Raw genomic sequence first — 70,976 nt, 5'->3', positions numbered from 1 at the left:
ATCCTAACAACTTTTTTTATTCTACTTAATATTTCTTTAAAATTGATCTCATTCTTCCCCCTCACATCTCTTGCAAAATTCACCCCCAAAATTTTAACTGCATCAACATATTTTCCAGATACAGCTAATACAGGTTTCTCTGTATCCTTACCCATCCACAAAAAAAAAAATAAAATTTTCTTTATTTACAATTAAACCGCTTATTTTCCCGAATTCATCAAAAATATACTGTAACCTATTTAAAGATTTTATGTCCTTTATAAACAACGAAATATCATCCGCATATAAAATTTACTTTATTTCATTTCCCCCAAAACATATTCCTTTTACAGTGTTATCTTTCCCTACTACTTGTGCCAATGTTTCAATTACTAATAAAAAACAAATACGGAGACAGGGGATCACCTTGCCTAACCCCTCTCTTGATTTTGAAATAACCAGTAGAGTGCCCTCCATTCATAACACAACTGCTAATATCCTTATAAAGCACCTTAACCCAGGAACAAAACGATTCACCGAAACCAAACCTATGTAAGACCCGAAATAAAAATTCATGTGCAACTGAATCAAACGCTTTTTCGAAATCCACTGTGACCAAAAACCCACTTGTGTAGTGCAAAGAATGAAATAACATATCATCTACTAGTCTTACCGCTTCTCCTATAATCCTATTCTTTATGTACCCAACTTGATCAAAATGAATAATCTCTCCCAAAACTTCTTTAATTCTATTTGATAACACCTTAGATAATATCTTATAATCTACATTCAAAAGTGTAATTGGTCTATAACTTTTGATGTATAGTACATCCCTATTTTCTTTTTCTAATAAAGTAATAACACCTTGCTTTTCTGATATTGATAAAGCCCCTTCATCATATGCCTCATTCAGAGCATCTACAACCATTTGCCCCAGAACCGACCAGAAAGTGAGATAAAACTCCACTGTGAAACCATCGTTTCCAGAAGCTTTATTACCTTTCATTTCTTTTAAAACCATAAAACATTCATTTATATTAACTTTCCCTTCACAACTTACTCTACTCTCTTCACTTAATTTCGGAATATCATCAAAAAATACACAATTTCTATCATAAATATTTTCATCATTATTAGAAAACAACTTTTCGTAAAATAACCTAATTACTTTCATTATTCCATTTACATCCTTTATCAACTGTTCTTTATTAACACTTTTCTTTTTATTAGATTTTAACAATTGTTCAAAATATTGTGTTTTTGTTTCTCCTTCTTCAAAACATTCAGCCCTAGACCGAACTCTCAGACCTTGTCGAGAATACTCATATATTTTTCGCGACTCCGATTTCTTCTCCTCTGTATCATCTACCACCGCATTGCTGGATGAAACTAATATCTGGTTCTCTAATTCCTCAATATCTCTTTCTAACTCCTTTATTCTACTTCTTCTCAATTTTGCTTTATCTTTAGAATAACTTATAATATATCCCCTCATTTTCATTTTCATAAAATCCCATAACAATCGTTTACCCTGAATACTCAAACTCAATTCTTCCCTAATCTAATTATTTCATTACTAAATTTTTCAACAAATTCTCTATCCATACATAAACTGTTATTAAATTTCCAATATGACTTACCATAACAAAATATATCTACCAACTGTTCAACCTGTAACAAAACACCAGAGTGATCAGGCGTTATTGACGTTATTATTTCACACTTTTTCACAGAGTGTTGTAAACTAGAGGAACAAAACCAGTAATCTAAACGGCTTTGAATAACAGGCCATTTTTGTCTGAACGTAAATTGTTGTTTATTCAGATTTCTCTTTCTCCATATATCTATCAAATTATATTTATTCAAAAAATCTTCAAATTTTTCATCAAAAACAGTTTTCAACACCTTCCTTGGTCCCATATAATCTAAACTTCCATTCATTATCAAATTAAAATCCCCTCCTATAAAAAACGATTAGGATTATACAACCTAGATACACTAATATCTAATTTCTGCAAAAACTCCACTTGCATTCTCTCTTTATCTCTTGTAGGGAAATAACAATTTCCCATTACCAAAGTAACCCCTTGCATATCACCTTTGAAAATAACATATCTTCCATCATCATCTATTACCACTTTTTCAATCTCTAATTTTAAATGTGAAGATATCAATGTTAATACACCCTTACTATGATTTGATCCATGACTGAAAAACATAGGTCCATCCCAATCTAACTTCCACCTCCCGTGTACTATATGTTTCTTGTAATAAAATTATATCACTCCCTTTACTTTTACACCATTCAAAAATATTCTTCCTTTTCAACTTATCTCTTATTCCTCTTACATTTAAAGACATAAATGTACAAGAAGACAGACTATTCATATACTACATCACATATCCCAAAAATTCTAACAACCTTATTCCCAACAGATTGTTCAATCACACCCCAAACATACCCACAAAGAACTTTCTTTCCCAGGACATTTCTTCCCAACTGATTACACAGACAGGAAATCGCAAAGTGCGAACTTGCGCTGACTGAAAATAACTCCTCAAAATGGAAACAGGCAACCCTACTACGACTTGACATCCCATAACATTCACGCTCACAACACCTCAAGCACACAACACTCCCCTCACACCCTTCACTCCTAGAATTAATCCCCTCTCCCTCCCTCCTATTACAGCCTAACTTATCCCAATATCTAATTCGGTGACAAAAACCTGATACCCGTGTGCTACATATACCTACCCTGTACATAACTTCAAACACTACAAAAATAAACCTCCATAAAACCAAAACAACTAACCCACTTTATATAACATAAGGAGATGATTGAAAGCGGCCCTCCACCAAAGCCATACAAAAAAAAAGAGTTTCTGCAAAGTCTGCGTACTTTACACACATAACTTAACAGTAATTTCTTCCCCGACATACATGAACTGATTTGAACCGGGTAGATAATAATAACTTCTTTTATATTAGATACAAAAAAAAAAAAATTCAAATTATGCATAAAGAATGTGAAGCATACCGAACCAAGAATTCGTACATTCTGGGTGTGGTGCGCACGCACCAAAACCCATATCGATGGGCAAAAAAAAAAAAAAAAAAAAAAAAACATTGTATAAATATAGTGCACAAATCACCCCAGAGCCTGACAGTTAACATATATGGCAGGCATCCCAGCGGAAAAAAAAAATGGTTCTGCCCATGCCAAACCAAGAATTCGTACATTCTTGGTGTGGTTTAATACACACCGAAAATTATATCAATAGGCGTCCTCACACCAGCCCGACGCCCCGAAACAGCGCGCCACCTCCCGACTCGGGAGATTAACCCGATCTCGAAACAGATCGCCATTTAATGATATACCTACCAATCAGCGCGCTAATTGATCGAGAAATCCTCCCGAGTCCATAACTCTGGAAACCTCCGAAACAGCAGTATAAATCAATGCGAACCATCGCGCCACTTGAGAACGCTCGGGCCGATGCGAATGATAAATGAAATAGCGCGCCAATTTGCGATCGCGAAAAGAAGAAAAAATATATATATATCCCGGGCCCAGATCCCCACCGGGCCGATGTGAAAACGCCCAATGAGCACACACACACTAAAAAAAAAACAAACAAACACACAAACAAAAAACAACAACAACAACAACCAACAAACAAACAAGACATTAGGCGTCTCCACACCTGCCCGACAAGAATCCAAGCCCGAGACACTTTCCAATCTCCCAAGTCAGAAAACAGCGCTCCACCCCGAAACATCGGGCCGATGCGAAAAACGCCCATTGTGTATTAATGTAACAATAACAGCATCACCCCCGAGCCTGACAGTTTGCCTACATGGCAGGAATACCAGCAAGAAATTGGTTCTGTCCAGTTTGGAATTACAAAACTGTCTGTTTTGACTTTCGAAACATGTCATACGCAACCGCCCTAAAACTACATATATTTCCTCCCTTTTATTGAGTGTAAATACCAGTATGCAAATTAAATTCCATAACTTAAAGACAAAACTTTCTATCAGCAATGGTATGCGTGGACTGGGAATCCATTAACCATACCTACAAAGTAAGTGTTTAAACATCTTTCACCACACCCCTAACTATAATTTATCTACAAAGCATAACCATGCCCTTTTCAACTTCAAAAGGCATTAGAATTTCACCAAGTGAGGCGGAACTCTCATCAATTGAGTGAACTTATAAAGACCCACTTGAATTTAACAACCAGATTTAACTTACATGCATAGCAAACCATGAACACATCTGAGCCTACTGCAATAATGGTATTAAATGCACGACTGACTGCCCACGTTTTTGGCGCCAAACCTGGCTTATTCATATAAACATAACATGTGAGAAGCTACTTCACACCTGCTGTTATATGTTCTGGGTATGATTCAGCCCACTCAGGCCATAGACCCCTTTAACAATAAGCATCAATGACCTTACAATCTCACAACTTCAACAGGCCACATTCACAAGGCTCAGTAATTGCATGACATTTGCATCAAAGGGCATCAAAAGAAATTTTCATCAGAGGAATTTGACAAACAGATTTAACTTATGATATGCATAGCAAACCATGAACACCTCTGAGCCGACTGCAATTATGGTAATGTATGAATGACTGCCCACGTTTTTGGCGCCAAAACCTGGCTTATTCATATAAACATAACATGTGAGAAGCTACTTCACACTCGCTGTATGTTCTGGGTAGGGCCTATAATTCAGCCCACTCAGGCCATAGACCCCTTTAAGCATCAATGAGCATACAGTCTCATAACTTCAACAGGCCACATTACCTAAAATTTACATCAAAAGGCATTAGAATTCAACAAAGATTGAATTCAATAAAGAGAGACGGAACTCTCACCCCCAATTGGGTAGCCATATCAAATTCCCTGGAATGTTACCAACGAAAGACGAAACTTGACTATGCATACAGGATACGTTTCTAAACAACTTCCACCTACACACTTAATTATAATTTGCATACATTGCCAACCATGGACAAATTTAAGCGCACTGCAATATAATGCATAAATGACTGCCCACCCTTTAAAGGGATAGTACAGTATTGGTGAAGACGAGAATCTGGCTTCTAACTCTTTGCGAGACACCAAGAAAACACCTATGATACAATACAGAGCATACCATTCTAAGAGGAACTCAAAGCCCATGCCTCGACGAAAATCAGGCCTGGAACGACTGAAACATCCAAAAACAAAGTAAAACAAAGCGATCGTAACAAAGTGTGGGTCCCACACTTTACCAGAATCGCTCTTCCTTGGATATCCCAGCCACTCCAAAACCGATTCCCACCAAACAAACGTCGAACCCCTCACAGAACTACATGCTCCTTCATGTTTCATAAGAGGTTTCTCATTATCTCACCCAAAAATGTTAGAAACCTGAAATTAGGTCTCAACCAAAACTACACGATCCCTCTAACACCAAAATCTGGTTTATTCTCTCAACGATAAACTTTATTTCCCCCACTATATAAAATATCTTCAAATAATTTGTGCACCATTAAAAAAAAATAAAAAAAAATAAAGTAATTCTTTAAAGTCTTCCCAAACACATACCCAAAATGTGGCAGTGAAACCTTACCGATACACCCCTATACACAGATACATTTAACCCATTTCCTGATTATATACTATAGATCCTAATTTAATTTTCACGTCAGAGGTGAAGAACAAAATGAACTACTAATAAACTGCAAAATTGTAATATTCCTAAGAACCTTAGAATAATCATTATTTTTTTTCCTTTTTCTCTTCTTCATTTCTACCTATCAAAATACCGATTGAGGCAGAAAATAAAACTTACCTCCCCCTTTCTTTATAGATTATATCTGCTCCAAACAAATTTCATTCTCTGGGTAAGTTACTAAGCCCAGGATTAAAAAAACAGTAACAAATAACCCTGAATGAAGTGCTCATGGTGTAAATAAGAAATAGTCAGATTTTGACCGTTTGCTGAAGTGCTCATGATGTAAATAAGGAATAGTCAAATTTTGAAGTCAGCTTTTACCTCTGCCGAAAAAAAAGGAACAGGGACAACAGACCATTCTATATAGATATTACTCTCATCTTCAGTAGTGTCTTGTTGTCTTTTAAACCTCTGCAACTCTTTTTCATCAAATAATGTAATATTACCACCACAAAAAAGAAAAAAAAGAGAGAAAAGAAAAAGAAAAACCAAGAACCTTGCCATGGCCATGTGACATTCCGTACAGTATCTCATACTTATAACAAAGAACGAGTCTATAGCCTTCTATAATTATAAAAAAAAGAGAGGAAAATACACCACGATATCGACGACCGTGCACCCAAAAAGGGGCAGGGCCTATAACCTTGTCTCTTGAAAGTTCTAACCATGAAATGAAAAAAGGAAACATCGTGCATATCATTCTGGCGATAGTGTTTACAGAATATTATACAAAAACCTTTTTCTTTTCTTTAGGTGCTGAGGTCTCTCTTACGGACACAGATTCCAGACTTCTCCTTGAATGAAACTTAGCTATTTCCTTCACCTGGAAGAATATTTCTTTTCAATGTCAAAACACCATTCCAAAACTTAACACCATAAATCCCTACAAAGAAAACACACACACACACACACACACACAAACACACACACACACCAACCATGACTGTAATGGTTAACACAAAGTGACCTGATGAAGGATTGATAGGAAATCAGAAGAAATGTGATATTTCACTTTCGATGATAAATATTCAAACATAAACACAGTAAATGTTGGCAACTTAGTGAAGATAGCAATTCCCTTACAATCACATAAAAGAGTCTGCCAGTTTCTTTTCTTCTTTTAGTCACTTTGCTTGTTGATGCCGATCATAAAACTGTCTCGGTGTAGCTATTAAAGCAAGAGGCATAGGTTGTACCATTTTGCTTCTTGTAGGTTGCGTCTCCGCGTAATCTGAAGCTACTTTTCAGCACGACGCAGGGAGAGAGGAGAACGTCCAACGCAATCATCGTCTCAGTCGTCCGGGCCGAAAATCTAAAGCTCCTTATTGTCTCGCCCGATAACGTTAGTATTAAAGGACAAGTTCACCTTCATAGACATGTGGGTTGAGTGAATGCAGCAATATTAGTAGAGCACATCATTGAGAGTTTGAGGAAAATCAGACAACCCGTTCAAAAGTTATGAATTTTTGAAGTTTCTGCTCACTCAAGGCTGGATGAGAAGACTACTATGGCTTGTGATTACACATGAGTACAACGATATAAAGAAAGAATAAAGAAAATTCAACATATTCTCACTTTTCTCGCATAACAAAAGAACACTTGACTTCTCTCTTTCAGAAGGCAGGGGGAATAATATTACCCTTAACATATGTCAGTAACAAGTCGAAGAAATGTGCACTTAATTCAAAAAGTAAAGTTTTGTGAAATTCTCTTTTTATTTTCTTTATATGGTTGTACGCAAATGACATCATACACTGTAGTAGTCTTCTCATCCAGCACTGACTACGCAGATACTTTAAAAATTCATAATTTTTGAACGGATTGTCCGATTTTCCCCAAACTTTCACTGATGTGTTCTACTAATAATGCTGCATTCACTCAATCCACATGTATATGAAGGTAGATTTGTCCTTTAAATGGTGGCGTGACACTGTCCTGATGTTGACACAAGGTGGCAGTGCGAATTTGAAATTTTCAGTGTAGTGCGAAGTTGACCCCGAACATGGTCAAAAGTCAATCAACATCCGAAATAATTACAGAACCTTACATACATGCACCCGAACCACACAAGAAGGGTACCGTGAAGATGTGAATTTTTATTAAGAAGCTTGCATGAAGGACAAACGAAGGAAACACAATGGTTTTTGCCGCCGCTCACTCAGCTGCACCCCCCCCCCCCCCCAGCCTATAGAAACTCCACAGGTGTAGCAGTGTAATGCGCCCCAGAGCTTTGAGCCCGCCCCCGGTTGGCATTCCTGAAATGGCAAGAATAAGCCCCAGTCATATGTGACCCTGCGCCACAAAACCAAAAAAAAAAAAAGTCGCCAGACGTGGATAATTAGTTAATAGTCCATGGGCCAAGACCCGAAAAATGGGTTGTTGGTACCATCTGAGGTGGCACAACCTTTTTGGTGTCAGTTTGTTTGTCGGGCATAGATATGCTTATAAAGCTATGATAGCATTTCCAAATGAGTAGCTTAGTCATAATAAATGAATTTTTAACCAATTTGGTCTCGTTTTTATATCCCTACACTTCTGAATCGAAACTAAACCGCTATACAAAGAAGAGCACTGCCTTCTGTATGTCCACAGGTGTTCTGTTGTAAATGCGGTGCGCTTAGTCTTTATTCAAGGCAGCGAAGGGAATATCCAAAGGGTTATGATGTCCACAGCTGTCACGCGGTGCGCTTAGTCTTTATCTAGACCAATGTACCGTTATCATGTCTGAAGTTCCTCATAAAAGGGATTATCTATACTGTTTTTATACTACCCTATCAACAAATACATCAGTTTTAAACAAAAATCACTCTGTCTATTTACAATAGGCCTATTATTCATTATAATGTATCGTAGTGTTCCGGTACATTGTTTTTGCATTATCTTATATGGTTGGAAGGAAATAAAGCGACATTGGCGTGGTATCAGCGTTTTCACCGTAGCGTTTTCGCCGGAAAATGATAAATGATTGAAAGATACGGTAAAATTCACGAGGAATTGCTTTTGTTGTTGTTGTTGTTTTTAGATAAAAGGATATACACTGTATCATACGCTTTGAATATTCCCTTTGCCGTCTAGAATAAAGACTAAGCGCTGTGGACATCATAACCTTTGGATATTCCCTTCGCTGCCTTGAATAAAGACTAAGCGCTGTGGACATCATAACCTTTGGATATTCGCTGCCTTGAATAAAGACTAAGCGCTCCGCGTTTACAACAGAACACCTGTGAACATACCATAGAGCTGCATTTTACAGCTCTATGGAACATACAGAAGACAGTGCTCTTCTTTGTATAGCGGTTAGTTTCGATTCAGAAGTATAGGGATATAACAACGAGACCAAATTGGTCAAAAATTCATTTATTATGACTAAGCTACTCATTTGGAAATGCTATCATAGCTTGATAAGCATCTCCATGCCCGACAAACAAAATGACACCAAAAAGGTTTTGCCACCTCAGATGGTACCAATATCTGGCCTGGCCCATGGACTATAAGGACAGATTCTGAAAGAGCAGACTTTAAACTTAAGTATGCTGTATAACTCAATTCAAATGAACCCTCCTAACCTATCTAAATATTGAAAAGAAAACACATACACTGGAAAAGTGTTTACTGAGAAAAGAGGCTCTAAGATATCGGATCTATTCAAGCGCTTAATCTTACCAAGCCGCGCCAGCAGTGCAATGAATGGGACGACAAACAGGATGTGAAACTCTGCAGCATAAACAAGGAATCGAATATCAGAATGAGCTGAAACTGATCATGCTCCACTAACACATTCTATCCGGGACGATTAATAACTTTCAACGCAGCAGCATCGTCTTTTCAAAATTTATAAGAGTTGAAAGTGAAGAGTTTGTAAAGGGTTTTTAAGAAATGAAAAGGGGACTCTAAGACACACCTAATCACACTACACTACAAAAAAGTGTTCTAGAAAAACTGCTAAAAACACAATTTCCATTCGTTTTATAAATCCAAATTTTACCATGATGAACATGAAGCCTTGCTCTTTTAGAAAATATGAAAAACTCAAGATTGACGAGGTTGACCCATCTCACCCAATTTGAGTCCTGACAAAAAATCAGGGTGTGCGACTTTTCGTTGGTTTTGTGATGCACGGTCACATATAAGCACGGATGCTCAAGGATCTACACGGCAATCCCCGGATCATGCGTGCGATGATCCGGGGAGATCCGGGATAGATTTGCCCCGAATGGAGCGTCGACCAGCATCTATGACCGTACACACGACATCAACACGGCCGCTACACGGATGAGGCCGGACTAACACGACATCTACACGGCATCTACTCGGCGCTAACACGGACCATGCCGGACAAAACCGGCAGAGCACGACGTCTACACGGACCAACACGGCAGCAACACGGACCAACACGGCAGCAACACGGACTAACATGGCACCAACACGGCAGCTACACACGTGTCACACCTGCAGACGAAAAAGCGAGCAAATTTTGAATTTTCATCAGTCTTCTTCTCGTTCTCGTCACATCAACATCGCTATTGCTTCTTGAGTAAATCATCGAAACATTCACACATTAAACCGATATATATGTTGCAAAGGTATGGGCCATTCTCCGAAAGAGTGTAGACTTACAGTTGTACATGTGACAAAAATTCAACATCACAGATTTCATTCATTTTTTACCAATTCAGAAAATTTAATCCCATAGGAATACATAACAATAAATGGGTGATTTTTTAAAGCTCCTTTTTTTTCTAGAAACATTTCCAAACGCAGAGTCCTTTTTTTACTAAGTCATGTTAAAACCACATGTCAGATACGTGATCAGAGGTAGCATCCTAGAAAATTGTTGATTGTCTGCTTATTTCTTGATTTAAAATGGCAATGCTTATGTGAAACTACAAGCTTAAACATAAACAAACATTATGGAAACATTTTTGAGTCACCCTTGATCTAATCTGTAATAAAAGAATATCGTGATTTATAAAGTAAAGGCTAAATAAAAATCGAGAACATAGTATAATCTATATCGGCTTAAGATATGTTACCCTAACTTAACTTTTACCTACATTTGAATTATATCAATAATCTCATTGTTTATGTATAAAACATTATGAATAAGTATTACACTTCATATAAGTAGAAAATGCCAGGTAACATCTCTGCCAGATTAAATACACATTGGATCAGAAGAAGACCAGTGTGTTAACGGATCTGACGCATTCTGGTTCCGTTAGCGTGTATACGTTTCAGACCCAACGCCAATCATGCCAATAAATTCATTTTAAGTTGTAAGAACATCAAAATGTGACTATTTTAGTTAAAACACCGCACTTCTAATCGTAAAGAATGATCTCGTCATAGACAGAAGATTAGATAACTCTTCAATCATGTCAATAAAACTTTGAGATATACATGAAATACGAGAACCAAACAAACAAAAATCCACAATATCTTTTTTATAGTTCAAAAATTTGTAATTACACGGAAGACCGTAAAAATGAAATTGGAAAAGATTTCTATGCAAATAATACACATGAATTCAATTTTCCTTTGTACCTGTCTGTAATGAATTAGGCCTCACGAATCGATAAATGATGGTAACGCATCTGAAAAGCATTTATGTTCACTGACACATTTAAATACTGATTTACATGAAACCCCGATCACTGAAATATGCGATTCGAAAACCTGATCTTTTTTTAACCTTTATGGAGATAAGATGCAAAATTACAATAAATAGAGGTAGACCGTTCACGTAGTCTCGTTTGCTGGGAAGTTGACAACATAAGGCGAGTAACAGACTTAGTTAGCCCTCAAAAATCCCGGTAAGTTGATTTTTACAGACAAAAAGTTATTGTAATTATAAAACACACAAACACACACACACAAGCACACAACAAAGTAGAAAAATAATGGATTTGGAACGTATATCTGACCGCCCTTTTGGTAAATGCCATAATTCTAAGCGATAGTACAGTTCTGGCTTAGATGAGGATTCAGGTTTTAACTTTTTGCAAGATAATCGAAATCCACTTATACGACCTACTTCCAAGAGCATACAATTCTAAGAGGAATTAAAAGTTTGTTTCATGAAATTCGGTTTAGAAAATGGCTGAGATGTCTCAGATAAATTAAAAGAAAGATGTCCAAATAAAAGTAGATGGGACATCATATTTTGTTAGGACCTCTTTCTTTTACTGCATTGTGGATATCTCGACCATTTCAAAACCGATTTTCATAAAACTTTTAATCCCTCTTAGAACTGCATGTTCTCTTGGCAAGTCTCAATTTGATTCTTTTGCAGTTCAAGTTGGCAGCTTAGCAGCTTCAATCTCATCTCGTCATCCATGGTGATGCAGCGCCTGTGGCAGCAGAGAGAAGTGAGATGATGTTGAAATCTCCCCCAATTTATAGGGAAGTCGATTGGGTCCGTGTGATCTTGATGTGATAAAAAAAAAGTGATGGACTGCCAAGCACACTCCCGGCACATACACGGTCGTTCCAGGCATCAACACGGACCTTCCCGGCATCTACACGGCAGCAGCACGGACCACCCCGGATTGCTCTGCCAACACGGCAACCCCCAGATGACGCCGGATGCTTTTGACATCCAAAGGTTGCCGTGTTGGCCTCCCGGATGTCCCCAGACATAGACGGATGTCCAAGGCGTCAACACGAATATCCAACGCGTCAACACGGATCTCTCCCCAGATCACCCCGGATCTGAGATACGGGGTGATCCGGGATGTATATGTGACGGGGGCTATACGCGCCTCCCCGGGCCCTAACCACTATCTATGTGTTTAGGGCAAGTTGCCTCCCCTCAGACTGGATCAGCAAGGAATGAGTGCTCCTTCCGTACCTACCCTTAAAATGTGAAGCACAATCTATATCTAATGTGAGATCAGACGTCGCCCTTCCGAAATTCTCCACCTAATCTAATCTGGGCCCCGTTTCAAAATTTACCATTGCAAAGCTACAACCTTACAATTTAGGCATCAATTTCACGATTGCTAAGCAACAACTTTACCATTTAGGCATCAACTTCACAATTGCAAAGCAACAATTTTACCATCCAGGTGACAGTTTTACAATTGCAAGGCAACAACTTTACCATTTAGACACTAACTTAGAATTGCAAAGCAAGAACTTCACAATTGCAAGGCAGCAAGTTTCCCATTTAGGCAACAAGTTTGTAATTACAAACCAACAAGTTTACCATTTAGGTAACAATTTATAATCGTATCGACAGCTTTACCATTAAGACAACAACTTTACAATTCAGGCATTAATTTCACGATTGCAAAGCAACAGCTTTACAATTGTAGAGCAACGACTTTACCATTAAGGAAACAACTTTACGATTTAGGTGACAGCTTCATAATTGCAAAGCAACAACTTTACAATTTCGGCATTAAAAATGCGATTGCAAAGCAGGAGCTTTACAATTGCAGAGCAACGACTTTACTGTTTAGACACAAACTTTGAAATCGCAAGGCAACAACTTTTTAATTGTTTGATTTGATTTGATTTGATTTATTTCTGCTTAATTCCGTTACATCAGATAGGATCATGTACATGTCATTTATGACAAACAGTATATCAACACATAGTTTTTAGTACAATTATACAAGACAAATACAAGTATACTAGCTTATGGAACTTGAACAGAAGGGTCTCCAAAATAAGCCGAGGCTTGACGGTATGGAGACTATATGCTTACCTACTCTGAATAGAATAGGGAATAGAGAAAGAGAGAAATAGGGAAGGGTATAGGGGAAAAAGGGAAAGTTACAGAGTGTATGGGTACCACTCCAACTACTTTACAATGATAGTAATGATGATAAATACAGTATGATAATGATATTAAAGTTAACACGTTCAGTTGCCTTTGCCGGAGTAATGACCAAATACGCATTATGAAAATAATAATGTATGAATACAAAATATCTTATACATATTGTTATCTGACATTGAACAAAATATATCGTGTTTGTTCTATGTACGCAGTAATGGTAAGGCACATCGTACACATACATGCTCATATAATATACATGATGTACCTATCCTATACATACATATACATACTCATATTCATGATATAGATAGATAAATAAATCGATATGTGTATGCACACATCCATGCATTATGTATCACGTACATATTCATATACATTTGATTATAATACAATAAAGGAATCAGAATGTTATCCTGGGGAATACTGCTTAAGGAGGTGAAGTTTTACAGCCTTCTTAAATGAATACATAGTGGTCATGTTTTTAATTTCGATGGGAATGGAATTCCAAGTGTCAGGGCCGGAGTGTCTGATAGAATGATGCGCAAGTGCGGTTTTGGGGTTAAATAAATGTAAATTTGTGGATTGTCTGGTTGGATAAGAGTGAATCTCTGAATTTGACCGAAATATTATGTTAAATATTGGAGGCAAGAGGTTTGACTTGAGACAAAACATAAATACAGCTTTTTGGAGAAAATTTATATCATTTATCTTAAGGGATTTAAGCTGGAAAAACAATGGGTCGGTGTGATCTCGAGAGCGTGCTCGACTGCACACTCGTATTGCTTTTTTCTGTAGGAGAAGTATACGGTCTGTGTTACATTTGTGGGTTGCCCAGATAATGTTGCAATACGATATATATGGTAAGATTAAGGCATTATACAGGGTAAACAATACACGAGTTGGTAAAAAATACTGAAGCTTAGTTAACAGGCCAACGTTTCGGGATATAGGCAAAATGATGTGTTTTACATAATCATCCCATTTTAGGTTTTCATTTATATACACACCAAGAAATTTATTAAATATTTTCCTTTCAAGAGATATACCATCAATATAAAATTCACATTCTGGTAAATCAGCTTTTTTACATTTAAAATGAATGAAATTAGTTTTGCTTAAATTAAGTGCCAGTATATTACTTTTAAACCATGTAGATAATTTCGGTAATTCATTGTTCAAAATAGCAACTAGGTGGTTTAGGTCAGCATGTGAGTAAAACACATTTGTATCATCGGCAAATGATATATACTGTAACATAGATGATGCGTTTGAAATATCGTTAATGTAAATTAAAAACAATAACGGCCCTAAGATCGAACCCTGGGGAACTCCACATGTTACAGGTAGTGTATTGGAGGATACTGAATCAAAGGAAACAAATTGTTTTCTACATAACAAATAGTTTTCAAACCATGTAAGTGCAGTACCCCGAACCCCGTAATGTCGTAGCTTATATAATAATATTTTGTGGTCAAGAGTATCGAATGCCTTGCTCAGATCCATAAATATACCAATTACATGTTTGCGATCTGCCAAGGCACTCGATACTCTATCAAATAACTGCATTAGCGCGTGATCAGTAGAATGATTGGTTCGGAAACCGAATTGATCAGGATTGAAGAAATCATTCTGACACAAAAATCCATACAACCTATTATACACAATTCTCTCGAGTATTTTGGAGAAACTAGAGAGAATAGAAATGGGACGGTAATTAGTTACACACGTGGGATCATCTTTTTTATAAATCGGTATTACTTTAGCTATTTTGAAGGAACTTGGAAAAATACCAGAAGAAAGAGATAGATTAAAGATATGGACTAAGGGAGACAAAATACTACCTATAATCTGCTAAATTTAGACACTAACTTTACAAATGCAAAGCAGCAAGTTTACCATTTAGGCAACAAAATTGCGATTTCAAAGCCACTAGTTTACCATTTGCACACCAACTGTCAAATCGCAAAGCAACAACTTTTTAATTGCAGGACAACAACTTTGCAATTTCAAGGCAACAAATATGCGATTTCAAAGCCACAAGTTGACCATTTAAAATCGCAGAACAACAGCCTTACCATTCAGGCAACAACTTTATAATTGCATAGCATTTTTTTTTTGGCAATATTGATTGCAAAGCAATAATTTTACCATTTATGAAACAACTTTATAATTGCATAGCGACATCTTTACAATTGCAAGGCAGCACCATTTTTGCAATTGCAAAGCAAAAACCTTACCATTTGGGCAACAACTTTACAATTGCAAAACAACAACTTTACTTGACTATCTTGGCAACAACTTAACGATTGCAAAGCAAAAACTTTACCATTCCGACTTCAATTTTGAAATTGCAAAGCGACAACTTTACTTTTGAGGTAAGTTACCATTTAGGGAACAAGTTTTTACAATTGCAAAGAGACAACTTTTCCATTTAGGCAACAACTTTATAATTGCAAAGTTGCAACTTTACTATTATGAATCTGATATAAACTCGATTTGCTGTGGTGTTCCCTAGGCTCCCTCTTAGGTCCTCTTTTATTCATTTTATACATCAATGACTTCCGGAACTCATCCTCTCTGCTGTCTTTTCTTGTGTTCGCAGATGATACTAGTCTCTTTTATTCTCACTCAGATTCTTATGTTTTGCTCGATTCTTTGAATAATGAACTTAAAATGTTGGTGTTTGAGTGGATTCAGGCAAATAAATTGTCGCTTAACATAAATAAGACCAATTATATGGTTTTCAGTAGCACAATAAAATCTCTTCAAGGTTTAGTTTTAATGAACTGTTTACAGTTTAATCAAATAGATTCAACAAAAGTTTTAGGTATTTATATTGACAGTAACCTTTCATGGAAGGTACATGTTGATTATTTATTTATATTGTTGTGCAAGAATGTTGGAATTGTTCACAAACTGAAATATCTCTTCCCAAAGCCAATATTGCATTCTCTTTATACAACTGTATTATTACCTTACTTGAACTACGGGATATTAGCCTTGGGGAATTGCTCAAAGACTAAAATTGATTCGTTATTTTTGGTTCAGAAAAAGGCCTTGCGGATTATAAATCGAGCACAATTTTTTGATCACACTGATGAATTGTTTGTTTCAAGTATATTGTTAAAAAATTTCTGTGTTGGAATTGTAAAGTATAAGTTGAATACTGGTGACCTTCTTGGTATATTTTCCTCAATGTTTGTGAAAAACAGTGATATTCATACTTACCCTACAAGACACCGTGAATCCTATTATTTTTCCCCTGTTCGTACAGCTTTAGCCCGTTAGACAATTACATCGACCGGCCTTTCTTTCTGGAATGAATTAGATTCGGTTCGGTTGCACTCAAGTTCTTTAAGCTCCTTTAAGAAAAAATGTCGAAGCCAATTTTCTAAAATCCTATGTTTAATTATTTTGCCGTAATCACTTGAAAAAATTTTACATACTCAAATGATGCCTCGCTCGGATGACTTCATTAGTTTGATCAACTTGCTACTTTTCTTAGCATTTATACCATAAGTTAATCATAAACATTACTTTGTACATCCCGTAAACTTTGTAGTATTCTCGATATCTTGTATTTTGCATGTTACGTCACTTCTGACATTGATATACTGTACTAAAACCCTATGTTACATTTTTGGAGCCCACATCCTACAATCTTTGCTTTTTAGTGGGTTCCTCATATTACACGTCAATTATAAATGTCCGTATACATTTGTGCATTATTGGTTCAAAGTGATCATTGTGTGAAAAACATTTCTGCTTCAAATCAAATGGAATATAAAACTTGTATGAAATGTGGAATATGGAACATGAATAAATAAAAGGCAGCATCTTTTTAATCATTGCATTGCAAAGTAACAACTTAGCAATTATAAAGCAACAGCTTCATCATTTAGCCAGCTACTTCACAATCGCAATACAACAACTTTACCATTTAGGCAACAACTTTATGTTGCAAAGCAAAAATCTGTTTTTGGCACATGCATGTTCGGTGGTATGTGCAAAAAGTATAGGGCCTGCGTGTCCTTAACCTTTTGAGTGACTTGCGAATGGGGACACAATGATATATGCTAAGAGTTATGCCAAGAAACGTTATGTACTGAGCAAAACGAGGTGTGCAAAATTTGGCCCGCACCGGAAGTACCCGAGTCCCGGAAGTGCACTAAATCTTGACGAAAAAGCCACATTCGGGTACTTTTTACGTCATTGGCGATAGCGAGAATTGAAGAAAAAAAAAATCTCGTGATAAGTGGACAATATCTATTAAAAGACGGACATAATAAATGGGCAGTACTTACGTCGGATACATCACATTGCATCCAAGTGTGCTACTCGATGGTACTCGAGTCAGATTTTGAAGAGTCCTCAGGACTGATGTTTCCTTCCTAAAACATCTCATTAATTTTACAGCAGATGATTTAAATAGACACATCGACATCGTCACTCTTGTGGCCCAGTCCAATGGCGGATCCAGAGGGCGTGCGCCCCATCTTTATTTCTTGTTAGATAAAGAAATAAAAAAGAAAAATGGGGGTGCGTTCGCCCTCTTTAATTTTGCAAAGGCGCCTCCCCTTACGGAATTCCTGGATCCGCCCCTGTAGCCTGTGGTCAAGCAGTGATTTGGAGCAACCCTCCAGGCAAAGATTAGTGGAGTACACATTTCAGAGTCCTTCTTTATCATTATTATCATTATCATCAATATTGTTATCATTGTTATTATTATGATTCATGTTTTATTACTTGCAGCAATGAAATTGCCGAATAATTATTATTCATAACAGACAAGCATACATATACAAACAGCTGACAAATATAACAAAACGGTATATTACCGCATGTACTATACAGATACAACCACAAAATCACATTTCATTGTAGATATAGGGTAAGATTGCTAAAAAGACATAAAATTGTTGATCAACCAATATTATCCTTCTACCGGGTACCCATTTATTCTCCTCGGTAGAGAGCAGCAATGTGAACAAAGTGCTTGGCTGAAGGGTAAACTTTATGTCGACCTTCGCTGGGCTCGAACACGCGAACCAAAATCACGCCGATTTGGTTCAGAGACGTGTTCTCTGACCCATTACACTCGGCCACGACACCCCCATAACATTAAGTGTTTTGTGTGTGTCCGTCCGTCCGTGCGTGCGTGTGTATCTGTCTGCCTGTGTGTGTTTTCGGGCGTTCGTGAGTCGATTGCTTTTTCATTATGCAATAGAAAAAAAAAACAAGAATATTTTGAATTTAGTTTATACTTTTTTTAACTGTCCATGCATGACGTCACAAAATGTTGCAGTCTTCTCGTCCTTGCGACAGCGGTACTATAGAATTCATTAACTTTTTTGAACGGATTGAAAAAATTTTCTTAACCATCACCGATGTATTCCCCTGACGTTGCTGCATTCACTCAATCCACTTTAATTTTTAATTTGAGTTTCACACGCAGCGGCATGTGGAGACCAAAACCTGAGACAAATCTATGCCATTGCATTGACAAGATAAAGTTTGAAAAACCCCATGAATCACAGCTATTTCATTCTATCTGGTCTTAGTGACAGTTCATTTCATGACTACAGGTCACATGAACAACGAAGCAGCAGAAAATAAATCTGAATCCATGCTAATTACATTTGTTTTTCTCTACAGAGGTACTTTATTCATTCATTTCCAAAACTATACATCGAGCGATTCCTTGTTTAAAACAAATATTGATTATTGTTGAATTAGAATATGATATTAAGCTACTTCAGTTTTTGTCAAAACTTGGTAAGTTGAATAGTCACATCTATTTTTCTCAAAACTTAGTAAGTTGAATAGCCATTTCAAGCGAAGTATAAGTGGAATATTTGCTGCTGCAATGTGGCTTTGGCAATTCATCATCTTAATTGGACTACTGGCGTCGTTGAATATTAGCAATTGTCGTGACGGAGAAAAAACTAATACTCCTTTGATATGGTATAGCAGACTTCATGCTAATGTGAACTGACGCAAATCATCCTGGACGTCCTCAACAAGTTTCAGTGGGTAATTACAGTTAATGCGTGTCAGTTATGGCTGTCTACGTGATATCACTTGACTATTGAATGTTCACCACACTCGTGTATCATAACCGTCTTCTGTAACTTTTGTTTTGGTATAATTACGTACATCGTTTATGTCCAGGGGTCAAGTTCCTTTGAAATACTTTAAAGAACATCCTTCCTATTGGTTATATCGTAGGATTACTATCAAGACTTGGCCATTAGACACTTCTTGCGAAATGGAACTCAGAGACTGAAAATTATTTTGCAGTATCTAATTATCTAAAACACCAATAAAAAAAAAAAAACAACACGTCTGCGTTTGAGGGCGCCCTTGATGTCGAGCTAGAGAGGACGCAAAATTTGGAGCTGCGCTTCAACCATTATTTTTGACGGCCTAATTTCATTTGGACCAAGCTTTAACAGTTTTTTCTTTCCTGAAAGTAAAGAGCCATGCTTAGTTTCAAACGTCTCCGTGTGTCGAGTTCTGAGGATAAATCAGGAGAAGCGGACCAAGAGAAAACAGTAAGTGAAAGTGCCACTCCCATATCACCTTCCATTGCTGAGGTACGTACGGAAAATACCGAGTCTCTACTACGTAACATTCTAGAAAAGGTGTCGATGCTCGATGGTATGAGCAAAAAAATTGATGTTATCTCCGAAAAAGTCACGAAGATAGAGGGAAACATTGAAAGCCTAGACACTAGAATATCTGACCTTGAACATGGAGTGTCATATATGGAGACAGAAATGGGAGAAATCAAGCAAGATCTTGGGGAAATTCGCGAAGTAAAGGCCGACCTTGAGTATGTAAATGAGCTACGCAGGAATGTTGTTGACCTTGTCAACCGCAGCAAGCAGAACAACGTCATACTACACGGGATTCCAGAAGGGGAAGAATTGTCGAATGGATCACAGGATTGCGTAACCTATGCCCGCGACTTCTTGGCGACTCATCTGAATATGCGTGAGGTGGAGATTGAGCGTGCCCATCGCACACAACGTTTACACCGCCCTACTGGGAACGAAGGTAGCCGCTCGAGACCACGCCCCATCCATATCAAGCTGCTGCGTTTCACCGATCGCGAAGCGATTCTGAAGCGTAGTTCCGTTCTGAAAGGTGTCACCATTCGCGGATCCAAAGTGGGCGTGAGCGACGATGTACACAAAGACACGCGGATGGAACACAAGCAGCTCATGGTCAAAGTGAAAAAGCTCAGGGAGGAAAACAAGTTCGCTTTCATCCCGAACTCGGTACCAAGACTTATCAAGTACAAAGATGGCCCTAAAGATTCCCCCGGTTCTCTGAAAACACTGAGGTTGTCAGATTTGCATAAAGTGTAGGTCGTATAGTCTTTAGTGCATAGAATGATGTTCTATGGAGGTAGCTATTCTGTCCATTACGTCTATTGTAAAATGTATGTTTAGAATAAAAGACAAAATTGCTATCACAGAGACGTAACTATTATAAACGACACACTATATAGATCCTTTGCTCGAGATAACAAAGTCAAATAATGTGAGTTATTTTATTTCATGCTGTTTTAGAAGGCCAAAAATACTCAAATGACGAGCTCCTTTTCGCACGCCACGGAAATGTGTGCTGGCGGAAAAACGAAAATCGCAAATCAGCAATTTTCGTGTTTTACGGTTTCTTTTGGGTGGTGGTGCTTTTTGCTTTGTTTCATTTCAAATCTGCCTACAAATCTAGGCCAAAAACTCAATTCACATCACTTGTTCATACTGTGCCTTTTGAGTTTCGGAATGAAAATACATGCCAATTTCCTTCTCATATATTGTCTGTACAATCCGTATAATACTGTGAGAATGTTTTACATACGTCATGAGTGAGCCAATTGATATCAAACTCTGTTCTTTGAATGTGAGGGGACTTGGAAACCCCTTTAAAAGACGATGCGTTTTTAATTGGATAAGAAATTCAGATTATCATGTGATTTTCTTACAAGAAACGCATTCTTCACCAGATTCAGAAAAAAAGATGGTGTCAAGAATGGGGATATAAAATCATATTCAACCATGGTCGATCTGACAGTGCAGGAGTATGTATGCTTCTGAAACCTTCTGCAACTTTTGAAATAGTAAACACTGTTAGAGATGACAATGGTAGAATATTGTTGGTCGTCCTGAAATTAAATAAAATTCGTTAACACTCGGTAATATTTACGGCCCCAATAATGACAACGATAGTTTTTTTGCTGATCTGCATAAGCTACTTGCAATGCACGGGGAAGAACCATATGTAATCGGTGGTGATTTTGATACAATTTTAGATGCTAAGTTAGATAAATTTCCGAATTTGATCCAAAATCATCCACGATGCTTCAAGGCCATAACTGATATAATGTTAGATTTTGATTTGATTGATATATGGAGATCCTTTAATTTATCAAAATTGAAATACACTTGGATGTCTCATGACAGTAAGATAGGAAGTCGTATTGATTATTTTTTGATATCCCAAAGCTTAACCACTTCAGTTGAAAAATGTGATATCCGCTTTGGATATAAAACGGACCATTCTTTGATTTCTTTGATGTTAATGAAGTCCGTTGCAAAGCAGGGGCCGGGATTTTGGAAACTGAACACATCTATTTTAGCTTCGGCAAAATATGTGGAAAAGATACAAAGTGTAGTAGATTTAGTTTTGACTGAAAACAAAGATTCGAACCCAATAAAGACTTGGGAATATTTGAAATACAAAGTAAGACAAAAGTGTATTCAAATTTCAAAAGAAAATAAAAGTGTCCGTCAGAAAAGATTGAGTAAATTAGAATCAGAAATTAATAAATTGCGTAATACAGATAAATTGAATGATAACAATGTGTTATTGAATGATCTGAAAAGGAAAGAAAGGGAATATGAAGAATTACAGGAAGAAGTCGTGCGTGGTATAATTGTCCGCACCAAAGCCAAATGGATTGCTGAAGGTGAACGTAATACTAAGTATTTTTTTAATTTGGAAAAGAGAAATTTTCAACAGAAGTGTATTTCTCGATTATCTACAAACAATGGCATTTTAACCGATGCAACTGATATTCTTGAAGAAGAAAGGTTATTTTATCTCCGGTTATATACCAAAGACAATCTGAAAAAGTTAGATGTTGATCCAATTAAAAATTTGGTGTTACCTACACTGCATCAGAATGAAGAACGATTCATTGGTGGAAAGATTTCAGAGAAAGAATGTTATGAAACTATAATGTCATTTGCAAACGATAAAACACCGGGATCTGATGGTTTACCCATCGAGTTTTACAAAATATTTTGGTTTCAGATTAGAGATTTGTTATGTTCTATGTATAATAAATGTTTTGAGGAAAAATCTCTTCCACATTCAATGCGAAGAAGCATTATAACTTTGATTCCAAAAAAAGGTAGAGACCTGTTACTTTTAAAGAACTGGCGTCCAATATCACTTCTTAATAGTGACTACAAGATTTTGGCAAAAATTCTCTCCCAAAGACTTAAAAAGGTTTTACCTTATATAATAAGTAGGGATCAATATGGTTTCCTGAAAGGTAGATATATAGGAGAAATTATACGGTTGTTCATTGATATAAAACATTATTGTGAAATGTATAACATGGAAGGTATTGCTTTAAGCATTGATTTTGAAAAAGCCTTTGATATGTTAGATTGGGATTTCTTATATTATGCTCTTTATACCTTTGGTTTTGATCAGTCTTTTATTCAGTGGGTCAAATTGCTATACTGCAAAATTGAGGGTTGCGTAATAAATAATGGGTTTTCTTCGAAATCTTTTGATATACAACGTGGAGTGAGACAAGGTTGTCCTTTATCTCCATATCTTTTTATAATTGCAGTTGAGTTACTTGGCTGTTTAATGCGACAAAATGAGGAAATCAAGGGATTAAGAATATACGATATAGATGTGAAAATATGTCAATATGCAGACGACACAATTATGTTTTTGAAGCCGAATGAATTGAATCTAAGAAAATGTCTTGGAGTGCTGGATAGTTTTAGAGAAATGTCAGGCCTAAAAATAAACCTTGAGAAATGCAATGTAGTCAGACTTGGAGGTTTTTCAGAAACATTGTGTCGTGACATTCCATTTATTTGGCCAACAGATTTGTTTATGTATCTAGGAATAAAGATTCCCCTCTCTGATTGTACCAACGATTATGATTTGAATTTCAAACCTAAAATTGCAGAAATAAGAGCACTTTTGAATTTGTGGAATTGTAGATCTTTGACACTTTATGGAAAAATTGTTATTATAAAATCTTTGATAATTCCAAAATTGATTTGTCCTTTAAGTATATTGCCAAATCCTCCTCCATCTTTCTTTGATGAGGTTCAAAAATTATTCTTTGGGTTTTTATGGAGTTATAAGAACGATAAGATAAAACGTTCTTTGTTGTATAATGATTATGATGAGGGTGGTCTGAAAATGCCGCATCTGCAATCTTTTACCTCTGGTATGAAAATAACTTGGGTAAAGAGGTACCTTGATAAAGAAAATGAGAGTAAACACAAAGTTTTTCTTAGAATGTATGTAAAAACTATGGGCGGTGATATGTTCTTTAAATGGAATCTTTCACCTCGGCACCTTATTCTAAATGATAATATTGATATTTTTTGGTACAATGTTCTCTTTGCATGGTGTCATTACAAGTACTACAATCCAGTTAAATTCAAGGAAATTGTTTCACAGCCATTATGGTTTAATTCCCATATTTTAGTTGATGGTCAGCCTATTTATTCTAGAAATTTGTTTGAATCAAACATGATTTACATAGGAAATATTATCAACCCTGATGGTTCCTTCATGAATTATGACCAAATATTACAGAAATTTAATCCAGGGTCATTCTTGATTTATTTTTCAATAGTATATGCAATTCCTCAAGAATGGAAATTCACCATAAAACAAAATATGGATTGTCAAAGTGTTGTATTACTTTCGAATCCGTGTGATCTTCTACTGAACAATTTTCTTAAATCCAAAAGAGTTTCAAATTTTTGTTACCCATACTTTGTAAAGAATCATAAAACCACACTTTCAGAGACAGACCATCAAGTAAAATGGGAAACTGATTTACTGTTGAACTTACAAGATTCTTTGTTATGGAAGTCTCGATTTTCTTTGATCTATAGATCATAGATAGAGAACAGAATTCGTAATTTTCAATTTAAGTTCGTACATAGAAAAAATCGCTACTCAATATTATCTATGTAAAATAGGTATCAGTGATTCTGCACTTTGTAATTTTTGTGACTCTCATCCACAGACATTATTACATTTATTTCTGAAATGTACCCATGTGTCATCCTTCTGGTATGAAGTATTTCTTTGGCTCAAAGCTAAAAATGTCCGCAATGTTATGTTCACAGATGAAGAAATCTGTTTTGGAACTTTGCATGTTGGAAGGGGACATTTCGTGAATACAATTATCTATTATGCAAAATATTTTATATTTTCTTGTAAAATCAAAAATATCATTCCAACTCTAAATCCGTTTCTGTTTTCTATGAAGCATTTGGAAAATACAGAACGCATCATAGCTATTAAAAAGAATCGTCTAGATTTTCATGTGAGCAAATGGCAAGCTCTTATACCATAGTTTTCTATGTTATACATGTATGTTTTTTTCCATAATGTACTATTCATTATTTTGCATGTATTTGGTATATGAAGCAGCATGTGAATTGGGAAAATAAAGTTGGAAAAAAAAAAACACGTCTGCGTTTGCAATGTTCTAACTATACGAGAAGAATGTAAATTTCAACAAAAACTGCCTGAAAATATAACATAAGATTTGTAACTGTTAAAAACACGATTAAAAACACAAACGCGCACAAACACATACAAACAAACACACACACTCAGAACCACATATTCAATTATTTTCTCCTTCTGAGATATCTAGTTTTCCCATCTGAGAAACGTCGCACGAAGCCTCTCAAGAATTTTTTGACAAAGTAGTACACACCATATAAAGTGGCGATGTTACTGTCGGATTCGCTTCTTCTCTGACAATTAAAGGCATTATTTACTATTAGATGAAAAAAAAATCAGCTTCAGTGCTTCAAAATAGTTCTTAAATGTGAGTTCGATAGAAACAACCAATGTAAAAATGTTAATCCGTATAATCAATGTTAAATATTATCAAATATACAAAATGTGAACAACAGTTATGATAAGATCACTCATAACCTAAACCGTCTACAGTTATGGTTTATTGAGAAAATAGGGATATCTCCTTTTTTTACATAGTAGGATGTGTTGTGATACAAGTGACCCACACATATGCATCATAATCTGAGAACTCGAACATTTTTTTTTAAATCACTGCTCCTCATGGTAAACAATACCTTTAATGAAGGCGTGAGTGACCGTGTAGTACAGATGTACTATACTATACGAGTGAGTGCATGAATGCTGGGAATGATATTGAACGAATAAAACAGGGCATGCGCAGTACTTCATAGTTTGCGCTTATGATTTTCGCTTACAATGAGAATAGGCATGTCGCTACAATGAATTCCGAGAAGCATTGCACCATTTTATTTAGCACAACTGGACTGAGGGGTTGTGGACTGTTCAGCTGCTTATTCGGCACAAGGATTGTCACATTGCACTTGATTCGCCAGCGCTGACGGTGGATTTTTGAGTTACCCTAACCTTTGGCAAACTTAACAACTACACCAAGACAGAGTTTGGTGTATGTGACTCTGGAATTTATATTGAGCCTCTGTGTTTGAAGTGGTGAGTTTATTCTCTCCCAGACTTCGCCTCGACATTGGATCATGCATAGTTTTGTTCTGTAGGCATTTTGCCAGGACTCTGTATTATCATTAAAGTCATTTGTGACCGTGCACCTCAAAACGAACAAAAAGTCGCACACACTGATTTTGCGTGAGGACTGAAAATAAGTGAAATGGGTCAACCTAGCCGATCTTGACTTTTTCATATATTCTGCAAGAGCCAGTCTTTTTTTACATTAAGCTGAAATTTGGGATCATAAAACGGGTGGGAAAGTGTGTTTTTTAGCAGTTTATCTACAACATTTTTGGTAGAATAGTGTCATTAGGTGCGTCTTTAGAGTCCCTTTTTCATTTCTGAAAAACCTTGTACACACTCTTCACTTTCAACTCTAATAACTTTTGAAAGGATACGGCTACTGCCTTGAAAGTTGGCATTAATTATGAACAGAATGTGTTGATGAGGCATGCTTAATTTCAGTTCAATCTGGTAATCCCTTCATTGTTGTTACTCAGGTAGTTCACTTCCTGGGGTTTTTTTTTGTCCCATTCATCGCACAGCCAGCACAGCTTGGTAATGATTAAGCGCTTGAATGCACACTGTACTTCAGAGCCTCTTTTCTCAGTTCACACTTTTCCAGAGTGTGCGCTTTCTTTCCAGTATTTAGATAGGTTAGGAGAGTCCATTTGAATTGAGTTATACATCATTTTAAAGCTTAGCGTCTGCTCTTTTAGAATCTGCCCTTAACTAAAAATCCATGTCTGGCGACTTTTTGTTTGTTTTGAGGTGCAGGGTCACATTTAGTCTGGTAGGAATGGGGGGTCCCCATGCACCCTCCTAACACATTTTTTGAACTTACTTTTTTGTGACCCTTAGGGTGTCTAGTTAATGAAATTTTTTTTTGTTCCCAAGAAAAAATCGTGTCCCATGGGGGTCACTGGCGGCCATCTTGGCAGCCATCTTGGATTTTTAGGGAAAATCATTAATTTCCATAATTTTTGAACTACACGGCATAAAATTACAAATAAAGCATTTCTTCAGGGTAAATGTGACATGAGGAATCGATTGAAATGGTTATTTACATGATCAAAGCAAGTTTGAAACAAGAAAAGCCTAAAAATATGAAAATTTCAGTGTCATCTACACCGAAAAATACCCAAGTAGTTTAACTTTTGAATTACACAACATACAGGGACAAATAAAACATTTCTTCAGACTTAATACCGCATGAGGAATCGTTTGCGATAGTTATTTACATGATTAAAGCAAGTTTCATACAAGAAAAGTCCAAAAATGCGAGAAAAACCAGTGTCGTTTACTCTAGAAATTGCCCAAATAGTCCACATACATACGTGTACATGACAATCTCATACCCCATAAGAGTGACTAACCACTTTGTCTTAGCAGTCTGGTAGGAATGGGGGGGGGGGGGGGGTCCCCATGCACCCTCCTTTTTGTATCCCTTAGGTTGTCTATTTGATTTTTTTTTTGTTTCCAAGTAAAAATCGTGTCACATGGGGATAAGTGGCGGCCATCTTGGATTTGCGAGGAAAATCATTAATTTCTATAACTTTTGAACTTTCCAACATACAAGGACAAATAAAACGTTTCTTCAGAGTAAATGTGGCATGAGGAATCGGTTGAGATGGTTGTTTGCATGATTAAAACAAGTCTGTTACAAGAAAAGTCAAAAAATGCGAAAAACCAGTGTCGTTTACTCTAGAAATTGCCCAAATAGTCCATATATACACATGACAATCTCATACCTCATAACAGTGACTAATCACTTTGTCTTAAGGAATGGGGGATCCCCATGCACTCTCCCTTTTTGTATCCCTTAGGGTGTCTATTTAATGATTTTTTTTTTGTTTCCAAGTAAAAATCGTGTCCCATGGGGGTCATTGGCGGCCATCTTGGATTTGCGAGGAAAATCTTTAATTTCTATAACTTTTGAATTTCACAACATACAGGGACAAATACAACATTTCTCCAGGGTAAATGTATCATGAGGAATCGATTGAGATGGTTATTTACATGATTAAAGCAAGCTTGATACAAAAAAAAAAAAAGTTCAAAATATGAAAAATTTAGTGTCGTTTACGCCGTAGAGTACCCAAATAATCCGTATAGTACAGACATGACAAACTATTTCACAAAAGTGACTTAAAGTGAAAACTAAGTTTCGGTAAGTGCTTGGGAACCCGTCTAGCACCATTTCATTTTTTCTTGCAATATATCGAAAGAGTCCACTAAGAAACTTACCTGGCTGACGCGGTTTGCCGGAATGATGAGTGGGTTTGGAGTATTTTGAGAAAAATAATAATAGTAGGAAAACCGACTTTTATTCCAGAAGGCTCCAGACTAACTCGGTCTCGGGAAAAATTCGACCCTACTTCAGACAATTCACACGCAGTTCGTGATCGCCACATTTTACTGGCCACTGCATGATACCAAATGAGGCCTAACTGAATGGACAGGAAAGTGCGTGCTAACGTATTATGTAAATCCTGTACAAAACAAAACAAAAATGACAGCGCACGGTCCTCAGTTGCTGAGACGCGCGGTCTTTGGAGTTTTTGTTGTTGTTTATCAAGCGCCTTTGATTGTTTTAGAGGTGCTTGATAGGCGCACACTAATTTTGCATGCGCGCAAAAGAGGTTTTTGATGCGCGCGTTGTAACAACTCGGACCATTACCGCGAGTAGCCAGAACACGAAGCGCTAGTTTATACAGGGCGCTCCCATAGGACAACACTGTACACAGAGGGACAACCATTGCAACTCATCCCGCCGTCATCAAAGCGAAGCCGAGTTATCCTCGAGTCCGAGTTTACCCTGACCCCGTTCGGGTAAGTAGGGTTGACTGAACCTTTTTGGTTAATATTTCGCATTTTCGTCGTTACTCATCGAATATCTTGTTATAACATCGTTATCCTGCACATTTCCTAAGCATACGTTCACATTTGGGAGCGAAATTTGACAACTTTTGCAGTCGTACCAGAACTTTGTTTGGGCTTTAACACTTTGTCTTTAAATCATCGCTCAAATATGATATTTTGTAACACACACACACACACAAAAATTCAACATAATTATGAAAAATTAACCCCAAGCATTTTGACGCCTCACTTGTTGAAATCAAATGAAGAATGTAAGCACTCGTGCAATTCATTTGCAAATACCCCTAAAAAATAGCAGATCAAAAGAGGTAAACATACAAATTTTGGATCACAACATGTGAAAGTGTCAAAAATAAAACCTAAAATGAAATTGAACACTTTTTGCGAGTATTCTATTTCATTTACTTTTGTATTTGAAGAGTTTGAGTTGGGGTATTTTCGTGAAAGCAATCACTCTGCCAAAACGCTCTGTCGATTTCAATAATTTAGGTGCCAAAATGTTATCATTAAAACTTATTTAAGATTAAGTTAAAAGTGGTTCATTCAAACGTATTTGTTTACAGCCTTCCTTTCTGAAAATAAACATATGAATTTCACTTGACAGCCAGAAATCCACTCAGTGAATAGAGACTGCTATATCAATGTGGATTGCGGCAACTGATTTTGGAATATATGCATACGAATCGCTAAAAGGTGCTTACACTCTGTATTCTATTTCAACAAAAGAAAGTTGAAATTGTTTGAAATTAACTTTTCTTTCAAATCCTTTTAAAAGTTGTCTGATACAAGTTTTCAAATCCTTTTAAAAGTTGTCTGATACAGGACACAATATTTAAGCTATGATCAAAAGACAAAGTGGTTAGTCACATTTTGTGACTTGTGTATATGTTTTCCATGAAGTATGCAGGAATTAACATATATCGAGAAAAGTAACACAATATGACTTCACTTTGTCGAAAGTACTGTAAATTCTCATCATGTGCAATTATACAAACCACAAAAGGGGTAAGCGATATGTTAGCTTTTGGTTTCACACTTCTGTACTTTCCAGTCATCATCAAAACGACCATTGTAATCAATGTCTGGCTGCTCCTCTTCATCCTCCTCCATCTACGCAGTAATTTTCTGAAGCAAGTCAATGAGGGAATTGGGAAGGATAGGGCCACTTGACCACACCGGATCCATGATACCGAAGGCTATCTTCTGCCGCCCTTGTCCAGGATAAAAGGGGTTAGCGCACCAGAAGATTGGCTGGTCAGCTCGCTTAAAGATGGCAAGGTGGTGGTTCACACATTGAAAGTGTGGGATAAGGTAGCCTCTGCCAGGTGGGAGCATGGAGAAATCCACCTTGGATTTGGTCATCAGTTGCTCGCCCTCTCCCACCATCTGCTTCAGCATGATGCTGCAGACACCATTAATAGACTTCTTCCGGGCCTTGCTATACATTTAAGGCATGTGAATGCTTCAATGTCATCTGTCACCTCTGGCTCCAAAGACCACCCATCATCAAGATTTTTTGGGAAAAACAAACAAACATTGGCACATTATCAAGTCATATTTTAAGATTTCAGTAGTGTTTATCATGATATAATACTGAGCAACTTACTAGATTTCAGTAAAATACTTTTGAAATTATGATATCGGACTACTCTCACCTGAATGCTGTGTTGTACATGGGGTGGCTTTGTAGATTCTTAGGGGTCCAACTTTGCTCAACCCTTGAAGGCACTTAATTGTTACATCTTCCCCGGTAAGCACATATAGTCCAAGTATTGTGGTACAGTAGTCAACTCCCTTTGATTCTATATTCCAGTTCACTGACATTCAAAATCTGGCAATACTTGACAGTCCGTTTATTAAGGAAGATACTGCATTGTAGAAGTGAGGGGGATGAATTAAGCATGGAGTAAGGGGATCAAGAAAATGTCTGTGTCTGGAGTCCTCACCAAAGCTACCTTGTACCCAAACTTAGCGGCGCACTTGAGGTAGAGCACGAGCCTGGTGTTCGTCTATTCCGGGTTAGACAGCCGCTCATGGATATCGCGCATCGTCTCCTGGAACACATCATTGTGTAAACAAAAGGAATGTAAGAGCAATCACATTCTCTGAAGCTTAAGTGATTCCTGTTACATTCTTTCTGTTCACACAATGATGCGTCCCAGGAGACAGTAATCTCTATCCATGAGCTGTTGTCTGACCAGGAGATGGACACCCGGGTAGTGTTGTACCTCGAGTATTCCACTAAGCTTGGGTACAAAGCAGCTGTGGTGAGGACGCCAGACACAGACATTTTCTTGATCTTCTTGCACCATGCTTAATCCGTCACCGTCACTATCTTCCTTGATAAGCGGACTGTCGAGCATTGCCAGATTATGAATGTCGGTGAACTGGAATACAGAATCAAAGGGAGCTGACTACTGTACCACAATACTTAGACTACATGTGTTTACCGGGGAAGATGTAACAAGTGCCTTCAAGGGTAGGGGCAAAGTCGGACCCCTAAAGAATCTGCAACGCCACCCCATGTACCATACAGCATTCAGGTGAGAGTAGTCTGATATTGTAATTTCAGCAATATTTTACTGAAATGTGGTAAATTGTTCAATATTACATTATAATAAACACTGCTGAAATCTTAGAACATAACTTTATAATGTGCCGATGTTTTTGCCCCCTCATATATCTTGGTGATGGGTGGTCTGTAGAGCCAGAGGTGACAGATGAGATTGGAGCATTCACATGCCTAATGTATGACCATGAGGCCTGGGAGAAGTCTATTAACAACAGCATCATCCTGAGGTAGATGGTGGGAGAGGGCGAACACATGACGACCAACTCCAAAGTGGATTTCTCCATGCTCCAACCTTGAAGAGACAACCTTATCTCACACATTAAATGTGAGACCCATCGCCTTGTCATCTTAAAGAGAGCTGACCAACTAATCTTATGGTGCTCTGTATATGACCCCTTTGATCCTGGACAAGGATGGCAGAAGACAGCCTTCGGTATCTTTCCCACCTCCTTCATTGACTTGCTTCAGAAAATTACTGAGTAGATGAAGGATGATGAAGAGAAGGAACCAGACATTGATTACGATGATGGTTTTGTTAATGACTAGAAATTACAGAAGTGTGAAATGGAAAGCTGACATATCGCTTACCGCTTCTGTGGTTTGTACAGTCACTCAGGATGAGAATTCAGAATATTTTTAGCAAAGTGAAGTCATACTGTATTACTTCATTTTTTCAATATACGTTAATTCCGTACTTCATGGAAACCGTATACACACGTCACAGATGTAACAAATCACTTTGTCTTTTAATAATAGCTTAAATGTTGTATCTTGTATCAGACAACTTTTAACAGAATTTGAAAGAAAACTTAATTCCAATCAATTTGAACTTTCTTTTGTTGACTTAGAATACAGAATGTAAGCACAAAAGCAATTCATATGCAAATATCCCGAAATAAAAGTAGCAGCAATCCACATTTGATAACAGTTCCTATTCACAGGGTAGATTTCCGGCTGTCAAGTGAATTTTTTCTCTTTGTTTCTTGTTTGTGACAATAAGCTTTAAAAAGTTCAAATGAAAACATTTTGGCACCTAAATTTTTGAAATCGACTGAACATTCTGGCACAGTGCTCGTTTTAAATACAAAATGAAACGAAATTGAACGCCCACAAAGAGTGTTAAATTTCATTTCAAGTTTTATGTTTGCCATTAGTTACTTTCACGTGTTGTGATCAACATTATTATCATGTGTGACCTCCTTTGACCAATTGTTTTAAGGGTAATTGCATATGAATTGCCATAGTGCTTACATTCTTCATTCGATTTCACCAAGTGAGGGGTCACAATGCTTGAAATCAACTTTCTCTTCAGATTCTTTTAAATGTTTTTGATACAAAACAATACGGGCCTATTTGGGCAATGATATAAAGACAAAGTGGTCTGTCACTCTTGTTAGGTATACAATTTTTCATGTATGCAGCATGAAATATTTGGGCAATTTCCAGAGTAACGACACTTAATTTTTCATATTTTTGGACATTTCTTGTATCAAACTTGCTTTCATCAGAGCTTGCTTTCATCATGTAAATGACCATCTCAATTGATTCCTCATGCTGCGTTTCTTCTGAAGAAATGTTTTATTTGCCCCTACATGTTGTGTATAGTTCGAAAGTTGAACTATTTGGGTACTTTTCGGTTTAACCGACACTGGATTTTTCATATTTTTGGACTTTTCTTGTATCAGACTTGTTTTAATCATGTAAATAACCATCTCAGTCGATTCCTTATGCCACATTTACCCTGAAGAAACGTTTCATTTGTCCTTGTATGTTGGACAGTTCATACATAGAAATTAATGATTTTCCTCGAAAATGCAAGATGGCCGCCAATGTCTCCCATGTGACACGATTTTTACTTGAAAAAAAAAATCATTAAATAGACACCCTAAGGGATACAAAAAAGGAGGGTACATGGGGATCCCCCATTCCTACAAGACTATTAAGACAAAGTGGTTAGTCACTCTTATGAGGTATGAGATTGTCATGTATGTATATGGACTATTTGGGCAATTTCTAGAGTAAACGACACTGGTTTTTCTCGCATTTTTGGACTTTTCTTGTATGAAACTTGCTTTAATCATGTAAATAACTATCGCAAACGATTCCTCATGCCGTATTTACTCTGAGGAAATGTTTTACTTGTCCCTGTATGTTGTGTAATTCAAAAGTAAAACTATTTGGGTATTTTTCGGTGTCAACGACACTGAAATTCTCATATTTTTAGGCTTTTCTTGTTTCAAACTTGCTTTGATCATGTAAATAACCATTTCAATCGATTCCTCGTGTCACATTTACTTTGAAGAAATGCTTTATTTTTAATCTTATGCTGTGTAGTTCAAAAGTTATGGAAATTAATGATTTTCCCTAAAAATCCAAGATGGCTGCCAAGATGGCCGCCAATGACCCCCATGGGACACATTTTTTTTCTTGGGAACAAAACAATTCATTAACTAGACACCCTAAGGATTACAAAAAAAATAAGTTTAAAAAATGTGTTCGGAGGGTGCATGAGGACCCCCCCCCCCATTCCTACCAGACTAATTCGAAATCCATGCATAGCATCCATTCATTATTTTTTTTATGTATGAAAATTGAGTATAAGGACATTATGTTTCGCGTAGTAAATTAACACATTGTCTAGGCGAGGAAAATATTGTTCAAAATTGTTTTCATTTCATTTCATTTCATTTCATTTCATTCATTTATTTATGCACGGCACATACTTCAGCCCGTAGGCTGTTCTTCCGCAGGTCCGTGCGGATAAAAAATACAACATAGATATACATTTTATACAGAAATGATCAAAGAAACCAAACAAACAAAAACAAAACTCATACTTAAAAACCGAAAAAAAAAACATATAGAAAAAAAAACCACAATAACATGTTGATGAAACTGCGGCACACATTTCGACAGAAACAAACATGATCAATCAAAGATAACCATGTACAATTATACAAATGATCGCCGTAGTTTAAAATGAAATGAGTTCAGGAGAGAGAGAGAATGAGGGAGACAGACAGAAAGAGAAACACAGAGAGAGAGAGAGAGAGAGAAAGAGAAAGGAGAGATAGGGAGAGAGAAGCACATACAAAGGGGGAAACTGAAAAAGTTGTCAATTAACAGTTTCGGTCAAGTGCGTTTTTAAAGCTTACAAACGTTGGTTTTTGTTTCAATTCCAATGGTAACTTATTCCAATGCATTGATCCAGAATATGTCAAACTTTTATGTTTGAAACAAGTCTTAATCAAAGGTAACACAAAATTTAACGATGAATTCCTTACGTTATAACTGAAAACTTTAAGTTGAAACATATCAAACAAATATTTCGGACAAAACTTGTGTGCAATTTTATACATAATTTGTAGAGTATGTTTATGTCGCCTCTTATCCAGTTTATCGATGGGGAGTGCTATGTATAATAAATCAGTGGGGAACCTAGCTTGTACGTTCAGTACTGCACGCAGTGATCTATTTTGAAGAATTTGGAGTCTTTGAATATGAGATTTCTTTATATTCCTCCACACAACATCACAGTAATCTAATTTACTTTGAATAATTGATTTATAAAACAAAAGGGCTATATCATCAGAAATAAAAGACCGAATTCGTTTCAACAAGTACAAATTTTTCACTGTACTTTTACACAAATAATCAATATGTTCATTCCAGTCAAGTGATTGGTCAACATAAACGCCAAGATATTTACAACAAGAAACTTGTTTAATGGTTGTATTGTTAATTACTACATTGATATGTTGCTTTTTAACTCGCTTATGTGAACCAATTATCATAGCTTCACATTTATTGGAATTTAGAACTAAATGATTACACTTCAGCCATTTAGATACATATTCCAAATCGGTATTAAGTTTGGCTTCAATCTGACTGATTCTCTCTCCAGAAAAATAAATACATGTGTCATCCGCGTACAACGCAACAGATGAATGCTGCAAACAATTGGGTAGGTCGTTAATGTAGATCATAAACAAAAGAGGACCGAGATTGGACCCCTGTGGGACGCCACACCTTACATTCAAAGGCTGGGATCTAACTGCATTGACTTCAGTGTACTGAAAGCGACCACTCAAATAATCCCCAAACCATTCACAGGCGAGAGGACCCATACCAATCAAGCGCAGTTTGTCAAGAAGTACAGAGTGATCGACTGTATCAAACGCTTTTCGCAGGTCAATAGTAACCATGCCAACGAGTTTCCCTGTGTCCATACAACTTAACCAGTCTTCCGTTACTTTTAGGAGGGTGGTCTGAGTGGAGTGTAGAGAACGAAAACCAGACTGGTTTACATTGATAATATCAGCAGCTTTCAAATAAACATGAACTTGATTGTACACAATTTTCTCTAGTATCTTAGCGCAAAGAGGTAATATAGATATCGGTCTATAGTTATTCATATCAGTCTTTTTACCACTCTTCAAAACGGGTGTAATTCTGGAACATTTCAGTTTCATTGGCACCTTCCCTGTTCGAATGGACAGATTGAACATTTGGGTCAAAGGATTCGCAATATATTTAGAAATAGGTTTCAACAAAAACAATGGTAAATTATCACTTCCACAAGACTTTTTATCTGGTAATACGTCTATTACGTCTATTACATCTCTTTCCAAGATCGAGTGAAATTCAAACGTATTGTCACGTGCTCTTATGAACTGTCTGTATTGTGTGCTATCATCACACTCCACACTTTTTTGTATGGACTCACCAATTTCAGTAAAGAATGAATTAAAACAGTCTGCTATTTCTCGTTTGTCACTTATAATTCCATTCTCTTTTTCTATAGACATAATATTTTCTTTCCGACTTTTTGATGGCATGAGATGTTTCAACGATTTCCAAATTGCACTGGAATTACTAATATTCGATTTTACGGTATTACTAACAAATTCAGTTTTGGCCTTTCTCACTTCCTTTGTGACGAGATTCCTTAGTTTCCGATATTCAAACCAATCACATTCTTGCTTAGATTTTATTGCTTTTTTCTTTTGTACATTTCTTGTGCGAATTAATTCCAGTATATTGACAGTCATCCATGGCGAGTTTTTCTTTTTAACTCTTTGTTTCTTTAATGGTGCATGTTTATCAATGACTTCATTAAACTTTCCTCAAACGAGCGATATGCATCATCAACATTTGTCATAGTTGTGATATTACTCCAAATTATTTTACTCACATCATCGACAAATTCTGTCATATTTACTTTATTAACATTACGCATTTCTCTGTACCTGTGACAATTTCCTTGTAATCCAGGCGATTTATTTCCCCATGTACAGTATATCAAAAAATGATCGCTGAGAGAAATGGGCAAAACACCAGACTGAACGATTTTTTCAGACTTATTGGTGATAACCAAATCTACAATCGAAGAAGTTGTTTGTGTGACTCTGGTCGGACTATCAATAACTTGTGTTAAGTTATAACTTTCAAACAATTGTAAGAGTCGCTTAGTCTGCCATAAATTCACACCAGACGGCTTCGTCATATTACAATTGATGTCACCGAGAATAACAAAATCAGTGTTTAAGTCATCGATATTTTGCAAAAACGATTGAAAATCTTCAAATACTTCATGATTGGCGCTAGGTGGCCTATACCACACAACTACTATCAAGTTCTTTCTATTTGTGAACTTCAATTCAAGAGATTATTGCTCCATTATATTTTTTAGCTTACAGAGAGAGATTCTATTCAACCTGACATTGTAATTTGGTGGTCTATAGAGATCCATGCAGACCGGATAACCGGAGATTTTAACCGTGGAGGCCAGACTACACGAAATGGTTCTTACAGGCATTCAAAGCGACGATCCAAGAAATAATCCAAGAAACGGTAGATCAGGTGCATCTGCTGGTCTCCATCAGGACAATTACCCCCCCCCCCCCCCCCCCCATTTCCGGGCAAGTTTCCCCGGCTAAACACTGGTTAGTGATAAGGTTAGAGTAAAGATTTGGATTAGGGTTAGGTTTAGGGTAAAGAGTTTGGGTTAGGATTAGGTTCAAGATTAGGACTATAGGATTAGGGTCAGGGGAAGGGTTCGGGGTAGTTGCCCTAGACAATTCAATACAATACAATACAATACAATACAATACAACATGGGTACTTATATAGCATTCTTTCAGTGAGTGAACATGTATCTCAGCGCTTCACAGAAATAATTTATGATATCCACCTCACATAGGAAGTAGGAGAGATCTACTTAAAGCTTGTCCTTGAAATTACGTTGGATTATGGAGCAGCATAACTCTGTATAGTTCATAATTGATGAAAGTGGAAGGGAAACTACCTTTTATACAGATCAAGAGCAGTGTACTAGCCAATGCCTATCCTACACCGTATGAAAGCTGATATTCATTTTCATAATCATTTCAACCGACTTTTTTATATTCACTTGCAATATGATACAAGTTACGGTCCAACACAACCGATAACACTTACAAACACACACACACACACACACACATTCGATTTTGAAAAGTCGTTTACGTACGCGACATGCATTTCAATAATTTTCTGCCGATCACACTTTAACATTGATAGTCATAAACAAAATGCGAAAATTCTATCTTAATCTATAGAAAATGAGATCAAGTGAATGCTCTGCTTAAAGGTTGTTAAGAACAAGTGAATGCTCTGCTTCAGTTCACAAGGCTGTTAAAGGAGCACCTCACCAGATATCAATAATTTGTTTCTTTATGAAAAAAAACAAACAGCGCTCTTGTGAATTTGAAATTGTTATGTATAAATAGATGCATATCACAAACACAAGTGATGCGTATAGCGCACTATAAATATATGTTCGATGGTAGCTGGTAAAAAAGAGAATGCATGAAACGCAACTTGGCATTTATTTATTTATTTATTTATTTATTTATTTATTTATTTGTTTTGTTTCAGTAGGGTAGCTCTGTCAGTGGCTAAACACTGTTATTCTCAGAGGCCCTACACATACTATAACATACATCACGAAATACATACATTGTAGACACATTAAAAGAAAAATAACATAATATACAATTACTGTACACTTACAACATGGCCAGATAATTGAGTATTGCGGAGGTAGAAAAATGGATAAATAACTTCATCTTTAACACTGCAATTCACTGAGAAGTGATATGTTGAGACACAATTGAGAAAAATTGAATTGTCTACGTTACAGCACATGTATATATTGCATAATCCATAATTCTTCATTTCACATCATATTACATAATCATAATCTTTCTCGGAAACAATCAATACACAAATTTATACATTTTTACAATTGTATAATGACAGGGCCTTTAAAGACAGGCTAACTGAATAAACACAAATAACCTGTTCACAATACCATTCTTTTCATTCATTATATAATAACTGAAATGATATAGCATATGAGAGAGAAAAAAAAATCCTGTTTCAACCTCAATCAGTATCATATCTGATGGGACTATAGAATTCGTAATATCCAACCATATATAACATTGTTTGAGAAAATAAGGAAGTATATGGAAACGCCATCAAACAAGTGGAAAAAAAAAACATTTCATATACATATTATTCTGAACAAAAAAAAATCTTATAATTATCATTAACTTTACATTACTGGATATCATTTGCATAATCCATGCATAATGAAACATACGTCATGATATGAAATATAACACTAAAGATCACAGATGAAGAAAAGAATAAAAATACTCTCAATATTACATCTGCAGTCGTAATTACTATCACATTCCATATCTCACTCTCAATAACACAGTTTTGATTAAAAAATACTAATACAAAACATACTATTTATCTCTTACACTTAAATAACTCAGTATTCCTGTTACTCTTGTCTTTAAAAAAAAATATGTTTCACTGCAAAACATTTGGCACACAAACTAATCACTCATGAAAGAATGAAATAGAAAGAAATAGAATCATATAATGAACAATTTAATAACTTAGCAACCCAGGTATTTTGCTTATTCTCAAGTTTGTCTCACTATCTCCTCCAGTACAGATTTGTAAAAGCTTGTTTTGAGGATGCCTGTTTAATATGATTTGGGAGTTGGTTCCAGATTAATGCTGCTTCATGGGAGAATCTCCGTTTTCCCATCTGTGTCCGGGTTTTTGGCAAAATGAGGCCCATATTTACTGCACTTCTAGTCCTGTGACTATGTAGTGATTGAGACTGGACAAGCATGTTTGACAGATAGCACGGTGATTCAGTACTTAGAGCATGGTATACCAGTTTACATTTGTGAAACTTCCACCTTTCTTCAATGTGTACCCATCTCAATTCATCTAATACTGCCTGAGTCGGAGTTCGAACATCAGCTCCTGTAATAACTCTAGCCATCTTTTTATGCTGTTTGATTATTGCATCTTTTGTATTTTGTGTACAATTTGACCAGGCATTGCAGCAGTATTCAAAGAGGGGCATAATGAGTGAATTTGCAAGAAGTTTCAAACTACTTCGTGCATGGTAGGTATTTTTTAATGCGGCACAGTTGAGCAATTCTTGCGCCAATCTTCTTGCTGGTATTTTGAATGTGTTCCTTCCATGTGAGCGATGGGTCTAACCAGACTCCAAGATATTTGAAAGTGTCAACCTGGGAAAGCTGATGTTCATTTACACTGATGCAGATACGGTGAGACACTTTTGACAAATTATGTGGCGAACCAAATATCATGTACTGGGTTTTTTGTAAGTTCAGGGCCAGCTTATTTACAGTCACCCAGTCATGTATAGATGGCAGTGCTGAGTTCAGAGTCTTTTCTATTTCTTGTGGATTTGAGCTACTGTAGAAGAGAACAGCATCATCGGCATACAGCATAATTTGACACTTTGTTGTAACCTTGGGTAAGTCATTTATCATAATAGAGAAGAGGAGGGGCCCCAGTATGGAACCCTGGGGAACTCCCGAGTCAAGTTCACCCCAGCTAGATTCTACTTTACCAATCACTGTTTTTTGTCTCCTATTCTCTAAATAGTTAGTAAACCAGGCCAATTCCATACCTTGCACACCATACATATGTAATTTTTCTAAAAGAAGGCTGTGGTTTACGGAATCGAAGGCCTTACGAAAATCCAAAAACACTACTCCCGTTAACTTCCCTTGATCCATCTGTTTCAACAAATAATCAGAAAAATACGTGAATACTGTATGAGTGCTGTGCCCCTTACGGAAACCAGTCTGCTGCGGTGCAAGTAAGTCATGTTCTAGCAGGTAAGATTACAGTTGATCGTGTACTGTACGCTCCAGAATTTTCATAACAATTGGTATTACAGAAATCGGTCTGTAATTATTTTTGTCTGTTCTATCTCCGCCTTTGTAGATAGGGGAGAATTTACCTTCTTTCCACTCACAAGGTACTTTACCAGCTCTTAGTGTCAGATTAAATAAGTGAGTAAGCTGTGTGTAAAATGGCCGGAGCTGCACTTTTCAACAACTGTGCTCCTATCATATCCAGACCAGTTGCTTTGTTTGTCTGTAATTTCTGTAGCGCGTTTAACACAAAATGTTCCGTAATTCAACAAATTTGAAATCAGCACAGGGTACACGGCTATATGTGACATGGGTAAGTAAGGACCTTTCATTAGAGCAAACATTTGTACCAATTGACACAAAATGACTGTTTAATTCATTTACAATATTCCCAATGTCATGATCAAGAGTATCATTTATCTGCAATCCTGTGATCTTTTCAGCAGCAGACTTTCTACTTGGAGTTAACTCTCTTAAAACATTCCACAGTTGTCTGTGATTTCTTCTGTTTTGCGAAACACTCATTCGATAATAGTCATGTTTCAGTGTGTCACGCAGATTATTCAGATGATTCCGTACTTTTCGGTATTGTCTCCAAATTACACATGAGTTTTGGTTTTGATCTTGGTTTTCTGCTTTCTTCTTCAGCCTATCCCTCAAGTAAGATAGAGATACATATTCCTCAGTGACCCACTTTGTTTGATTACCTTTGACTCTATGTGTTACGAGAGGGGCATGTTTGTCACATACATCCAAAAACAAATGTTTCCACTTTGACCACGCTTGATCAGGATCACTTGGGACGAGACAGGTGCCCCAATCCTTTGCACTCAAGTCTGTTACAAGAGAATTAGGGTCAAACCTTTTCATTGATCTGTACGTAATTAATCTGGGCGGTAACTTAGGTCTGTACAATTTCCGTACAATATAAATCAGGTTGTGGTCGCTGATACCAAGAGTCACCACTCTGTTCTGACAAAATATTGTTTGGGAAGTTTGTCATTACAATATCAATCAAAGTTCTGCTGGTCTCAGTAACACGGGTTGGATCTTTTATCATTTGCTTCAAATTATTCTCCCTGCACAATTTGTCAACAGACCTTGACTCATTTTTACAATACATATTGTAATTGAAATCGCCAAGCACGATGACTTCACAGTTCAGTTCTGTTACTCTGGATTCGCATTCATCAATATGATTTTGATAATCGACATTGGCTCTTGGAGGACGATAAAACGTTCCTATAAGAATGGGCTTGGTATTGGTGCATTTGACTTTTATCCACAAAGCCTCTAACTCACATGATTCTAAATCACATCCACGCACATATGTGACACTGTCGGCAATGTACACTCCCACCCCACCTCCTCTTCGATTTCTGTCAATTCTTTCTATCTTGTACCCATCTATATTCAACTCAGAATCCAGAATTGTATTATCCAGGTGGGTTTCAGACATTGTAAATATATCAAGAACATAATTCTTGAGCAAATCTTTCAGATAGTCTAACTTTGCTCATTGCTGGTAGGCTGCAGATGTTCAGATGTGACACTTTTACGTATACGTCTTTCATATTTACATACATGTAAGAAGTCCTGAAGAAGACTTATGATTACGCCTAAAACTTGGTTTAAGCAAACCTTCCTGTTGGACTTGCAAGTGCACTTTGTATCTCCCTGTTAGGGTCAAGATAATTTACTTTTGTTGTCAATGTCGTATTTGGACCAAATCCGTACTTGCCAGTTGATCTCTAAAATATACAAGGACCTACTGACAAGATGTACATGGACCGTTTTATAGTTATGTCTACGAGTTTTCCCATATGAAAAACGGCACAAATCAGTGACGTATCTCCCGCCTCTTTTTTTTTTTTTTTTTTGGAGGGGGGGGGGGGGGGGGGCAGGGCCTGAGAACGAAAACTGATATTTGAATCTTTTTAAAAGATAAATGCCGGGTTTTTTCTAAAACTTGGCAAGGGAAAAATCTTGATGGCAAATGAAAAGTTCAAATGCTTCAGAACACTAGGAATTGACAAAAACAAAAGGTTCCTGGAATACAGTATATTTAGTTTTTTATGGATATCTATTAAGCCGCAGTGAGGAAACATGGAGATGACCATGAAGACACAAGGCCAAGACGCTAAGGATGAGGAAAAGATGAATGGCTCCTCGTCCCCGATGAGTACAGCCGATGCCATCAAGGACTTCGCTGATAACGCGACCACGCACGGTGTGCCACAAATCCTGAGATCAGATCGGTCCCGTCTATTCCGTCTTACGTGGGCCGTCATCACAGCGACCGCCCTGAGCTTGCTGCTGTTTCAGGGATCAAACACCATCATCGACTTCTTCCACAGACCGACGACGTCAAAAATCTCTATCATCACCAGAAAGGAACTTTTCTTCCCGTCCGTCACTATTTGCAACCTGAACATGATGAGAAGAAGCAAACTGAACGGTAATAAAAAGGAGGGGGTGACCAATGCCCAAAAATTTAACGCTAATCAGAACATTGACTGTGGTAAGATGAAAGTATCAATTTAATATAAGTTCATGAAAATTGGCCGTAACGAAGTAAAGGGCCCTTCAAGCTTTCATAATGAGAGTCTCATTTTCATTTTAATCACAATACAGTGATATAGTGGTCTCAATCATTGTTATGTTATCCCAACATTGATTTTGTTTTCATATCATCTCATCGCGAATTATTGCAATTTATACACTTTATTATTTATCATCCAATGATTTATAGAAGTGTGGGCGTTCCAAAAGGGACACTTTACTGTGTGTGAAGTCACAGGGACCTGTTTCATAAAGCTGTTCGCAAAGTTACGCATGACTTTACGAATGACTGGAATATGAAGTGTCAACATGTGTACCGATGTGATCCCTAACGGTTTAACAAAGTACGACTGTATGTCAATATTTCATATACATTGGGGGAAAAATACACTCTCAACTAAATCAGTGTACCCTTTAAAAAATCCGGGTCAGAACTGACGCGGAACTGGGTCCGTTGGGGTCACACACCGTTCCGGCTCAAAAATGACTTGGAATTTGGTCATGAAGACCCGGACTGGGGTGGGTCACCCTGACCCAATTCATGACTCTGGATGGGGTCATATCTGACCCAATTCCTTGTCATTTCTGACCCGGAACGGTGTGTAACCCCAACGGACCCAGTTCCGGGTCAGTTCTGACCCGGATTTTTTTTTAGAGTGTATAAGCATGTAAAAATAATCATTATCATCTGTAAATTTACAATGATTAGGAAACCCACTTCGCTTGTCATATCTATTAAAGTCGTTCGTAAAGTCGTGCGTAACTTCACGAGCAGTTTTATAAAACAGGGCCCAGGTCTGTATGAATATAATGTGTATAATGCGTATACTTAAGAAAGGAAGGAGATGTGTTCAAGAATAAGGAGGAGAAGGGAGAGAGAGAGAGAGAAGAGAGAGCTACTTCTCTTTACTGCTTGCCACTACTAAACATAATTAAATCGGTGTTAATTACATCGATATAGGCAATGATAGGGCAATTTGTAAATAAGGTGCAATACATTCAAGCAACTCGAAGCAAGATTTTCATTAATTTGAATAGACATGCAATTCACGTATAGATATGACAATAATATTATACAGTGCACTCCCGTTATAACGAACACGGTTATAACGAAATTCCGGTTACAACGAAGTAATATTTAGTGCCACATTATCAACTCTATGTATTTTTATTGTTTATTCATTCGGTTATAACGAAATTTCGATATAACGAAAGAAAACTGCCGGTCCCGAGGACTTCGTTATAACGGGAGTCCACTGTATAGCCTATCTAGGAGATAGGGGCCTACATCAAAGCTCTTTTCTTCGTATCAGGGACACGTTTCGAAGGACTGATAGCTTTGGATGAACAGCATGCTCAACTCCAGGACGAATCCTTAGCGGAGAGATCCAGCGACAGTAGTTCGGACTTCGGGTTCTGGGATCTGTTCCTGGATTCGTCCTCTAGTTCAACCAGGTCCGGCGGTCTTCAATCTCCTTCCAGCCCCGGCACTCCTCAATCTTCTTACAGCATATCCTCTGAATCATCTTATGCATGGGACTCTGACTGGGGATCCTTTCTTTTTCCCACCTGGGAAAACGTGACAGACCCTAACGACTGGGAGTCTGTGTACAATGGATCTCGAATGTCGGATTTTAGCGACCTGCAGGACTATGTGAAACCCAATCGGGAAGAACTGGACGAGTACGGACAGCCTGGCGTGGACCTGATTAGACAGTGCGCCTTCGACAAGGAGCCCTGCTCATTTGAGTGCGTTCTGACGTACTACAGTATCAAGGAGGTTCTAGAGAATGGAGTCACAACCGTCTTATTCCCTTTGGTAGATGCTCGAAGCAGCCGCTCAAAAATATTTGAAGTTAGTCCATGGGCCAGGCCAGATATTGGTACCACCTGAGGTGGCAAAACCTTTTTGGTGTCATTTTGTTTGTCGGGCATAGATATTCTTATCAAGCTATGATAGCATTTCCAAATGAGTAGCTTAGTCATAATAAATGATTTTTTTTTAACCAATTTGATCTCGTTGTTATATCCCTATACTTCTGAATCGAAACTAACCGCTATACAAAGAAGCGTACTGTCTTCTGTATGTTCACAGGTGTTCTGTTGTAAACGCGGTGCGCTTAGTCTTTACTCAAAGCAGCGAAGGGAATATCCAAAGGGTTATGATGTCCACAGCGCTTAGTCTTATATTCAAGATGGCGAAGGGAATATCCAAAGCTTATAATACTGTGTATATCCCTTTATCTAAAAACAACAACAAAAGAGCAATTCATCGTGAATTTTACCGTATTTTTCAATTATTTATCATTTTCCGGTTAAAGGCTACGGTGAAAACGCTAATACCACGCCAATGTCGCTTTATTTCCATCCAACAATGAAAGATGATGCAAAATCAATGTACCGGTACACTACAATGCATTATAATAAATAATGTTGAAAATGAACAGAGTGATTTTTGTTTAAAACTGATGTATTTGTTGAGAGGGTAGTATAAAAACAGTATAGATAATCCCTTTTATTAGGAACTTTAGATATGATAACGACACATTGTTCTAAATAAAGATTAAGCGCACTGCGTGACAGCTGTTGACATCATAACCCTTTGGATATTCCCTTCGCTGCCTTGAGTAAAGACTAAGCGCACTGCGTTTACAACAAAACACCTGTGGACATACAGAAGACAGTGCTCTTCTTTGTATAGCGGTTAGTTTCGATTCAGAAGTATAGGGATATAAAAACGAGACCAAATTGGTTAAAAATTCATTTATTATGACTAAGCTACTCATGTGGAAATGCTATCATAGCTTGATAAGCATATCTATGTCCGACAAACAAAATGACACCGAAAAGGTTTTGGCACCTCAGGTGGTACCAAAAACCCATTTTTCGGGTCTTGGCCCATGGACTAAGTGGCTGTTGATTATGCAATGAGACACGAGTCAATTGTCTTCGTATCTGCGAGGCAGATCCTGTTTGGCACATGCTTCAAATATTTTTGAGCGGCGGCTTCGAAAATGGGTTTAAAGGAAAAAAAAAGACAGTTGTGACTCCATTCTCTTGAACCTCCTTGATGAAACAAGGTACAATCACACGTCGCCGGTTTAGATGGCGGTTCATGGCGGTTCAGCAAATCGCCGTGCTCCGCCAAAGACCGTGTTTACACCGTACACAAACCCTGGTTATCCGTCACTCATCCGCCATGAACCCCGAGAACCGCCAGAAAAATTAAACATGTTTAATTTTTCGTGGCGGTCTTGGCGGTTTGAAATGGACCGTGTTCACATCGCCGTTCATCGTGTAAAGATCGGCATCCTCCGTGTTTGCACCGCAAGATCCGTGATAATACCGTGTTAACACCGCCATAATTTTCAACCGAAAAGAAACAATGAAGTTAACAGAGAATAATGGCTCCGGCGACACTTCGTGGCGGAGCAATAAAAAATACTGAGTAGAGAGAAAAAAAGCAAAGATGAACCCATAATGCAAGATCGGGTAAATATATTGAATGCTATAGTTTCCTTATTTCTTTAACACATATACAGTAACAAAATGTTCAAAAAGTTGTTCAGAGTCATGAATTGGTTAAGGGTGACCCCATTCGGGGTGTTCATGACCAAATTCCAAGTCATTTTTGACCCGGAACGGTGTGTGACCCCAACGGACCCAGTTCTGGGTCAGTTCTGACTCGGATGTTTTAAGAGTGTATATGCTTCTTTGATAATGTATAATGTACATTATGCCTTTTTATTGACTGTTGTTAAAGATAATTATCATCATTGCCGTTCTTATATAGCGCATAATACCTTTGGCAAGGTCTCTATGCGTTTTAGAGGGGGAACAAAAAGATAAACAGGAAAAGGTAATTTCAGAAACAGCAACATGCTGCATAAATCATCATCTACAATCACTATGTAACTATTTTAACAGATAAGTAAAAAAAAAAAACATTCTGACCTTGTTGATGGAACTTGCACGTTTTATCACTTGGGGTGCTGTTTCACAGTTCTGGGGCGGCATAAACTACGATTGCCATAGTAGTTTGTTGTAATGGATCGAGGGTATCATATACAGATTCCCCTTACGATGTAGGAACTCTCATAGGCTCATATTTTACGAGGAGCTCTGAAAGGTAACAAGGAGCAATTTTGTGAAAAAATGGATAAACAAGCAACAAGATCTTAAATTCAATACGCGAAATAATTATGTGAAAACTTAATTGAAAAAAAAGAGAGATGTTGAAACAAGCAAGTACTTACACATCACTTGATTAATAAACCTGCAAATGAACAGGAAACTTTGGAAACTATGTTGGATTCTCCTTTGATATGTATACATCTGTTTAATGACAGTTAATACAGATATGTTAAAAATTAAAAGAGAAAGAGAAAGAGCACGTTGAAACTTGAGGATAATTGCTTATTGCATCACTTATATCAATCTGTAAAACACAGGGGGCTACAACGTTTCATAATTTCTTTAAAATTGTGTTTACCTATAAACAAAGCAAAACGCTCCTTGTTGAAACCCATTGAGGACAAGTGAAAGGGCTCTGATTGCATCCAACAACTACATGGGCTTGGTATGGACTCCTCCACCTTCCGTGTCAATCCGCGTTTGCTCCGTGTTCAAAACGTGTTGAGAACGTAGTCAAAGTGCTTTCCGCCATCATTAGGACACGGTTCACGGCGGTTTGAGAACCGCCATGAACCGCCATCTAAACCGGCGATGTGTGCAGCTTTCCCCTGTTTAAACGGCTTTCAAAAGCCGTTTCCAAAGTCCTTTAGAAACGTCTTCGAAAATAGTTGGGTTTATCAACTCTTCGCGAACACGATAACTGGCCTGTCACTGCACAGCTGCATTGCGCAATTCGACCCGAGGAGAAGAGGTCATTATAAGGCTTGCATTTTTCGTAACTGCAGTACAATACTACAAAGCCGTTTCAAAACAGCTTTGCGTTTATCAACTTCAAAAGGCTTTTACAAACAGGTTTCAGAAAACCTGTTTAGGAAACCTGTATGGAAAGCCTCAAATTGCGGCTTTCGAAAAGGCTTTCCGAAAGGGCTTTCAAAACAGCTTTGCGTTTATCAACTCGTAAAAATTCCTTGAAAGCTGTTTGGAAAACCTGTTTCTGCCGAGAAAAAGAGTTGATAAACGCACCCAAGGAAGAATAAAGCAGCCATGCCTGAAAGTCTCAGGCGAATAAGAAGTGAATGCTCGGAGCGCTAAGAATATGATGGCAATTACTTTTCGCTATGCCTTCTTATAAAAGGTAGGTGGTACAGACACGAGGATGCCAGAACGGAAATTGAGCAAAAACTGCTGAAATAAAGATGAAAATTACTCGACTTGGCATTTCCGGGCACTAATCTGATATCAACAAAGAATTATACTTGAAGATTATTCCATATTAATTTTATTTGCGGAAACTAAGCGGAAATGTGATAAAACCAGCTTTCCAGGAGGGTACAGTTTTAAACATTTTCACATGATACAGCTCTGATTTACACTTTTGCGCAAATTTCTGAACGGAATTGACTTTTGTTTTACATGCTTTATCATTAAGTGAAATTTCGTTTCATTTAATAAATAAATAAGCAAAATATGGCCAACATTATGATAACGTTCAAAATGAATCTTCAGATTCCTCCGCAAGACGGCGGCGTCGAACATCGATCATCAAAGGCACAAGTGCACCTGTGGAATTCTTTTTAACGTCAATAGAAATCTGCCAACTGTTTGAGTTATTACAGCCAGTTGGAACTCCATGTATAAAACCTCCTTGGTACTATTAAGCACATTGGTTGACTCGTGCTTTATCTCGTGTTTGTATACTACAATTGTACTTCTCATTCGTTGCTGATAAAAAAAAAGAATATCCAAGCTACGAAATTCCGACATTGTTATGTTAAGTAGTCCAAGGCGGGCAAGGCACATATATTAAATGAAAGAAAGATAATTATTATTCAGAGGGGTGAAGATTCAGGTGAAAGTTTCTTCAATTTGTCTCCCTCTACAAATTAAATTTGTTAAGATCCCAACTGCTGATCTGTAAATTAACAAACATGTCGGGAAAAAAAAAACAGCCGGTGTAGAGGGAGACTGATTGAAGAAACTTACAGCTGAACCTTCACCCCTCTGAATAATATATTTCTTTCAAGAAATGTCATATTGACACTCAGGACAAAAAACCCAAACAAACAAACAAAGAAACAAACAAGCCCTGTTTCCATCCCGAGATGCACTACACATTGTGAATTCTATGACATTTATTTCATTTGTCTCCAGGTAGGATGGATGCCTTTCACAACTTTGAACGCGTGAAAAAAAAAAAGTGCTAATACAGCAGAAACTTTACTTCCTGCATGGCTTTTAACCTGATGATAAAGGTTCCACTTCATAAAGTGCTGCACAAAAACTTTTCTCAGGTTAAGATGTTTCATGGTTATAGCCTGTAATGAAGGAGGGCTGTCGTGGCTGAGTGGTTAGGTCGTGCCACACGAATAAGACAGATTAGGCTACCATGTACTTATGGATGTTCGAGTCCGAGCCCGGCAATAGTGCCCTTTCGCAGACACTTTATCGTCATCGCCTTTTTTTTTCGATGTAGACTTGAAGCCGCCGGTTCAGTATTTAAGAGAGTCATGTATGCAGGTATAAAACCTACCTTATACAGAATCCACTTCACTCCCACTGAGTTCATTAATTGTCTCTTAAAGAGTAGGGAGAAATCCCGCTGAAGTTGTCAAGTAGGTGAGGCCTATACTGATCAGATTTGCAAAGGACTGATAATCATGATGATAATGCCACGACAAAGTAGGCATATACAACATTGTACTACTCACGTATCTATTATGTAACCACATGTTTCTACTGGTATCAAAATTGAAAATTGAAAACTTGTATTGAGTTATACATTGATATTATTGAAATATGATTTGCTATACGTGGCCACCGAGGGAGTAAAGATACTTGCTTCAGAAAAACACGGGACCGACTGTTTTAATCTCCACCAAAGGACTATAGGCGATGAGAATAAGTTGTCTTGCTTTAGAACAAAACCACTCCTGTACGGTTACTCAAATCTGAAATTAATTTCAGGATTTATAATCCATAGATCTTATATCTCCAATTCTCTTTCGCTGTCTGACCATGTATACCGTATACATATATATATATATATATATATATATATATATGAATATATATATATATATATATATATATATGTGACCGTGCACCTCAAAACGAACATAAAGTCGCACACACTGATTTTGCGTGAGGACTGAAAATAAGTGAAATGGATCAACCTAGCCGAACTTGACTTTTTCATATTTTCTGAAAGAGCGGGTGTTCTTTTACAATATGCTAAAAATTGGTATCATAAAACGGGCCGGAAAGTGTGTTTTTTTAGCAGTTTTTCTCGAACATTTTTGGTAGAATAGTGTGATTAGGTGTGTCTTTAGAATCCCTTTTTCATTTCTGAAAAACCTTGTCCACACTCTTCACTTTCAACTCTAATAACTTTTGAAAGGATAGTGCTACTGCTTTGAAAGTTGGCATTGATTATGGACAGAATGTGTTAATGAGGCATGCTTAATTTCAGTTCAATTTGATAATCCCTTCATTGTTGTTACTCTGGTGGTTTACTTCCTGTTTTTTGTCCCATTCATCGCACAGCCAGGACAGTTTGGTAAAGATTAAGCGCTTGAATAGACACTGTACTTCAGAGCCTCTTTTCTCAGTTCACACTTTTCCTGAGTTTGTGCTTTCTTTCCGATATTTAGATAGGTTAGGAGAGTCCATTTGATTTGAGTTATACATCATTTTAAAGCTTAAAGTCTGCTCTTTCAGAATATGGTCTTAACTAAAAATTCATGTCTGGCGACTTTTTGTTTGTTTTGAGGTGCAGGGTCACATATATATATATATATATATATATATATATATATATTGTTTTTATCTACTTTGATCCTCAGAAAATTCACGAAGATCCAAGACATTCGCTACGGGAATTGTTATATTTTTAACCAGTTCAAGAAATCGGCCGTCAAAACAAGAAGCACGGGCTCGCAATACGGTAAAATGTGACCAGCGTTTGGCCGCAAATTCAATTCATCTGTTATGTTCTTTTGTTAATTCTTTGCCATATATTGGATGCATTCTACAGAGAACAACCACACGAAAGTCTTTGTCTTTGAGGTATGTTTTTTTTTTCCCATATGCATACTAGTACAAAATATGCGGAGCTTAATTCCTAAAGGCCCCGAGTTCTCATTCGGTTACTGCCAGTGCAGCGAGATTAGCTTTTATTTCCTTTTTAAGTTTTGAATTTATCATTTTGTTTCTTAGTTCTCTACCACAAGAAAAGAGGTCATTTTGTTTTGGGTATTAAATTTGAGCCAAGTCTTGATAACTGTCAGGTAGGAGTTGGGCTTAACATACTTATGCAACAAAACGTTTTGCAGCATAATTTTACACATCAGGTGTGCACGACAGCACCCATGAAAGGTACGTTTATTGTCAATAATGTGAAACAGGTCACAATATCCCCTTCCAAATAGGTGCGTTCTAAACATATCGTTTTGAAATGGTACAATAGTCCATGTAATCATTAGATATTTATCAATCAATATTTTAGGAGGCAAGGATATGGTAATGGTCTATTCGAATACATGATGAATACTGACAGATCTGATAAATGGCAATATGGACTTAATAGAAGGGAGTAAAATTAGAGATCTTTTCTTCAAAAATTCAAATAATTATTGTTAAGTGATAACTTTCCAGTGTCGAAAATTAATCAATGGGTAATGTTTGTTATTCTGATGGTTCATTGATATCAATCGGAGAACAAATTAAGGTAGGGAAAAAGTAGGCGGTTTGAAATGGTATATGAGGTGTTTTTTTTTTTTTTTTTGTCTATGAAGCGTGACAGCCACTTCACCAAATTTGCATATGATACAAATTTCGTAAAGTGGCTATCATTATCATAATTATAAGAAAGACATGAAAAGATTGTTTTCTATGTGAGTGTGACACTGTGGGGTATTATGTAGTTATTACTCCCATATTGTATATAAAATTTTAGGAAAAACCGACTCAAACCCCAAGTAGAAGCCTTTACACGTTCTACTTTAAACACCAATTATAGGCATTACTTTCTCTTTCACAGAACCGATAATGGATTCCTGCAATGCTTATAATAATGACGAATATATGATTTTGCTGTAGTAGAAGTCTTCCATTTTCATGAGATCCCATATTCAAGAAGTAAAACTCTCTTGCTTACATTGCTTCAGTTGTTATCGTTGCCAATGCGAGTAACTTGATTCGCCGTCCCACCACTGATTAATATACGCCTCATAACTGACGTGATCTGCGACAAAATTTCGTGTATGTTCCTGTGAAAGATAATTATTATAATACGCAATAAATTATCCGTTGTAATATGTATATAAATGGATGAGTTAAACTGTGAAGAATGTACTCAATCAGAGACATATTGAGTGAAGTAAAACAAAAACCTGATATTATAGATTTGTTTAATCAATATCTATTACCCTCTTCATTGTTGTTGTTGTTTTTTTACCTCTCTACATCACAACTTTTAGGTCTGCACTTGACTCTGTTCGTTGATGAGCCAGAATATGTTGGTGTCCTCAGTCCGGAAGTAGGAGTAGTCGTATCCATCAATCATCCATCCATTTTTCCCTTTCCTGAAGACGATGGCATCCTCGTATCTGCCGGACAGGTTGCATCCATTGGACTTAAAAGGGTATATCTTTATTTTCTATTAGCGAAATCAAAAGTAAAACATAGCTTCGGTATGCCCGCAGAATCTGTTCATATTTGCTATAAAATTGACACATTATATTGAAAAGCAATGCGTGCATTAATGCTGTCTGGCATGATTTAGTTTGGGTAACGACGAAAATGCAATGTATCATAGCCAAATAAGTACTCCGATAGTATCAAAATCTCAGAGCACATCTTATCATGGTTCACGATAAATACAATATGTCGCACACTGCATAACGTCATCTAATCGTGATTCTGCCAACCATATCCGAACGGAGATCATTCATTCAAAGAAGACTCTTTGGCGTCTGTTTGATATGTATCAAATTATATCTTTTTAATGAAACCGAATACAGTTCAAGTTCAAGTCCAAGATTTGAACTAACACGTGGGATAAAAGCCACCGTATACGATCTAAACCATGGTCAATTTGGTCTCCAAATACTCATAACCATAACAATTCATCCTTCTCGCGGCAAATCGCGTCAGCCGGACAACTTCCTGAGTGAACTCTTTTGATATACTGCTAGCAAGTCCCCAATACTGACAGATGAATTTGAAACCTTTCCATGTTTTAGGTTTGAAAATAGTACAAGTATAAGTCAAAATTAGTCTCTTCAGATTCATGATTGTTGATTCGTATCATTCACATTGTTATTGACATGATACGTATACATCACGCATAACAATTTATAAGGAGAGATATGGCGAATCAAAGAAATACACACACGCACACACACACACACACACACCCAACACACAAACGGAAAATGGAGTATTATTTTTTTGTCATTGTCGTCATTTCCCGAAAGACGCACATCACTCGTCTCCCAGAGCCATACGGTAACTGCGGGAAAGGCGGTGAGGATTACTACGCTAAGGATGAATATGACTTTTCCAAGCGTTCGTGCTTGAAGGTGTGCCTGGAAAGAGAGATGTTGAAGCAATGCAACTGTGTCACCGACATCCTCGTCAATGGTACCATATGCTCCCCCACCAACATAACAGATCGTAAGTCAGTCATTTTTGTTTAAGACACCTTTTGTTGTATGTTAGTCTTGGAGTAAACTATTTTAGTTAATTCTGCCGGGGACTATGTAATAAAAGCAAAATGTTGTCTCAAAGAGGAGAAAAGTCGTTTTCAGTTCTAGGTCACGTTTATGGAAATTGTATTCACGGTATTATGGTATTTTCATTCTAAAAGAAAGTCTAAATTACAGAAATTGAGAGACTCACAAACGAAGAGGGAAAATGGAAGATGAGAAGAGAGCATGAAGCATTCAAAAAAAAATGTTTTCTGAAATCATTGATACTTGATGATAGCTAGATGAGGAGCAGAAACAGACGCAAGTGTAGCTCAATTTCGAGTATATTCATGATACTGCTTTAACAAATTGCGTGTATCTGTAAAACTAAGAATAACCCAGTCCAGACATGTAGTGGAAAACAATGAAACGTTTTCAAACAAAAGAAATGATAATGTTCATAGAATGCAATTATGCATCTACAGTACTGGCATATATGCACTCTGAAAATTCAAACGGTAAATCTAACATTTTAAATGTTGTCGATCCTTGAACCTTTCGTAAATATCAACATATTAACTCTCAAAATGTTGGTTTACCATTTCCCCCTTTTCTAAAGAGTGTGCCAATGTGGTGTACACACTGATGAGGTGTGAACATTGAGAAAGCGATCATTCCTGTTACAGGGTGTTTTAACAACTTCTCAACTTAGGCAAAATTCAAACAGAAATACAAAGTTAAAAAGTTTACCACATCATAATCATATTTTTGACCCCCCCCCCCCAATAAAAAATGAAACTATCCACACTTCGCTTCTATAATAATGATCAGACAAACTATTACCGTATTATTTCATGCCACGTATTCTTCTCATTCAAACGAAGAGAAATGCCGTATTAGAGTCTTCAAAAAGTACATCAGGAATACACTTGGCTGTGAGTGCGAAAACCCGTGCGAGTAAGTACTGTTTGTTTCCATACAGGACGTAATTATCAAAATATGGATAAGATTATTTGATGAAATTGTTCTCGATATTGACAGAGTCCAAACATTGTTTTTTTCTAGCATTGGGCCGAATGCATAAACGCTAGCAATTGCTTGTGCTAGCCTTTTACTCGAATCCTTATGCATAAAAACAAGCAATTTCTTTCGAGCAGAAGCTTTTGCTAGCAAGCACAAGCAATTGCTTAGAGACCAAGCATTTGCTTAAAAACGTACACTGCAAAAACAGTGGTGTTAGATTTAACACCACTGGTGTTGAATCTAACACCGGCCGAACTTCAATAAAGGACCACACCATCTGGTGTTGAAGTAACACCGTCTCTGGTGTTAAAATATCCAACACCCATGGGTGTTAAAGGGTGTAAAAATATGCCAACACCAGCCTCGGTGTTTTTTCAACACTTAAGAGAGTGTTAAGAAGTTGACACCATAATGGTGTTCATTTGACATCCCAACACCAGTTATGGTGTAAGTTCAACACCCGTGGTGTTAAAATATACCAACACCAGCTTTGGTGTTGCTTAGATTATTGATAAGTTGACACCACTTTGGTGTTCTTTTGACACCCTTTAACACCAATGACGGTGTAACTTCAACACTATTCGTTGTTAGAATCTATACCCCAACACCTGCCATGGTGTTATTCTAACACTTCAAAGTGTTATAAGTTTGAATTATTTGGTGTTTATTTGACACCACAGAAGTGTTGATTCAACGCTTCAGAGTGAAAAATAAATTCCAAGTGATGCCAACTTATTAACAATTTGAAGTGTCGATACCTCGACATCATTTCACACTCTCCACATTCAATCGCACAAAATAACACAGTAATGTAAGTAGGTGAAAGACAGTCACATGCTACTAGGTTGATCAAAATATTTAATAAATTATGTCTGTCACAACAAAACACAATAATTCTATTACATGTAATGAAAGCCTCATCTCTACAATATAAGTATCAAAATGGAATACCTTTGACCCTGTCAGTTGGTTCTTTGATTATCTATGCAAATGAGATACATTATGGCTATTGTAGGCTAAAATATCAAATTTAAATACTCACTCTGAATACCTTTGGCCTTCTTGGCACTATCAAGTTGAATTTTCAAATGAAATTGATACTAGTATTATATCTTCTTGGCTCTATCATTCAAATGTTCAAATTGAATTGCCTACTCAGCTGTATAATTCAAATATTCAACATAGATCATCCAGTCTGGTTGTAAAATGTTAACATAAAAATATATATATATATACTCTTTCTTTTGATCAATGCTATTGCAAGTGACGATACAAGCATGTGAAATTCGGATCATTTAAATATTCAAATGACACACATAAGGCCTTCTTGGGCCAATATTTTCAACTCGAACTGGATGTAATTGATACCCCCACCTAAAACTTAGAGAGTTAGCTCAATTCATGATATTCTTGTATGCCTATTGTTGAAAAAAAAGTACAATGTAACAAAAGTTGTTACCATAGCAAGATTACTCAACAGTGAGATCAGTGTGCGACTCATTTTAAGATTACACTGGTTACATGAGCGAAACCTCAAGTCAAATGCTAGAAAACTGAGGGAGCTCACCCAATTCACAGTATTTTTTGTTTGATTTTCATTTTAAAAGATGGTTGCCATTACATTAGCACTCTGTGCAATATTTCAGGCCAGATGCTCAGAAACTGAGGGAGATTGCATAATCAACTGTTGTGTAAGTTTTTAATTTGAAAATGTCACTGCCATGATAACACTTTCTTTGACCGATACAAAAGATGACATTTGCACATTGCCGCACTACAGTGGTCACGTGCCAAATTTCAAGTCAAATGCCTAAAACATGAGGGAGTTATGAGTCAATCACAATATCTTCGATTGCTTTGTATTAAAAAAAAAAATAAGTTAGCATGGCAACGCATTGTTTGATATTGACGAGAAAAGTGTTTTGCACATCTAAAATTTATCTTGTCACAATATATACATATCTCAAGGTTATTGCTAAAAATTGAGAGAGTAAGCTCAATACACTTGTAGTTTATACGATTCTCATTACAAAATACCATTAACTTGACAACATACTATTTGACAATGACGAAAAATAAAATTTGCACAGGTACATAATACACGTACAGTGGTCACATGTGCCAAATTTAAATTCAAATGCTCAAAATCTGAGGAAGTTAGCTGAATCCACATCGTACTTGTGGATGATTTGTATGAAGATGCTGTTGCCATGGAAACGGATTTATGACCCCCACAAAAAGTGTCTTGCACGATAACATATTATCATAGTGACCATATGTATCAAATTCAAATTCAAATGCTACAAAAAAAAAAGAAACTAAGAGAGCAGCGTGATCCACACAATTTTGTATGATTTGTTTAAAAACTGCAATCGCCATGGCAACAGATTTCTGGACAATCGAATTTCAACAGAATTGATTTAAAACTGAGTAGCTTGATCCACATTCTGTATTTGTAATCTTTATGAAAATGTGATGTTACCATGGTAATGCATTACTGTCAGGAGAGAAATACTTTGATCAGACATCCAGCATAGATCTCCGCTTAGGCAGCAGTCGTTCTTCTGGGGGTTTTCTACGTCGGTGAGATGCGAGCTCCAGCTGCCGATAAAACTGAACTCGGACAGTTATGATCCGAACTTTGGAACGGAGCTCAATCTCCATTTGCCTGCTCGCCGTCGTTTGAGCTCGGGCATCGCAGGTCAAGGCATGAGTCTGCGTGGTAGCAGGGACTAGTGAAGGCCGAGGAGCTGAGAGGACCGCCGATAGGGTAGCGTCTAGCTGAGTGGCCAAGTCAAGGGGTGCTTCCGAGAGACAAGCCAAGCGACTGTGCCGAGGTCGACGACGAGTGTATCCGGCATTGATGGCGACTGAGCCAAGCTGAGGGGATCACCAATTCAGGTCATCCAAGATAACCTAAGTTATGTACTTGCGATTTGTTTCCGATTATTATGTTTTATGCTCAATGTATTGTTATGAACGAGAAAGCTGCAAAGATTTGAAAGATTAAACTCGAACATAACTGTATACGAACAGTTTGAATTTCCATTATTTCGATGTCAGAGTAGCAGAGAAAAAAAAAAAAAAGTCACTCACGTGACAATTTGGAGGTCCCACCGAGACACTGCTACTCTTTTAACATGTTCTAGGCTTAAATGCGATGTTTGTGTTTGATTCATGATTGAAGCCTCATTGCTCAATCGTACGCATTACCGTCATTTATTGCATGTTATTATTGTCGATATAATAACTGTTTCGTACGTTTGATCGGAAACATTACCCCAGTGTGAATTGTGCGAGTATGTCGCCTTACGTGACAGTTTGATTGAAGTTTTTCTCCCCAAGGTTATGCCCTTGGTGTTGCCTACTAGAGGCACATGTGTGATGTGGATTCGCGTATTGAATCTGTGTGGAGTGTTGCTCCGTTTTCAAGGTTACGCCCTTGGTGTTGCATGTTATATGCATGTTTGATTGATTCGGGTTTGTGTGCATGAGTCTATGTGGAGTGTTACTCCTTTTTCAAGGTTACGCCCTTGGTATTGCCGGTTAGAGGCAGTGTGATAGATTCGGGGTTTGCATGCATGAATGAATCTGTGCGGAGAGTTATTTTATACAAGGTTACGCCCTTGGTGTTGCCTGGTATAGGCATGTTGGGTGGATTGTAGTGTGGGGTTTGTACAGTCCCAAATCAATTGTATGCTCATTGGGAGATACAGCTCTAGTATGCTTATTGACAAGGCATGCTTGGTATGTGGAATGTTTGTTAAGTGAACTCATGTCATTTCACATTGCCTGCATTCCAGTACGCTTTTGACAAGGTACTAGCGGTTTGATATGTGGAATACTTGTTGAGTGAATTTCAGCTGTTTGTCATTTGCAATTGTATGCTCGTTCGGAGATACAAGTTGTTGTTAAGTACGCTGGCTGCAAGGTAGTACTTTTGTCGGACTTTGATAGCTAGGTGCTAGTCAGCTGTTGTTTTGTACGACTACACGTTTGCTTAGTCTGGAAGTTACATAGTCAGTATGGCTAGTGTTGGGCAAATCAGAGAGTTCTCTTCATTAGGCAGAGAAATGGGCCTTAGTGGTGGTGAATTGAGTAGCTTTGTTTCAGAACGATGCCAGGCAATTGAAGCAGAGCTTAAAGCTGATCATGAACGCGAAGCTCTAGAAAAGGCGCGCGAACATGAAATAAGATTAGCACAGTTGCGCATAGAGGAAGGAACAGCGAATGTTGGTAGGCCCCAGTTAGCTGGCTTAAAGCTGAAAGTAGGTCGATTTGATGACGCACATGATAAGTTTGATGCTTATGTCACAAAGTTCGAAATGTTGATGAAAAGTCAGAATATCCCGGTAGACATGTGGGTGTTGTATTTGATTTCCAATCTAACAGGCAAAGCGTTAGATGTTGTGAATCGGATGAGTGCTGATGATCGCCAGAGTTATGCTACAGTGAAGCATGAGTTGATGTCATATTATCATCTCACTGAAGAGGGGTATAGGCGGAGTTTTAGATCAGCAAAGCCAATGAAGTTTGAGCGCCCTAAACAGTTTGCTACTCGAATGAAGGGGTATTTTGATCATTGGGTGGAAGAGGCTGAGATTGGGGGTACTAGGAAGGATCTAGAAGATTTGATTTTACAAGAGCAATTTCTGATAGATTGTCCCAGAGAAGTAGTTAGGTTTGTCAAGGAACGAAAATGTAAAGATTTCAACGAGGTAGTTGATTGTGCAGAAATCTATGTAGAAGCTCACGGTTCTCATGCATTTTCGGGTGTACAGAAATCGGAAAGAAACCGATCAGATTCAAAGCCGGAAAGCAAACCGCCCCAACAAAATCAGGTCAAAAGGACTAGTACGTATCAGAAACCGGCTGATGCTCAGTCAAAGGCGGGAAAGACTATGGGAAATAGGACTTTTCAGGGCAGAGGTTGTTATATGTGTGGAAACCCAAATCACATGAGAAGAGATTGTCCCATGTTGTCTAGGCCTGCATCAGCTCAAGGTTTGATGGGTGCTGGGGAAGGTACGGCCCCAAAAGTAGACATGAATGTGGCGAATGAGGTGTCTCGGGGTGATTCTAAGCCGGGAGTTGTTGGTTCGACGGCAGGTTGTTTCCCCATTGAGAGAGTGGTCGATGACTTTGAGGATGTGAAAATGAAAGTGGTTGACAGAGTTGGAATGGCATACAATGATGTCGCCGCGATGGTGAATCGTATGCCGGTTGTGTCTGGAAGACTGATGCCAGATAATACGCCCGTGTCTGTTTTGCGTGATACAGGTTGTAGTACGTGCGTGGTGAAAGAGAAATTGGTTAGAAATGACCAATTAACAGGTCAACATCAGGCAGTGAGGTTAATTGACGGTACGGTTAGGCGTTTTCCCGTGGCTAAGGTAGCTGTTGACTCGCCATATTTTGAAGGGGAAGTTGAAGCCGTGTGCATGCCTGATTGTTTGAGTGAGGTAGTTATCGGGAATGTAGAAGGGGCTCGTGAACCGAGTGACCCCAATCTACATTGGGTCCCAAAGAGTGTTGTGTCTGACCCGGATGTAGAGGTCATAACCCCGGATGTGGGTCTAGAAAGTTCAAATGATGGTGTAGAACAGGACGTGGAGGTCGCATTCCCGGGTGAACTGGATGATACTGGGATGGCTGTTCAAACTCGTGCACAAAAGGTGAAGGATTCGAGGCCTAGTAAAGGTTTGACTGTTGCAGATCCTGTTGATAATGTGCGGTCGAGTGAATTTCTAAGGGAACAGAAAGATGATGAGTCATTGCGCCCTCTATGGCAGAAAATAGGACAGGTTGATAATTCCAAGTACAAGTTTGTGTGTGAACAGGGGTTTCTACTTAGGCAGAAAAAGGATGAAAGTAATCAGGGCATAGGTCCTAAATTGCTCGTAGTGCCTAAGCCTCGTAGGAACGAGATAATGCGAGTCGCACATGACTCACTCTTAGGTGGACACTTGGGTATCAACAATACTTTGTCTAAGATTCAGACTCAGTTCTGTTGGCCTGGGATGTCGGAAGACGTGGCTAATTTCTGTAGGTCATGTGACGTATGCCAAAGGACTATTGACAAAGGTAGGGTGCCCAAGACTACCCTTGGTAGGGTCCCCCTCATTGGTGTCCCGTTTCAACGCATTGCAATAGATCTTCTTGGTCCATTCATGCCGTCTGCTCGCAAACACACTCATATCCTGACCATTGTAGATTATGCGACTAGGTATGTGGAGGCGATACCGTTGAAATCGATATCAACTGTTGACGTAGCTGAGGCGTTAGTTTCGGTATACAGCCGGGTTGGGATTCCGACTGAAGTGATGTCGGATCTAGGGACACAGTTTGTGTCTGATTTGATGCGTGAGGTGTGTAGGTTGCTGTCAATAGGACAGTTAACAAGTTCTCGCTACCATCCTATGTGCAACGGCCTCGTAGAACGATACAACGCTGTGGTGAAATCAGCTCTGAAGCGGTTGTGTTCCGAGGAGCCACGTCAGTGGGATAGGTATCTTCCGGCGTTGTTGTTTGCTTTGCGAGAAGCACCGAGTTCGAGCCTGGGGTTTTCTCCGTTCGAGTTGTTGTATGGGAGACATGTTCGGGGGCCTTTGGATGTGCTAAGAGAACTGTGGACAGCGGAGAAACTAGATCCAGAGCTCAAGAGCGAGTACGAGTATGTGATAGAGTTGAGAGACCGGCTGGTCAAGTCATGGCAACTTGCACAAGATACACTGAAGTACTCTGCAAAAAGGTACAAAGGGTATTATGACAGAAAGGCTAGGCCTAGGAAGCTGAATGTAGGGGATGACGTGCTCATTCTGTTGCCAACCGAGCACAACAAGCTGCTGGTAAAGTGGCGAGGTCCTTACAAGGTAGCAGGGGTCAAGTTTGACTATGACTATGTGGTCGATGTTGATGGTGTTGCCAAAACATATCACATCAATTTGTTGAAGAGGTACTATAGTCGACGTGAAGAGGTACCAGTGGCCAGTTGCTTTGAGGTTGAGAGAGTCGAAGGCAATGAGGAAGTTGTTGAGGTCATGGCTGACGAGGAAGATGTGGCAGAGGCTAGCCCTGATTGGAATAGGGAGATGCCCAGTATGCCTAGCGTAGTACAGATGGAGTTCGTTGACATGGTAACAGTAGATCCAGTCTTAAAGGATAGTGAGAGGACTCAGGTGCAAAAGATCCTCTGTGAATATCAGGATGTATTCACCGATATCCCGAAGAAGACAACCATATCTGAATGTGAAATCTCGTTGACGACTGATCAACCAGTGCGATCTCCGCCTCATAGGGTACCTCAGGCTATGGAAGAGGAGATTAGCAAGGAAGTTGATTCCATGTTGAAGTTAGGAGTAATCGAGCCTTCTAACTCTCCATACGGTCATCCCATTGTGATAGTCAAGAAGCCGGACGGCTCTAATCGGTTTTGTGTAGATTTCAGGCGATTGAATAAGGTCACAGTCTTTGATCCAGAGCCCATGCCCAATCCTCAGGAGCTCTTTGCGTCGTTAGCCGACAGTAGGTACTTCACAAAACTAGACTTGACAAAAGGGTATTGGCAGATCCCAATGAGGAATGAAGATAAAGCAAAGACAGCTTTCATAACGCCTAAGGGACAATACCAATTCAAGTACATGCCGTTTGGGCTTGTGACAGCCAGTGCTCAATTCACTAGAATGATGAGGAAGGTACTAGATGGAATGTCGAATGTTGTGAATTACATCGATGATATTCTGATTCACACGGACACTTGGCAAGAGCATGTGGAGGTTCTAGATGAAGTCTTGCATAGACTGCGCGATGCCAATCTGGCAGCTAGGCCATCCAAATGCACCGTAGGTTCGAGTACCATAGAATTCCTAGGACACACATTAGGAGAAGGCGTGATTCACACTAGCGATAGGCTCACAGACAAAGTGCGCAAAGCTCCAAGGCCCAAGACGAAGAGGCAGGTTAGGTCTTTCCTAGGACTCTGTGGCTACTACAGAGACTACAAACCCAATTATGCAGACATAGCCCTACCCCTTACTAACCTGACTCGCAAAGGTAGGCCTGGAGATGTTGTGTGGGGGCCTGAGGAGGAAAGTGCATTTGTCAAGCTGAAAGAGTGTCTTGCAAATCCTCCAGTGTTGCGGTTGCCCGATTTCGAGAAAACCTTTATGTTAAAGGTTGATGCTTCTGACAGTGGTCTGGGGGCGGTACTCATGCAGGAGCATGATGGGGATGAATTCCCGTTGGCCTATGCTAGCAAGAAACTCCTTCCTAGGGAGCAGAGATACTCCACGGTAGAAAAAGAATGTCTTGCTATGGTCTGGGCGGTCAGAAAGTTTGATTACTATCTGTTTGGGAGAGTGTTTGAGATCCACACTGACCACAAACCCCTCACGTACCTCCAAACAAAGAAGTCGACAAACAAGCGAATCATGAGGTGGAGTATGTGCCTACAGGAGTATAGGTTTCGCCTGGTGTCTATAAAGGGGTCTGAAAATAGGGCTGCTGACCTCATGAGTAGACTACTATAACTGTTTATATTGTTATTGGTAATGGTCCTTGCTTTTCCATTACATGTTGACGAGGTAAAGCTCAAAGAAAGAGAGGAACATAAATGATGAAACACATTAATTTTGTTGAATTGTCATGAACAAAATAATGCTCATGTAAGTGCAAATGCTACAAAAGCCTTTCTCTCTCTCTCTTATTTCTCTTACAGGATCAGCGAATCGCGATTACAATATAGATGTAAAGGGATTAAGAGTAGGGAGTAATGCTTAAGGCTTGGTTAAATCTTACAGTGTACGTATTTAAGTATATATGAGGTATTAGAACACTAGGCGTACTAAGAGGTAGCAGGTGTTAACCAGGTAGCAGGATTACATTTCAGTAGATTTTCATCCAGATAAACATGTAAATAGCAACAATATTATTTTGTTGTAAGGTTTGTGCAACATGGAAGTATAGGGAAATGAAAGCCAAAGTACGCACAAACATATTAGGATATCTGAGCAAGAATGTGTGATAGTAGAGATATTATTGCTAAAAGGTATCATTATAGGCAATGAAGATTTTATGTATACATGTTCGATGGTTCTGCTTTAGTTATAGAAGACTTAAAGCTTATACTCGAGCAGCATTTGAAGATGATGTATTAAGTAAGCTACATGTATAAGGCCTTTATTAGGAGTACCAACAAAGCAAAAGTTGGTTGTTAAAAGGCTTGGGAGATGATTATGAATTTGTTTCTTTTCAGAACAAGGATGACAGAAGAAGGAAAAGGATAGTGTAATGCATGATGTATATATGCTGGTAATATTGAGGTCTATCAGTCTCTCTTTTGAACATCAATGCATATTGGCATGCATTGTGAATAGTATGTTGGTTGATTGAATACTAGTAGTATGTTGCATAAATTTCTTGTAGGATATAATTTTGATATCCCAATTATATCTTAAGGTGGGGGATATTGTCAGGAGAGAAATACTTTGATCAGACATCCAGCATAGATCTCCGCTTAGGCAGCAGTCGTTCTTCTGGGGGTTTTCTACGTCGGTGAGATGCGAGCTCCAGCTGCCGATAAAACTGAACTCGGACAGTTATGATCCGAACTTTGGAACGGAGCTCAATCTCCATTTGCCTGCTCGCCGTCGTTTGAGCTCGGGCATCGCAGGTCAAGGCATGAGTCTGCGTGGTAGCAGGGACTAGTGAAGGCCGAGGAGCTGAGAGGACCGCCGATAGGGTAGCGTCTAGCTGAGTGGCCAAGTCAAGGGGTGCTTCCGAGAGACAAGCCAAGCGACTGTGCCGAGGTCGACGACGAGTGTATCCGGCATTGATGGCGACTGAGCCAAGCTGAGGGGATCACCAATTCAGGTCATCCAAGATAACCTAAGTTATGTACTTGTGATTTGTTTCCGATTATTATGTTTTATGCTCAATGTATTGTTATGAACGAGAAAGCTGCAAAGATTTGAAAGATTAAACTCGAACATAACTGTATACGAACAGTTTGAATTTCCATTATTTCGATGTCAGAGTAGCAGAGAAAAAAAAAAAAAGTCACTCACGTGACAATTACTCCATACTGACACATGTAAACTAAGACATGTAAAAATTACAAGGTCGTTGTTCAATGTCCCCTGGACTAAAGGTAATCACCTCCTCATCAAAAACTGTCATCGACTAATGGAGAGCACTGCTTCATCAGCTGTATATCATCAGTCTCTATCTCGGTTCCTCCATAGAACTGGACTTGGAGTATCTTCACAGTTTCATTGTCACAATGATGATTCTTCAAGTGTCTTCTAAAACCATTGAACGAATCAAATTATGTCCGTACACAGGCCCCCTGGGCGCAATTTATTGTTTGTCCATCACTCAGTCCATGTTCGTATGGCAAACAGTGAAAAAAAAGCAGTTTCAGTGGGAACTCCTAAAGAATGCATCACTTCATTATCTATTTGAAAGTTTAGATCTCGGTTCACGAACTCGGGGTAATTCCAAATGTCCAAAGGTTGATGAGAGGTTTTGCATACCGTAGACAAAACACATATTTAATGTGCTTTGAACAATGTGTCGAAGGCACTGTGAATGATATCACCAGGGCAGGGTAGTACCAAGTGGTCAACAATGAAGTAATATTGGTACACATGTATGTTATCCTTCTGACGTCCTCTGTCAAGCAAGCTGCATCTTCTGACCTTCAAGCAAGCAAGCTGCATCAAGAGCTGCATCTTCTTCTGCTTTCCCTCTTCAAGTGGTGATCAAAACTAGCATCAGGCTGAAAATGTAAGGAAACAATGAAAAACAAACAGACATTGTATGAATCTATTATAAATAAAAACTAGACAAATTTGACTGTGACCTTTATTTCGATTCCATAATGCAATTTGATAGACTCAGTCATACATAGGCTTAACACATTTTATTCACATTTATGATTATTTTAACAGATTTCAAGCTATCACACACACGGAGGGATGGACTACTCAAAACCATAACAATTCAGCAACCACTTCTTAGCAGAGGATAATAAATGGATCTTATTCCATTTTACTTAAAGATCACTATAATTTCACAATTAAAACTCATTTATACCTATTTTTTCTTAAAGAAGCTTTGAAATTTATCACTTTTCTCTTATTCGTGACTGATCAAAAAGCAACTTCAAAATTTTAGCCTACATATGGGGAAGACAATCTTTAAAGTTCAAGGATCGACTTTGAAGCATTCACGAGTAAAGTTCTCGTCGACATCAGGACATAACCCTGACAAAGGCAAGTGCGCAAAAATATTCACAACATCCAAAAAAAAAAGTTAACCTGTGAAACATTGAAAAGCAAGTGATCTTAATAAATTACATAGTCCAACAACACAAAAAACCCAGAAAATTTCCCTTGACCTCTAATTTCTTTTCTTATACAAAAACAGATCATAGAAAGTAGAAAATGCAAAATCAATTAAACTCGTAAAAATCAATTTCATTTTCAGAATACCAAAGTACTGTGAGTTCTAATTGCCTGTCCAAAATGACTCATAAAGGCTTGTTCAGATATGATGAGTCAAACTCCGGCAACATTTTAGTGCACAAATCAATGCGATATGAGATGGTAAAAAACAAACAAATAAACAGATCAAAATGCAACAAAACAAAACAAAAACACTGACGCAAGAGGAATATATTTTGCCACACAGTGGCAAGAAGTTATGGTGCAATCAAGCTCAAAAGTAAGTGAAGATACAATGTCATGAGTTTATCTTTATCTTATTTTTTTTTTTTAGTCATGTGCATTCATTAACATAATGAAAGTGGCGTGGTTCGGCGCACCATATCTGAACACTAAAAACGTCAGAGGGTTTGTCGCATCATATTTGAACAAACCTTATACATGTAGTCATGTAGACTTACCTTTTGAAATCGGATAAGGTAGTCTATAGCCAAAGCCACAGCAATCTTGCACAATCCTTGCGCCCTGGTTCACAGGTGGAAGCAGATAGAGTACAAGAAGGATTTGCAGGTTACTTACATTCTATGCTGTGTTGTAAGAAATGCATGTTATATACAATATATTCTACGACTCATTAACAAAGTATGCACGTATCAACAGAAATTATCAGTGAATTGCACTGCATAATCAGGGAGCATTAAGTAAAACATATGATCCTTCATGTAGTATGAACCCATGGGTTGTTGTGTGACTTCTTTAAAAAAAAAACAAGAAAAACAAGAAAAACTCTTCTTTATTTCATCAGCATCTCCAAAATAACAAAATTACATTACATATTGATTTGTGACTGTGAACTTTTATATTACAATTGAGTTTGGTGAAATCCATTCATCTGCCTTTGAAAAATCAAAGTCACAAGATATTTCCTGCATTTTTTTTTCATAATGAAGGGCTCCTGACCCTTGATTATTGACCTCATGACCCTCATCGACTCCAGGGAAACGTTTGATAAAATGTATTGTCAGATGCAAAGATTTCAGCTACTTATAACAGTTGTCACCAATGACAAGTTTTGTGGAACGCCCCCTGGATTTACATAGCCTTACCAAGTTTCATTCACAGATGATTGTTTTCAACTTGCGGCATGATACACAAGAAACGATATTGGATGGATAGACATCTAGAACATAAAAAAGGGGCTTTCAAAACCTATAGTATTGTGCATACCCTGACTGCTACCAGGTCTGGTGGTACACTATTTGATGATTGCTCCAAGTCTCATGAATCCACATCAGTTTTCCGCATGTGTTCTCCCAGCAAACTCAACAGCTTGACTGTGGTTTCTGAAGGCTTTCCTCTTGCTAGCTTGACAAGACCTTCCACCAAAAACTGGCCACTGCTCAAAAAAGCTTGGCATCGTTGCCTGGGAGAAGGAGTGAGAAGTACTGTTCAACCTGCAAGTGTAAGGACCATGAACATACATAATTATCAAGTGGCTAAAAGTCCGCAAACTGTCAAACTGGTGCGCAAGGTGTGATGCACTGGCTTAGGATTCAAAGTACTGAACATCCACATAACTGCACTAGTGTATTTACAGTATACAAGTGCATGAAACAGATTTATCTTGTGTGCATGAAAGATTTGATCAGAACTGCAGAAAACAAAGGGTTTCATTCAAGTGGCTTCAGATTAATTCAGTCGGTGATTCTATATTATATATACCTACTTGAGACTTGCTCATAATTTCAAGTTCGTTTTAATTAGCCAACGGGGGGGGGGGGGGGGGCAATAATATCCTGCTTCCAGGTATTCATCATCTTTATGCAGTGTACATTTATGCAAATATTATTTGAGGAGAAATGGAAAAATCAAATGCCATTTTGCAATTGATCTACTCTCATTTTCAAGGTTTTTTAGATAGATAATAAAAGGTCTTTTTGCAATTCTGTCATTTTCAAGATTCTCAAGTGCACTATTGCCAATATCATTAAGTGTGGCAATAACATAAGTATGGGGAAGAGGCATATTCCAGACGGGATTTTTTTTTCAAGAGATTATTTCAACAAATACTACCATCAAAGTAGACGTATATTCCCTCACCTGAATCATGAAAAAAGCGATGATACATGTATTCCATTTTGACTCATTTGTGAAATTTAGGATCAGTTCTCAGACAGAGAACAACTGCCAGTTATTAATATGGGCTGTGATTCTGTTTCTCGCTACCCTTGAACTCGCACCTTACAATTAGATCTAGAGTCTAGAGTCTTAACATGGACTCGGTGGAAATACCGGTTTTACATGCATGTGACGTCATCAACTTTATAAGAGCATATTCTTATATGTAAATTTGTAAGCGGTTAGCAAACTCATAAATAGTAGTACTCATATTAGAAACTAGTTAGTAGATTCTAACGTAAGATCCACGCGCAAACACCAGCGTCCTATATAGGCCCCTACGTTCCTACGTGTAGCTACTGAAAACATCACGTAACCTGTTGTGATAAACAAAAATCGGGTCGGGAGAACCCCCCACCCAGCCCCTTTAATCGGGTATTTACGCTCTTTTTAGAGCGATATTTGCTACTATAGTACCTAGTACTAATTTAAACCTAACAGTTTGGACCTAGAACAGTTACAGTAGGCCCTACAAAAAATATAGTAGGCCTAGGGGCCTAACAGTATACCTACGAACATGTACAAACCTACGAACATGTACACACAAACATTGTTCGAACTTCGTCTTCGTGCACGTCAGTAGCGGGTAATGATTTGCGCGCTAACAAAGATCCGCACCAGAGCCTCAGAGGTAAGAAAACTACATCAATAACAATTGAATACAAAATGCCACGGAACCTTTTATATTTAAAATTTGATGATATTTTTAAAATGCAATTATTGGACAAAGGAACCCTCAGCGAAATTCGGACTCAATGCACCATTATGTATGGCAAACACTATAGGCTACATGTACTAGTATGCTGCGCTACATAGTATACTATAGTATTATGTGCGTGCAAAGACAAAGTTGTCTATAATACATGCGATGAAATCCGTGAAAATCATGCACATCGTTTATGATAGAAAATAACTGGTACAGGAAATAATTACCTTAAAAGATACTTATCCCCGCTGACAGACTTAGCAAAGTCACCATCATAGATTCAATGTCATTTTTAGCCCCAGACGACATCGAAAACCTGACTATCGCGATAACAGACGTTGACGACTCCGCGCCACAGCAACAAATTTCAGGCATTGGCATGTGTAACCAATGAGATCATCGGACTGCGAACACGTGACTTTCTCTGGTGGACAACTAACACCGATACGGTGTTATTAGTGAAAACCCCCTTTTCATGACAAAACTATAACACCACTTGGGTGTCATTTTAACACCGAGAATCTAACACCCAATGAATGAGAGAATGTTGGTGTTAAATTAACACCGAAGGGTGTCAAATTGTGTCAATTTAACACCAAATTTAACACCCACAGTTTGACACCCGGTTGGTGTTACACTTTTAACACCGCATTTTTTGCAGTGTATGCATAAAACATATACCTTTTGCTAGTTCTTGCTAGCAATTGCTCACGATTTTCCAAGTTCTGTAAAATGAGCCTGAGCTTTTGCTTAACCGGAAAGTTCCCTTTAAGTATCATTTTTATGTTTATGAAAGAAAGATCACACTTGTGAAGGAGTGGTATAAATCTACAAGAAATTACTCGTAAGTAGTGTAAGAAACTTTTTCATTTCAACAACGGGAATGTCCAGTGGTTAGCACGCAAAATTAGATGAAAAACAGGTAGGATGTCTAACTTCGGTGGAGAGCAAGGAGACCTCTCTCCGCGTGCGATCTGGCAGATCCGGGCTACTGTAAGCTGCAGTGATGGGAATCAGCCAGTGATACGTGTGTGTGTATAGATGTGTGTGTGTGTATAGATGTGTGTGTATGTGTCTGTGTGTGCATTTCATAGCTCTTCTGCTATGTCAGGAAATGTTTCCACACACACATGCCCTTTCAAATACATGCTGCCATACTCGCCTTTGTTCATGTGTTCGCACAGGCGCGACGTCCCTTTTGTTGAAAACGCAAGCAATTTC

At 37.9% G+C, this 70,976-nt stretch overlaps 2 protein-coding genes across 2 annotated transcripts; both read left to right on the top strand.

Moving 5' to 3' along the window:
• The first annotated feature begins 26,264 nt into the window (after positions 1-26,264).
• Positions 26,265-55,365, top strand: LOC139739368 (epithelial sodium channel subunit gamma-2-like). Its single transcript, XM_071649988.1, has 7 exons — positions 26,265-26,289; positions 43,117-43,477; positions 44,895-45,330; positions 51,558-51,658; positions 53,193-53,356; positions 54,192-54,390; positions 55,289-55,365. The coding sequence occupies exons 2-7, from the start codon at positions 43,126-43,128 to the stop codon at positions 55,363-55,365; spliced, it is 1,329 nt and encodes a 442-aa protein (XP_071506089.1). The 5' UTR covers positions 26,265-26,289; positions 43,117-43,125.
• Positions 55,366-59,452: 4,087 nt separating this feature from the next.
• LOC139739367 (uncharacterized) lies at positions 59,453-63,955 on the top strand. Its single transcript, XM_071649987.1, has one exon. The coding sequence runs from the start codon at positions 59,453-59,455 to the stop codon at positions 63,953-63,955; it is 4,503 nt and encodes a 1,500-aa protein (XP_071506088.1).
• Positions 63,956-70,976: the final 7,021 nt, after the last annotated feature.

This window comes from Diadema antillarum, unplaced genomic scaffold (assembly GCF_040938485.1).
Source record: "Diadema antillarum isolate AM-2024a unplaced genomic scaffold, OU_Dant_1.0 seq00000798_RagTag, whole genome shotgun sequence".
NCBI classification, from domain to species: Eukaryota; Metazoa; Echinodermata; class Echinoidea; order Diadematoida; family Diadematidae; genus Diadema; species Diadema antillarum.
Note: the sequence above shows the minus strand (reverse complement) of the source record. Positions and strands in the feature narration are given on the sequence as shown.

Excerpts from the sequence above, each read along its gene's own strand:
- LOC139739368 (XM_071649988.1), top strand. The coding sequence starts at position 43,126 with ATGGAGATGACCATGAAGACACAAGGCCAAGACGCTAAGGATGAGGAA. Across the intron at positions 43,478-44,894 it reads GAGAAGAAGCAAACTGAACG|GGACACGTTTCGAAGGACTG; the intron begins GTAATAAAAAGG and ends TCTTCGTATCAG. Across the intron at positions 45,331-51,557 it reads AAGGAGCCCTGCTCATTTGA|AAAATTCACGAAGATCCAAG; the intron begins GTGCGTTCTGAC and ends TTTGATCCTCAG.
- LOC139739367 (XM_071649987.1), top strand. The coding sequence starts at position 59,453 with ATGGCTAGTGTTGGGCAAATCAGAGAGTTCTCTTCATTAGGCAGAGAA.